At 47.4% G+C, this 70,672-nt stretch overlaps 2 protein-coding genes across 2 annotated transcripts; one reads left to right on the top strand and one right to left on the bottom strand.

The window, feature by feature from the left end:
• The first annotated feature begins 17,978 nt into the window (after nucleotides 1-17,978).
• Nucleotides 17,979-53,375, top strand: CA9 (carbonic anhydrase 9). Its single transcript, XM_070936043.1, has 13 exons — nucleotides 17,979-18,105; nucleotides 21,252-21,290; nucleotides 22,055-22,225; nucleotides 33,128-33,276; nucleotides 35,437-35,529; nucleotides 35,825-35,891; nucleotides 40,967-41,124; nucleotides 41,209-41,341; nucleotides 49,427-49,474; nucleotides 50,208-50,276; nucleotides 51,237-51,272; nucleotides 51,644-51,737; nucleotides 51,929-53,375. The coding sequence occupies exons 1-13, from the start codon at nucleotides 17,979-17,981 to the stop codon at nucleotides 51,990-51,992; spliced, it is 1,248 nt and encodes a 415-aa protein (XP_070792144.1). The 3' UTR covers nucleotides 51,993-53,375.
• Nucleotides 53,376-54,459: 1,084 nt separating this feature from the next.
• LOC139313407 (gamma-secretase subunit Aph-1b-like) lies at nucleotides 54,460-65,123 on the bottom strand. The gene is made up of 7 exons (XM_070939020.1): nucleotides 64,978-65,123; nucleotides 64,724-64,894; nucleotides 56,279-56,352; nucleotides 55,870-55,992; nucleotides 55,667-55,794; nucleotides 55,027-55,150; nucleotides 54,460-54,896 (listed from the first exon to the last, which is right to left on the bottom strand). Exons 1-7 carry the CDS (start codon nucleotides 65,088-65,090, stop codon nucleotides 54,865-54,867), a joined length of 765 nt encoding a protein of 254 aa, XP_070795121.1. The 5' UTR covers nucleotides 65,091-65,123; the 3' UTR covers nucleotides 54,460-54,864.
• Nucleotides 65,124-70,672: the final 5,549 nt, after the last annotated feature.

Raw genomic sequence — 70,672 nt, 5'->3', positions numbered from 1 at the left:
CACATTTAATCCCATATCCACTAACAATTGTTTATAACATACCAATTCGGTACACATCAAGGATAAACATGAAAACTCGGCTTCCATAGTTGACAAACTAATGTGCTTTTGCCTAATAGATTTCCATCCTATCAAAGCATTACCCAACATTACCACTATGCCTGATGTTGATTTATGAGTAGGTATATCAGTTGCAAAACTTGCATCACCATATGCCGTTAAAAATAGGTCACTACTAGGCTCCAAATATAACGAATAATAAATTGTTTGCTTCAGATACCTAAGTATACACTTAGCAGCTTGCCAGTGCCTTTCAGTAGGTTCAGCATTATATCTAGCCAGTTGGTTTACACTGTAAGATATATGTGGCCTAGACCAATTATTCAGATAAGCCTGGTGGCTCAGCAGACTGATAGCATTGTGATTAACACCAGCTGTCTGCAATTACTGTAAGTTTGAATTTCACCATGCTCAAGGTTGACTCAGCCTTCCATCCTTTCTAAGGTAGGTAAATTGAGGACCCAGTTTGTGGGGGCAATAAGCTGACTTTGTATAAATATACAAAAGTATGAAGGCTATTGCTTAACGCATTGTAAGCCGCCCTGAGTCTCCGGAGAAGGGCGGCATATAAATCAAATTTTTTAAAAAAATATGATAGACTGCCTATTAAGGATTGATATATTTCCTTATCGAATACAGGACTTTGAATATTACTATGTGTCAAGTATTTGCAAGCCATTGGCACGTGTCATATAGACACCAGTGGAGGCAGAGAGTGTCTCCACCCCTATGTGGAAAGGAGGGGCTTACCCTGAGTATAAAACCCCCTCCAACCTTTTCCACCTCACTCTCTCCATCTCTCTCTTTTCATGTTTGTTCCTCATGAGACTTGATCTCTGTTGTACAGTTAATATGATTTATCATATGAATAAATATGTTTAAGACATTTATTTATGCATCCGCCTCTGAACTCTTCTATGCTCCTGGGTGTTTCTACGATCCCAATTCCACACTATGTTTAAAATCCTGACTCATTGATGTTTTAGCAGGCTTACAGAGTTCTATGTTGTAACGTTTCAGCAATTGGCTAACTTTCTTGGCTTGCGAAATTTTGTAACCTTTACTAGTTTTAACTATGTCAAGACCCAGATAATGCTTAATTTCTCCCAAATTCCTAATTCTGAACTTCTTTTGCAACACAGAAACAATTTCGGTTGCTTCGTGTTCAGATTTAATAATAAATGCTATATCATCAGTAAATAGCAATAATAAGAGATAATAAGCAATCAGTCTTCCCATCAGTTTTCAAACCTAGTGGCTTCTTCATATAGATTGTATGTTGCAATGGCGCATACAGATATGCAGTTTCAATATCTATATAGTTTATCCTGTATCTATTCTTAGTTGCCCATACTAATGCTGCTCGCAACGTGGTCGCCCTTAGACTCGGTGCAAACACTTCATCATAGTCCTTATCTGACTGAGCAAATCCTTGAGCAACTAATCATGCCTTATGGGTAACAGTCCCATCCACCCCAGTTTTCAGTTTGTAAACCCATTTGCAACCAATTGCATGCTCACCTGGTGGTAGTCTAACGTTCTCATAAACATCTAACTCCTTCAATGATGTCAGCTCTTTGTTTGTCAGAATGGCCTCCTTTCATTATCCAAGAAAGAAAAACCTGACTCCATTTTCATAGAGAAAGGTAACTTTTACTGGATATGAACTGAATGCAGTCAATGAAAAGCAAGGTCTGAAGCAAAGGCGCAAAAATCACATATAGAAAGCATCTCCCCCCAACTGTCCAACGTAAATCATCCAATCCACAGGTCCTCCAGGGGTCATGTGGGAGCACACGTCTGGCAGTGTCATCATCTTGCTATACCATGACCGTTGATCTTGAAACGTTATCAGCTTCAAAGAAAATGGTGCAGTAAAGATTCACTTTCCTTTTTCTCCAGCACGCTTCCCCCCCAAGAATCCCCCTAGCTCCTCCTCCCCCATTCCATGGCAGCCGAGCAAGTAAGCATTGAAAGAGCAGAGGCTGACATTCGGCCCCCTGCAGAAGAGACATGATTCCTGTAAGAGATAAAAAGGAAAACATATAATACACAAAACAAATTAAGGTTTATCAGGATATTTGGTGTGAAACAATTGCACTTTCTTTGGCGCGCGAACATCTCGTTTATTAACCCATTCAGCTTTAGATACTGGGAAATGTTTCCAGGCCACCAAATACTGCACTTTACCACAATGCTTTCTGGAATCTAAGATCTCTTTGACCTCAGAATGCTGTTCTCCTTCAATCAGAATGGGGACAGGAGGAGGTTCTTGGTCTAGACGCAAAGGGGATAAATGTTCTGGTTTCAGTAAACTGACATGAAATACCAGATGAATTTGTCTTAAATATTTTGGTAACTCCAATTGTACCGTGACTGGGTTAATGATCCGAACTACCAGAAAAGGGTCCACATACTTAGGTCCAAGCTTTTTAGACTTTTGGGTAGTTTGCAAGTATTTGGTGGAAAGGTAAACCATATCACCAACTTTATAAGTCCGTGCGTGGCCCCTTTTCTTATCAGCTTGGGCTTTATAAGCCCGATGCGCTTCATTGAGTGCCTTACGAGTTACTGACCAAGTGCCCCGTAACCGTTCAATCCAATCACCCAGGGAGGGGTTTTGTGGATTCTCTTGTGGCAACTCTGGAATGGGCACAAAATCTTGGCCGGAGGCCACCTTGAAAGGGGTAAACCCTGTGCTGCTATGTATGGAGTTATTATAGGCCACCTCTGCAAACGGCAATAAATCTGCCCAGTTATCTTGCTGATAATTAATGTAAAATCTCAGATATTGTTCCAATACAGAATTGGTTCTTTCACAAGCCCCATTTGTCTGGGGGTGGGGGGTGGGCGGAGCTTAATCCCTGGGAGGATGCCTATCAATCCTAGGAACTCTTTCCAAAAATGGGAGGTAAATTGAACTCCCCTGTCCGAGATTATACGTTTTGGAGCACCATGTAACCTGTACACATGGTGGAGAAACATTTTAGCCAGTGTTTTTGCGGAAGGGATCTTGGGACATGGAATGAAATGCACTTGTTTGGAAAATAAATCAGTAACCACACAAATAACTGTGTTCCCCCCGCTTTCGGGCAATTCTACAATAAAATCCATGGAGATCTCCTTCCATGGGGCATCCGATCTGGCAACACTCTGAAGTAGTCCAGGTGGCTTTCCAGGAGGTCTCTTGGCCAAAGCACACACAGGACAGCTGGCCACATATGCCTCTATGTCTTTCTTGGATGTGGGCCACCAGAATTGCCGTTTGACTAGATGTAGCGTTTTCACAAATCCGAAGTGTCCAGAAACTTTGGCATCATGAGCGTGTTGTAGAACTGTTGCTCTCAGACTGGCGGGAACATATAACTTGGCACCCACCCAAGCAAGTCCATCCCGAAACGTACACTCATTCGAATGGGCCAGAAACCACTCGTCAGTTTTTAGAGCTTCTTGTAGTTGCTTAGTCAAGTCATCCGATAGAGTTGGATCTGCTTTCGCCTGGGTTCTAGTAATTACTGGTGCAGCCAGATGTACTGAGGAGATAATTGGCCGAATCACCTCCTCTCTAACACTATTGTATTGCGGCAGTCTAGAAAGGGCATCTGCCATGAAGTTCTTCCCTCCAGGAAGATAGCGCAGGGAGAAATTAAATCGTTTGAAGTGATGAGCCCAGCGGACTTGCTTTGGGGACAGTTTACAAGGCGTTTTTAAAGCTTCTAAGTTTTTGTGGTCAGTCCACACCTCAAACAGGTGCTTAGCCCCCTCAAGGAACTGTCTCCACGTTAATAGTGCCCAACGAACTGCAAAAGCTTCCTTCTCCCATATGGCCCATCTCCTCTCGGTCTCCGTCAGCTTACGAGAGGTATAGCACAGGGTTTATGTTTATGTTTATGTTTATTATATTTGTATACCACCCTTCTCCCGAAGGACTTGGGGCGGTGAACAGCCAGCAAAAAATACAAAATTTAAAATAATATTAAAATCCAATTAAATTTATTTGTCCCACAGTTAGGGTGAGGTCAGGTCAGCCTGGCTTGATGAAACAGAAACGTCTTTAGGGCATGGCAGAAAGTGCACAGATCCAGGATCTGCCGTATCTCCAAGGGTAGCTCATTCCAGAGGGTAGGTGCCCCCACAGAGAAGACTCTCCCCCTGGGGGCCACCAGCCAGCATTGTTTGGCCAACGGCACCCTGAGGAGCCCCTCTCTGTGGGAGCGTACTGGTCAATGGAAGGCTACCGGCAGCAGAAGGCGGTCTCATAAATATCCGGGTCCTAAGCCATGGAGTGCTCTAAAGGTGGTAACCAATACCTTGAAGTGCACTCAGAAGACCACTGGGAGCCAGTGCAGCTCGTGCAGGACAGGTGTTACATGGGAGTGCCGAGTCGCCCCCATAACCACCCGCGCGGCCGCATTCTGGACCAGTTGGAGCCTCCGGATGCTCCTCAAGGGGAGCCCCATGTAGAGAGCATTACAGTAGTCCAAGGGTTGCAGTTTTCCTTCTGCATTTGTTTGCAGTAGTACTGCCCATTCAGCTACGTTGCTGGCGTCAGCCTGTACAACAAAAGGGGCTTCCATGTCTGGATGTTTGAGGACTGGTTCAGCAGCAAACAACTGTTTTAGCTTTTTGAATACTGCCTGACAGTCCATAGTCCACTCAAGGGCCCGGGAGGGCTTTGGTTTTACTTCACCTTTTGTTTTCAGGAGATTTGTTACTGGTAGCGTGTTTTTTGCAAAAGAGGGGATGAACTGTATAGAAGTTAGCAAATCCCAAGCAGCTCTATAGTTGTTTGCAGGTGTGTGGTGGGGCCCATTCCAACACTGCCCGGACCTTCTCCGGATCCATCTCAATACCCTCAGACAAAATGTGGTACCCCAGATAGTCAGTTTTGTCTTGGTGGAATTCGCACTTTGATAGTTTGGCATAAAGTTCGGCAGCCCTGAATTTTTTTCAGGACGGTCCTCACCAATTTTACATGGTCATCCATGTTTTCGGTGTAGATAAGAATGTCATCCAAGTAGACCACCCTTGTAGAGGTGTTCATGCAGTATTTCGTTGATTAATTGCATGAACACAGCAGGGGCTCCTTGCAGTCCGAAAGAGAGCATCCGAAACTGGAAACATCCCAGCAGGCAGTTAAAAGCCGTTTTCCATTCATCCCCTTTCTTAATCTGGACTCTGTAGTAGGCCTCCCATAAATCCAGTTTGGTGAAAACTTTCCCCTTGCCTAGGTGGGCTAGCATGTCCTTCATGAGGGGCAGGGGGTAGACATTTTCTACACAAATGGCGTTCCGGTTTTTGTAGTCAACCACTAAGTGAAAGAACCCATCCTTCTTCTCCCAGAAAAGTATCGGCGCTGCCACCCTCGGCCTGGCCGGTTGGATAAAACCCCATTCTAGGTTTTTGTCAATAAAGTTTCATAGTTCCCCCAGCTCCCGGGGGGTCATGGGGTAGATTTTTGGCTTAGGAAGTTTTACTCCAGGAAGTATTTCAATGGTACAGTCCGTTGGCCATGGGGGGGGGGCAGCACGTCTGAGGCCTTCTCGCTGAAAACCTCCCAGAGGTCCCAATACTCCTTTGGAATCTTTTCCTCTCCGAACTACTCAAAATTTCTGCTACCAATTCTCCAGTAAGAAGTTGAACATTGTTTATTACTCAGGACATGAAAAGAAGGAACAGGGTTCCTGTCAAGTGTGCTTCCTTCAAAGTCCAGGAAAGAATGAGCCAAACTCCATATTTTATAGAGTAATGTACGTTTACTGGAAAATGAAATGAACGCTACCAAGGAAAAGCTGAAACTAAAGCAATAGGCGCGAAAGTTGCATATAGAAAGCATCCCCTCCCACTGTCCATCATCAATCACCCAATCCAAAGGTCTCCCAGAGGTCAGGTGGAAGCACGTCTGGCATCGTCATCAATCAGGAACGTGATGACGGTTGACCCGATAGCCACTTCGGAGATTAGGTTTCGTTTCTTCAAAATCCTCCAGCACACTTCCCTCCCCCACGCTCTCCCACCCGTTTCTTATGGCAGCCAAAGCAGAAAGTCGGAGGCTGACATTCGGCCCCTCCAGAAAAAAGATGTTAGTCCTAAACAGGAAAAAGAAAAGGAAGAAAAGAACAATTGCAATACAGGCATTAAGGTTTATCAAGATATTTGGTATGAAACAACTGTACTTTCTTTGGTGCCCGGACATCACGTTTGTTCACCCATTCAGCTTGAGACAGAGGAAAATGTTTCCAAGCCACCAAATATTGCACCTTACTGTGGTGCTTCCTAGAGTCTAAAATTTCTTTGACTTCAAAATGTTGCTCCCCTTCTATCAGTATGGGGAACGGAGGGGAATCTTGGTCCGGTCGTAAAGGGGACAAGTGTTCTGGTTTCAACAAGCTAACATGAAACACAGGGTGTATTCGTCTCAAAGTTTTTGGCAACTCCAATTCAACTGTTACTGGATTAATAAGTCTAGTGACCAGGAAAGGGCCCACATACTTGGGTCCAAGCTTTTTTGATTTCTGTGACGTTTTTAAGTATTTGGTGGAAAGATAAACCCTGTCACCCACTTTATATACATGTGCCGGGGACCTTTTTTTATCTGCTTGGGTCTTATGCGCTCGGTGTGCATCATCTAGGGCTTTTCGAGTTACAGCCCAAGTGCTCCGTAACTGTTCGATCCACTCAACCAAAGATGGGTCTTGTGGTAGCTCGGGGATTGGCACAAATTCCTGACCAGATGTTACCTTAAACAGAGTGAACCCGGTGCTGCTATGGATAGAGTTGTTGTATGCCACCTCCGCAAATGGCAACAGGTCCACCCAGTTGTCTTGCTGGTAATTTACATAACATCTCAGGTACTGTTCTAACACAGCATTGGTTCTCTCACAGACCCCATTAGTCTGTGGGTGGTGGGTGGAGCTTAGCCCTTGGGCGGAGCCTATTAACCTTAAAAACTCCTTCCAAAAGTTGGAAGTAAATTGTACACCCCTGTCCGAAATTATAGGTTTTGAAGCTCCATGTAATCTATAAATATGACGAATAAACAGTTTTGCAAGAGTTTTTGCTGAAGGGATTTTAGAGCAGGGGATGAAATGCACTTGTTTGGAAAACAAATCCGTTACTGCCCAAATGACTGTGCACCCTTCACTTTCTGGTAGGTCAACATTAAAATCCATGGATATTTCCTTCCAAGGGGCATCCAGTCTTGCCACACTCTGCAGCAAAGGTGGCTTCCCCGGAGGTCTTTTAGCTGAGGCACACACCGGACAACTAGCCACATATGCTTCTATGTCCTTTTTGAGGGCAGGCCACCAAAACTGTCTTTTAACAAGATGTAGAGTTTTAACAAACCCAAAGTGTCCCGCTGCCTTGGCATCATGAGCGTACTGTAATACTGTTAGTCTTAAACTATCAGGGACATACAATTTAGCCCCTATCCAAGCTAGACCATCACGGAGTGTACATTCATTTGAATGGGTTTTAAACCATTCGTCAGTTTTTAGGGCTTCTTGTAGTTTCTGGAGTAGGTCCCCCGAAAGGGCTGGATCGGCCCTCGCCTGTGCTCTGGTAGTCATTGGCGCTGCCAGTTGTGTCGAAGGGATGATGGGTTGAACCACTTCTTTCTTGGTACTGTTGTATTGAGGCAGTCTGGAGAGTGCATCCGCCATGAAATTCTTTCCACCAGGAATGTAGCGTAGAGTGAAATTAAAACGGTTGAAATGCTGGGCCCAACGAGCTTGCTTTGGTGACAGTTTACGTGGTGTTTTCAACACCTCCAGATTTTTGTGATCAGTCCAAACTTCAAAAGGGTGCTTTGCTCCTTCCAGAAATTGTCTCCACATTAACAATGCCCATCGCACCACAAAAGCCTCTTTTTCTCATATGGCCCATCTCCTCTCGGTTTCTGATAATTTATGGGACATGTAAGCACAGGGTTGTAATTCCCCTTCTGCGTTCTTTTGCAGAAGTACTGCTCCCACAGCCACGTCGCTCACGTCAGCCTGTACTACAAAAGGCTCTTCCATGTCTGGATGTTTGAGGACCGGTTCAGCAGCAAACAGTTGTTTCAATTTTTCGAAAGCTGCTTGACAGTCCATATTCCATTCAAGAGGTCGTGAGGGCCTTGGTTTTGCCTCACCTTTAGTTTTCAGAAGATTTGTTATAGGCAAAGCTATTTTTGCAAATGAGGGGATAAACTGTCTATAAAAATTCGCAAATCCCAGGAAACTCTGTAGTTGTTTGCGGATGCGTGGGGCGGCCCATTCCAATATGGCCCAAACCTTTCCAGGGTCCATCTCTATCCCCTCATGTGATATGCGATATCCAAGATAGTTAATATTGCTTTGATGGAACTCACACTTAGAAAGTTTGGCATACAGGACCGTTCGCACCAACTTCACATGGTCGTCCATGTTCTCTGAGTAGATAAGAATGTCATCCAAGTAGACCAGGACCCCCTTAAACAGGTGATCATGCAGTACTTCGTTAATCAATTGCATGAACACAGCAGGGGCTCCCTGTAGTCCAAACAGGAGCACTCTAAATTGGAAACATCCAAGTGGGCAGCTAAATGCTGTCTTCCATTCATCCCCTTTTTTAATTCTCATTCAGTAGTAAATCACCCGTAAGTCAAGTTTGGTGAAGATTTTCCCCTTTCCTAGGTGAGATAGCATGTCCTTCATAAGTGGTAGGGGGTAAACATTTTCCACGCAAATCGCATTCAGATTTCTGTAATCAACTACCAAGCGAAAGGAACCATCCTTCTTTTCTTGGAAAAATACCGGTGCCGCCATCTTTGGTTTGGCAGGTCGGATAAACCCCCGTTCTAGATTTTTATCAATAAAGTTTCACAATTCCCCTAATTCTCGAGGGGTCATGGGGTAGATTTTCGGCTTAGGAAGTTTCACACCTGGGAGTATTTCAATGGTACAGTCCGTAGCTCTGTGGGGAGGCAGTACATCTGAGGCCTTTTCACTAAAAACTTCACGGAGATCCCAATACTCTTTTGGAATCTTCTCCTCCCCTTCAATGTGGCCTACTGCCATTTCCACAGTTTCGGGCCCTGTCCTGTCCTCTGGGGGGGGGTTCTTTCTCTAATCTCGGTTTTCCAGTGCAAATACGCAAGACCCCCGTCTTCCAATTAACCTGTGGGTTCCATCTACATAGACAAGGCAGCCCAAGTATGAGGGGTCGTTCCATGCCAGGGGCCACAATAAATCTGAGATGCTCTACGTGATCCCCCAACTGCATTTCAATGAGTTCGGTCACAAAACTGGCTGGGCCCCCTCCTGCAATTGATCCGTCCAACTGACAGAACGCAATGGGCCTTTTTAGCATTTTTAGTCTCAGGCCCATCTTTTCCACCACCTTCGGGCTGATTATGCACCTGGAGCACCCAGAGTCTAGTAGGGCTAATATCTGCGCTTCTGTCCCTGTGGATGGCACCCTTATTTCTACGGGGATGAGCATGGGGTCCTCTGTGTGACTCACCAGATCATCAGAGTCAGAGTCAGAGTCCGTCCCGCTGTCGTCGTCGGTGGTTGGAGTTCCCAGCTCACCCTTGTTTCGGGGAGCGAACTCAATGACTTCTTCTTTCAGGGCAGTGTCGCGGGTTTTTGCGGGTGTTTTGTCAGCCTTCCTTGGTCCCAAACCGGTGGTCTTTGGTACTGGTTTGGAGAAACATTCGGCAGCCCGATGTCCTTCCTTCCTACATTTGAAACAAGTGAAAGGCTTTGACTTCGGTTTGAATTCCGCCTTCCCCTCGGCCATCTTAAGTGCTCCTTTACAGTGAAAGGAGGATGACGGGTCTCCAACACGCCCCCCTCGGAGTCGGCTTCGGGCCAGCTCGATCTCCACATCCTCAGCTGCTATATACCAACTCTGCAAGTCTTCGGGGACCTCCCGGCCTCTACAGTCCTTGTATATCTCTTCATTCAACCCATCTTTGAAGCTCTCCAGGAGAGCTGCTTCTGACCACCCTGTCATGTAGAGTGCCAGCTCGCGGAATTCTTGGGTATATTCTGCCACTGATCTCCAGCCTTGCTGTATGCCTTTCATTCTAAGTCTCGCTTTCCGTTCAGCTAGGTGGTCTTCAAACTGCCTCCTAAAAGCCCCCATGAACTGGTTGTAGTTTCCCAGCAAGGGGGAGTCATTATTGTGAAGGACCACCATCCAGTCAGCTGCTGCTCCCTCTAATACGCTCGTGACGCATCTCACTCGAGCGGCATCTGATAAGTAGTCCTTCCCCCAATCCTGCATGTGGTTCCACACTTGAGTCAAAAAAACCCCCAAGGTCTTCGGATTCCCATCATATTTCCCGGTTGGGGGGGGGCCTGCAAGGCTGGGGGTCCCTGACCTGCTGCATCCCTCACTTGAGCTCCAGAAGCCTGAGATGTTCTTTCCTCAGCTTCTTCATCCTCTCCCCCACAGGCTGTTTTTTCCGGCTCCCCCCTGGGGCCGTCTCCTCCCTTCTCTACAGGGAACCCATAAGACTCATGGCTTTTCCGGCTTTCTTCAACATCACGGAGGAGTTGCAATGCCTGTGCCAACATGAGGCTTTCCTTTTGCTCTTGCAGCCACACCGCCTCTCTCTTAAGGGTTCTGGAGCTGGTTACTCCCTGGGGGGTTCCCCCCAGTCCGGCAGCCTTCCTACTCCTTTCGACCATCTGGTTTCCTCAGGCTCCTCTCTCAGCTGGAGTTTTTCCAACCATTCGGCAGCTTCTTTCTCTGTGAAGTGAAGGTATCGTAGAACCCGATGCTCCCATTTGTTCTTCTTCAGTTTCCTGATCCGACATGATCTGGATCTCAGTCCCCTCAGTGTATCCGGGATGACTGGAGTTGAGTTTCAGCTTAATGCCAAGTGTGCTTCCTTCAAAGTCCAGGAAAGAATGAGCCAAACTCCATATTTTATAGAGTAATGTATGTTTACTGGAAAATGAAATGAACGCTACCAAGGAAAAGCTGAAACTAAAGCAATAGGCGTGAAAGTTGCATATAGAAAGCATCCCCTCCCACTGTCCATCATCAATCACCCAATCCAAAGGTCTCCCAGAGGTCAGGTGGAAGCACGTCTGGCATCGTCATCAATCAGGAACGTGATGACGGTTGACCAGATAGCCACTTCGGAGATTAGGTTTCGTTTCTTCAAAATCCTCCAGCACACTTCCCTCCCCCACGCTCTCCCACCCGTTTCTTATGGCAGCCAAAGCAGAAAGTCGGAGGCTGACAGTTCCTTTTATAGCTAGAAAGTGTAGGAGGTTAGCACCCACCCCTTTTCTGGAAGAATGAAATATTTTAGGAAATATTAAAAAGGCAGAATATGTTTCCCTGTATGAGAAATGGAGAAGCATATTTTTAAAGACAAAGCAGCTCCCACCTTCCTGCCCCCACCCTTTTGTTAATGGGCCAGAGGCAGAAACTCAATCTTTGTCAATGAATCTCATTTGCAAGACAATGGGATCCATCTAGACAGAAACTCACCACATGGCACCTGGGAAGATTACATCAGCCAGCAAGGCTAGCTAAGACCTCCACCCCCTGGAAGTCTGACAACCAATCAGGATACTCTTTCTGGGCCCCAAGAAGTTCAAAGCCAGAGAGAGCATAAACCCGAAAACTTGCTGTATCTGCCCTTTTTCTGTTCAGGAACTCAAGCCATGTAATCCTGTCCACCATTAAATCATCTTTCCAAGCAGCCTCCATGTTTCCAGTGTCTTTTTCCTCACTTGGAGCAGAACCCAGAAGGATATTTCTTCCTACAAAAGTTTATAACGAGAACAATACAATGCAATCAATGCCCACATATCAATTAGGCTTTGTGAACAATCCTTAAACACGAAGATTATCCAAGGTTATGCTCTAAACACTGGTGCAGAAGAAGAGTTTTGTGATACTGTTTTTAATTGGAGACTGGAATGCCAAAACTGGAAACATTAAAGAGGAAAATATATTCTCTTTGCACCTCAGACAAACACAGACCCACTCACTCTCTTGGTAGCCCCTCTTCTGAACTGCATGCCAGTATATACAGCTTCCCTACAGCTCTGACTGCCAAGCCAGCAGGCTTCTCCTTTCGCTGAGATGGGGGGGGGGGGGGTGGATACTTGAAGAGCAGATGCAATGGGAAGAAAGAAACTCTGCAACCTTGTGTTGGAAGAAACATCCTTCTGGGTTCTGCTCCAAGTGGGGAAAAAGACACTGGAAACATGGAGACTGCTTGGAAAGATGGTTTAATGGTGGACAGGATTACATGGCTTGAGTTCCTGAACAGAAAAGGGCAGATACAGTAAATCCTCGGGTTTTTATGCTCTCTCTGGCTCTGCATTTCTTGGGGCCCTGAAAGAGTATCCTGATTAGTTGTCAGACTCCCAGGGGCTGGGGGTTTTAGCTAGCCTTGCTGGTTGATTGTCATATATGCTTCCCAGGTTGTTGTGGATTTAATAAGACAAACACAACTTTTGGATTAATCAGAGACAATTTGTATATTGCGCAATAGGTTCAAAGCTCTGTACATGAAGCGTTGAACAAAGACAGAAATTAGGTACAATGGTTTTATACCCTTCTAGACAAAGGATTCTGTTAACTCAGCAATTCATATAGTCATATACATTTGTCATTTTTAATTGACATTTCCTAATTACTGAGTTTCTTTGCAAAACAGTTATAATTCTTTTTGTAGATTACTGAAGCATAGACACAAATCATCTTCTGACGATAGACAACTTTTAACTCATGTGGATCCCCTTGATCTAACCAACCTTTAAGCTGTATGTCATTAGAATGTTCCTTTCTTCTGACAACTTAGAGGCCTCCTAGAGGAACCAAAAGGATTTTGGCTGAGTTTGTACTTTTTCCAACCGGATGCATTGCTTTTTAGAATAGAGTGAATAGAAAGTTATCCAGTGGTCATCTATCAGAGCCCGCTTCATTTACATTAAGGTCACATGTAGTGAGTTTTGGTTGCTAGATGGGGCCCATTGTGTTAGTTTCTGTTGCTATTGTGTTGCAAATATCCTTTGACAAAGGATTGGGTTTCTGCCTCTGGCCCATTGACAAAGGGTGGGGGGCAGGAAAGTGGGAGCTGCTTTGTCTGTAAAATATGCTTCTCCATTTCTCATACAGGGAAATATAATATTCTGCCTTTTTCATATTTCCAAAAATATCTCACTCTTCCAGGAAAGGGTGGGTGCTAACTTCCTACGTTTGCTCTCTTCCACCACAATTGCTGGTTTGGAGCCAGGCGTGATCCACAAGTCGGGGATACGACGGTGGGGGAGCGCCCGTGAGCTTGGTGAAAGGGAAGTGCTGATGCTGGGGCAGGTCTTGGGGGTTGCAGCGAGCAAGGCTTCTTGGTGAGAAGGAAGGGGCTTTCTTGGAGGACCCACAGTCTCTCGGCCCTCCCTGCCCCCTTTGGCTGCAGACTTCCGATTGCCTGGTCTGTTGAACGCTGAGCTGCTGCTCTAAGGGACGACCAATTTGCGCCCTACCCGATCTCCGTTCCCAGCAAAGAAAAAGACTCGCTTCGAAAGGCATCAACATGGGAGCGTGACCCCCGCCTTCCCCGACGCACACCTACTTGACCAGCCCGGGGGGGGCTGGCTCCGGGATGCTTGGAGAAGCCAAGGGTGAAGTTCTTCCAGGCTCCGACAGCAGCTGTCGGGGGAGGGCGCGATACGGCCACTCCGAACAGACCAGCCGGAACCGAGCCTCGGGCGGTCTAAGCGCTCGGCGAGAACCTAGCGGCAGCCCTTCTTGCTTGGGGAACTGCCGGCCTGAAAGCTGCGCTCACGGAGAAAGCCGCTCGTCTCGCGATGCCTGAAGGAGCAGAGCTTTTGCTGACAGTATCTTGTACTAGTGGGGCAAGGGCAGAAACGCCGATCCCCGATGATCAAAGCCACGCCTCCGCGGGGAAAGGTTGTCCGCTTGCAGGTGCGGCGGTGGGTGGGTGGGAGTCCAGTAACTGGTCCTGTAATTTAGGAGGAGCGCGCAAAAGGTGCAGCGCGGTGCTTTTCTATAGTCTCGCTCGCCCAACCCTGATGCTATCCAGGAGTAATTCGGTTATTCAAATAATGCACGATTAATCTATTATTTTTCATTTATTCATTATTTATATACTGCTCATCTCGCTGTTTGGGGCGACTGTAGGAGGCACTCATTGGAGGCTTTAAAGCTCCCAGATAAGTTCCTGGAATCAGAAGAGTTAATTTATGTCGCGGCCATGGATTTATTTTATTTATTTTATTTTATTTTATTTTGAATTTGTATACCGCCCTTCTCCCTGAGGACTCAGGGCGGTGAACAGCCAAGTAAAAACATTAAGTACAAATATTAAAATACAGTTAAAATATACATATATAAATTTGGCCCCATTAATTAAAGACAATAAACAAAACACTTAAAAACACTTAAAAAATTAGGCCAGCCCGGCTTGCTGGAAAAGGAAGGTTTTAAGGGCACGGCGGAAGGCATTGAGGTCTTGGATTCTCCTTATCTCTGGAGGCAATTGATTCCAGAGGGTAGGTGCCCCCACAGAGAAGGCCCTCCCCCTGGGGGTCACCAGCCTGCACTGTTTGGCTGATGGCACCCCGAGGAGGCCTTCTCTGTGGGAACGCACGGGTCGATGGGAGATCGTCGGTGGCAGCAGGCGGTCTCGAAGATAGCTAGGCCCTATGCCATGGAGCGCTTTAAAGGTGATAACCAACACCTTGAAGCGCACCCGGAAGACCACTGGGAGCCAGTGCAGCTCGCGCAGGAGCGGTGTTACATGGGAGCGCCAGGCTGCTCCCGTCACTACCCTGCTGCATTCTGGACCAGTTGGAGCCTCCGGGTGCTCCTCAAGGGGAGCCCCATGTAGAGAGCATTGCAGTAGTCAAGGCGAGAGGTGACGAGGGCATGAGTGACTGTGCACAGGGAATCCCGATCAAGAAAGGGCCGCAACAATTTAAATTTTGTCCCGACCATAAGGGGGACTCGATTTTATAAATTATATTGAATCGGCAACATCCTACATGGAGGGTTGCTCTTTCATCTTCTGGAGGCGTGAGGGTGGGAGTTAAAATTATAAACTGCCACGAAACAGTTGTACTCCGGTTGGAGCAACCGGTCAGGGGTGGGTGAAAGGGCTGCTGCTGCTGCTGCTGCGTCTGGGCTGGGGCCCAATCCGGCCTCAAGAGCAGCGCTGCCATTTACAAAGAGACTCACCCAGGATGTTGGCGTGGAGTCTTAAGCAGAACGTGAACTGCCTGGTGTGGCCGTGGAGCGAGAAGGCGGCACTGGGAATTGCTCACTTCCGGGAGATTTTGGGCCAAGCTCGTTTCTGAGCTTGAGTATTCCTACTAAGATCAAAGCGACCGGGATCAGGAGCGACCTGAGGACTGCGAGCCTTGGCTGTCCTGTTGAAGGTCCCAGGTCCATCCTGCAGTTAGCTCCTTGAATCCCAGAAAGCAACTATTACCCCTCCGCTGGGAAAGGAAATTCTTTGCCCCGGAGACTAATAACTTCAAAGTCTTGCACAGGTTCCTTCTCACCTTCAACGGCTCAGCTGCTACAACGCCTCGCCCCTTCCTCCAGGGTCAGTGGGTGGCGGAGAGCGCTCTGGAGGATTGGGAGAGCGCGAGCTGGGCTCTTTGCCCAGGAGGTTCCAGCGCCCGCATCTAAGGGACTGGGCAGTCTAGGGGCAGCTTCGAGACACCTTTCAGCCCTCCTGCAATGCTGCTCCAAGCGGACAAGGCCGGTTCTGCCTAGAGAAAATGGCGGGACTCAGAGAAAAGCCTCTGTACGGGAGCCTTGCAGGGTCCCCTGTCCCGAGTCTAGGCTGATCACGGAAGAAGTCCCATCTCATTTGGGATTAGACTGCTGAACTGGAGCGCATCCTTCTCGGGCGTCTCCCAGATTGGATCGGGTGACTTTTCTTCTGCCTCGAAAGACTCCGGCCTTTAATTTCCAATATCTAGCAATTATAATTCTCCCCATTATAACCAAAATCCTCACCAATTCTCTTTCTCCAGTTGTTAATGTTGTTTCATTCAATATTAATAATAATATGGTTTCCAATTTCAATTTGACCCTCTTCTTAATTATTTCAAATATTTCATTTTCTATCCTAGACCAAAAAAGTTCAACCCCATTACATTTACACCACATATGAGCATATGTCCCGAGTTCCACTTTACATCTCCAACACATTTTATCCACTTTATTATCCATTTGAGAAAGTCTTATTGGGGTCAAATACCACTTCCAAATGACTTTATAGTTATGTTCTTTAATCCTTATTGATAATGTCCTCATTATTCTACTAACCCAGTTCATATTCCAATTTTGATCCAAAAATTTCAATACCCAGTTCTTTTACCCAATTCTCTTTCATTACCCTTTGTGAATTATTATCAAAGTTAATAATTTTATAAATTTTACTAACTAATCCCTTTGGCCCAATTTCATCTTTTATTATTCGAGATGTCAAATTTTCAAATTCCATTTCCTTTCTACTCTCATCATTCCTTTCTTTGCATTTCCTATTCCATTTATTCATTTGAATTCTTTCAAACCAATTAATGTTTAATTTTCCATAAATTTCCTCTTTCCTCATTTCATTTTCTATAAATTTCAACCATTCACTAATTGTTTCCATTTTCTCTTCTATTATAATCCTCTCTCTGTTACTATTTAATTTCATTGGGCAATTCTCTTTCAGTTTACCTAAATACAATGCATCTGGTATTAAGTTTTTTGCTACTCTGTCCCAATTTTTAGTCAAACTATTTAACCAATAATTACAAATTTTAACCTTACCTTTAAAATTTTCCAAAAACCATTTGTAACCAAACTTCTTTATTTCCTTCATTTCCAAATTACCCCAAAGTTTAACATCTCCTTTTAAAATTTTTACTACTGTTTTTATATTAAATGCTCTATAATAGTTTAATAATTTTGGAATTCCTAAACCACCTTGTTTTTGGTTCTGATACCATATTTTCTTAATCAATCTTGGTTTTTTATCCCCATTACAAAATTTATCTAATTTTTTTTTTTATATACTTCAATGTCCTCGGTTAAAAAAATCGGAAGGATCTCGAATAAAAAGTTAAATTTAGGAAGTAACATCATTTTACAAAAACTGTTGACTTAAAATTAGAAGAATGGTACAATGAAACATGGAAATTTGCATTAAATGATAAATTGACTTGTGATATTAAGATTAGAAGTGGTATATATAAAGAAAATGTTTTTTGGAACACTTGGCAACCATTTGTGGACTTTGCACTTGGGAGATTGGATGAATCGGCACCAGTACCTTATCAGAGAGATTTCTGGAAGAATTGAAGACTTCAGTTTCCTAAAACTTCCTTTCCGTTTGTGTAGCACGTTGGGGGGAAAAAATTTTTCTTTCCTTACTATTGATTTTCTGTATTGATTTTTTTTCTTTCTGTTATTCTTTAACAATAAAAATATAATAAAAAATTTAAAAAAAAAAGAAAGAAAGACTCCGGCCCCGATAATTGCCTGGTCCAAATCAGGTTCTGGAGGAGGGTACCGGCCTCCTGCTCAAGTCCACGAGGACGCGTCGAACAGTAACGGGGAAAGGGGAGGGCGTGACCAGTCTGCCGGTGTGAGGAGGACACAGCCCTGCTCCGGCGGGGCGGGGGGGGGGAGGATCCCTGTAGCCACAAATACTCAGCAAAGTGTGGCTGGAAGACCCGCTGCAACCAGAAGCGAGAGTGAGCGGAGATGCAAGGGCCGAAAGGGGGCATCTTCTTCCCGCGGAGCTGTAGCACTTCCCTCCGCAGGCTAAAACGGGGCGGCGCGGCACAACTCCCCGCTATAAAAGGCGGCAAGCGCGTCTTTTCGATCTCTGGGAGACGCTCCACTGCGACGGACTCCCGCCTGGCTGGCTGCGGACGCGACCTCGAGGGCAAACGAAGATGCGCCCCGCGAAGAGGCTGAGACTCCGGTTCTCCTCGCTGCAGCAGCTGCTGCTGCTGCTGCTGCTGCTATGGGCCGCCCCGCGACCTTGCGCAGCGAGCGACGAGGAGGACGACGACGACGCAGGTGGGTGAGAGGCGGCGGCGGCAGAATCCCCCTCCACCCCTTCCTCGGCTTAGTTTCGGGCAATCAGCTCCACCTGTTGCTTCAACGGCGGCTGCCGACAGGGCTGCTCCGATTTGGACGGCTTGAGGGGGCAAGGTCCTTCCCGCAACACCCCTCCGTCAGTCCGCTCAGTGGGGATGCGATGTGGGAGACCGACCCCCTCTCTCCGACCGAAGAAGCCATAGAAAATTCCACCGGCTGGAAATTAGGATTGTCGTTGGGCAGTACCAATGGTAGACGGGAGTGGGCAACTTCCTGGGCACCAGAATGTCCTTGGCTGCCCACCGCCGGCGACTCCGTTTCCCGGCGGTTCTGAAGCAAAGTTTACTCCGGAGTCAAAGTTTTAAGCGGGCCGCGCACACCAAGGCAACAGGGCAATAGCCGTGAAGACGTGAAAGGCTCTTGGAACAGAATGGGTCCCTTGAGGGGGGATATGGACTCCATTCGAGAACCCACCCTAAAATATCCTTAGTGACTGTAGTCGTCTGTCTCTTGCTTGGAGCAAAGTGTGCCCAGGAGCATTGAGTGTCCATTTGGTTTGTGCAGCTGGGAACTTTTCGTAAGGTTGGGAGCTGCCCTCTCCATTTCCAGGTCTAGGTCCAGGTCTTAGAGCAAATACCCACTTCTTTCGCTGCTGGGTAACACAAATGAGGGTCCTTAATCTACCAATCGCCTCCAATTAGCTTTTGCCTGCTGAGTATGTCTGTGGCTGGGGACAGACCCTCCACTCAGCTATTCAATTTAGAGGACTTCGTCTGCTACATTATAACTAGGGATTTGAGGTATAACACAGTTGAATACTTAGTTGTTCAAAAGTAACTCTTGTTGTATTATGGAGGTTCTCTGAGTTAAGTTTGGGATTGCAAATGTTCCTATTGGATAACATCGTTAGTGCAGGAGTTTTGAAAGCAATATTATCGAACTCCAAGTAAGCAGGTGTAGGATTGCAGCCTAAAGACTTAATTGCAGAGTAAAATATTCTCCCCATTGTTGTTTATTTGTTGGGGCTGATCCTGAAGGGCTCACTGCCATACAGTGAGTAAGCCCTCATGAAAAGGTTCAACACAGGCCTTTCCTTCCGATTTCATTTCTATTCTGTTCAATGGGATGATGGAGCTGTGCTTGGATTGGCCTCTGTGGAAAAAGAAGCCGCTTGATGGAATTTGAGTCAAAGTGTGCATTTAGGTAGGGTGACCCCTAAGAAGCTGGGAGAACTCTTTCCCAAGCTCTTTCCTAGGAAGACAAGGGCAGAAGTCTTTCAGATGAAGCACCCTTTTTTAAAGGGATCCTGTGTCCACCCAGGATTGAGCAGTTTTTCTCTTGGGCAAGGGCGGTTGGACAACCACGGCAGCTCCATATTGTGCCAGGTCTCTTTTGTCCTTCTAGTTCCCAGAGGACCATCCTCCCCCATCCCAGAAAACATAGCAGGTCACCCTCTCTCCTCCCCCAAGTCACTCTGCAAAGAGGATGCTGGGCTTCTGGGTTCCTCACATACTCTCCATGGCTGTGCTGAGACATGACCTTCCACTGAACTCTTGTCCATTCAGGAGCTCCTAGTAGATCCCTTTCCCCACCTTCTTGTACACTTGTGCACTTAAGACCCAGCTCCTCTCCCCAGCATTGAGACGGGATGAGGGGAGAATCTGGGGGCTTTGTCAGGGAAGGGTGGCTGTGGCACCAGGTTTTCTTTTCTTTGATTGATTTGTGTGTGTGTGTTTTATTCCTGCTTGTAAAACACCCAGAGTTTGGTTTAAGATTTGCAAATGTTTTAAATAAATAAATTCCGTGGTGCCTCCCAGATGTCCCATGGGAGGGGGGAGATCTCTTGGGCTGCCTTTTTGCCTCCCTACCCTTCTTGACTAGCAGCTCTTCTCTTCCAGGGCAGCCAGGAGAGGTTCTGGGGGAGGGGAGGAGGGTGCAGCTGCTCACAGATCGGCCTAGGCTTTCAGCTGAGTCTGCAGTGCACAATTGTTCTGCTTGATTCATGGCATTTGTAGGGCATCCAAGGATGGTACCTCCACCTAGTAACTCACCAAGGCTATTTTTGTAAGCGAAACCAAAAATTTCAAGGTGGGACCAGCAGAAAAGCTGCTGTCACCGTGCGATTGGAGACTGTCTGTCTGGAAGCCTTCTAAGTCCTGGACAGGTTATCCCTATCCTGCGTTCTTCAAGGGAAAACGACAGTCATGGGTGCAAAAAAAGGTGGGATCCTTTATCCATGGTTGGTATTTTATTTATTTCTTTACATAAGATTAAACTGCAGGATCAGGTCAAGATCCCTCCGAATGGCTCTCTCACAGGGGCACTCGGTGCTTTGCAAGCAGAAGTCTGGAGACACAGCCCCTTCCTGCCACCTGCTGTCTGGCAACTAGGGCTGGAGAGAGGTTGCCCCCCACCTGGAGGTGACATTGAGTCTTCAAAGCCACTTGCCCATGGATTTCTTTAAAAAAAAACAACCTTTAAAGTCATCAAAACATGTGACCATTTCTACATTTTACTGCAATAGCTTGCCAGCTTTGTTATGCGCAGGTGAAGATGTATAGTTGCATTTCCTCATTACACATTGCACAGGATTTTATACCTAGGTCATTCAACCCTACCCCAACCACCCCCATTTGCAGAAATCAGCTTGGCTGGGGCAGCGGCACAGAGAATTTGCTTCTGCCAGCCAGTGCTATGTGGAAGCAGTCTGAGTCTTTTGAGAGACAAAGATCTGTCGAAAGCAGAAGGCAATTTAGACTGGCATTTTCTTTGGGTGGCTGAGATCCAAACTCAGGACTCTTCTGGGGTCACCAGGGGAACCTGTGGAAAACGAAGGCAAGTGCTCTATCTCTTTAGCGCACCACCCGACCTCTGGTCCAGGCTATCATTCAAGGTCTTTTTAGTGTGTGTGTGTGTGTGTGTGTGTGTGTGTGTGTGTGTGTGAGAGAGAGAGAGAGAAAGAGAGAGAGAGAGAGAGAGAGAGAGAGAGAATCAACCATGCTGTTCCCCATGTCAGAATTAAAATGGAGTGGGGGAGGGGCAAGGAGAACCTCCCCTTTTTGCTTTTGTGGGGAGGAAATGGTGGGAGCAACAACTTGAGTCAGGTTCTCTTATTTGCTTCCTAGGTCTTCCGGGGCACAAAGACCATCACTGGAGCTACAAAGGTAAAGGCCTGGTCTTGCTCCCCTGGGCTCCTGGCCAGGTGAATGCTGGTTAATGATCAGCTAGCTCTGGTCACACCTGCCTCTGGTCTTCTCCGGCTCTACTGAGCCCGAAGCCTGCCTGGGCATATCTGGGCCTCAAGTTGTAGAAGCAGGGAAGGCCTGTTCCTGTCCCTCATCTACCCCCATCTCCACTCCGCAGCCCTACTTTAGCCATTGCAGGTCATTATTCATGCCCAGTGCCCGCATTCCTCCCTGCAGCAGAGATGATAAGAGCTGCCCTTGCACTGAGCCCCCCTCCCCCAAGGGCATCTGACTGCATTCCATGGGTAGCTGCCTCCTCCCTCCTGCCAGCCCAGCCCAGAGCTGCTACCCCACCTGCATTTACAGGCTAATGGCAAGCCTCCTGGTCTCTGCCCAGATCGACCCCAAGATCCCGGCTGCTTCGCAGGCATCGTAGCCTGGTGGAACCAGCTACTTCCCAGATTCAGCCAGTTTATGCAGCAATTGAGAGGTAGCTTTTCGGTGTTTTAAAGCCAGAGCTGGGAAGACGTGTGTGAAGTCTCCAATCCAGAAAAACCACCTGGAAGTGCCCGTCATGTTCTTTTCACTCTATCCTGAATTTTCTGGAAGAGCAGCAGAAGTGAGGCTGACCAAGCTCCACTTTTCCTCTTTGTCAAGCTTTCTCCTTTTTCCTAACCTCCCACCGAACGTTCCCTGCCTTCTGGGAAATGACTCTGAGGCCCCTGAAGTGTGTTCTCTTTCAGACATGCCAGAGTGGGCATCCATGTTCCCCAACTGTGACGGTCACATGCAGTCTCCCATCAACATCAACACAGCTGCTGTCAGCTTCAGCGTCAAGCTGGAGCCCCTGCTACTGTCTGGCTACAATTTGCCTCCCGAAGAGACACTTCCCCTGAAGAACAACGGCCACACTGGTGAGCATCACAGGGCTGCTGAGGATAAGCTGGGTGTAGCGTCCCTGGAAACATGAAACAGGTGACAAACAGGCTGGTTCCTCATTCAGAATTCTTCCTGCCTTCCTTGGACAAGGACCACCTCTTGGCCTTTCTTCTCATAATTGGGCTTCTTGTAGCACAGGGAAAATAGATTGTGTGTGGTGCCAGGTTTCAGCTTAGCTTTTGAGTCTACTCTGCCCTTGCCCTTGCCCCTGACAATGAAGCCCAAACTCCAGGATCAAATTTCCCCCAGATCACTAAGGGATCCTTCCAAACTACAGGAATCAGAAAGGGGTTGTGAGGTTGTTACATGCAAGCAAACACATGAACTTGCTCGGTAGACTGATCCGCTTAAGGAGAAAACTGTGGGGTCCTTGGTGCTCTCTGAGCTTGGTTGTTTTCTTGCAGATGTTTTATTACCAAACTAGGTAACATCAGTGCGCAAATAGTGTTACCTAGTGTGGTAATGAAATGTCTGCAAGAAAACAGCCAAGCTCTGCAACAAGGAACCCCAAGCTACAAACATTCTCTTCTATCGTTAGGATAGAACTCTCAAGCAGAAAGATAGTGGGACTTATCCAGAGTCCAAGGCTCCCTGCCTCACGTGGGGGGGGGATGGCTGTGGTCAGGCAGGGTCACTTACATCACAGGGGTCAGGGTGAGGCTCTGATTGCATGGCTATCGCTGCTATCCCTTTTTTTGGTAATTACTTATTTTATAAGTAATTACAATTATAAGCACCAGCTCCAAGGACCCCTGGTCAGTGTTCAAGTTTGTTTGTTTATTTATTTACATTTATTTTTATTTGTAAAATTTATTAGTCGCCCATCTTATCGCACAGTGTTACTTTGTTCTTTGACAGAAGATGGATTGTTTTGTGATAAAGGCCAGGAAAAGCCACTATCTTTGTGTTTGATGGTCTATTCTTCCGATTCCCACTCACTGGTCACCAGGTAGAAGGCACAGCTCCCCATAACTAAGCAATGGCATTTGGTTGGCACTGAAATAAAGCCAGAAGAGTCTGCTCTGGCAACTGCTAAGCATTTTACAGTTAAACAAACATGAGCATTCTGTTAAAGAAAAAGGAAAATGCTACATTCATAATATGTGGGAGCAATAACAGAATACCAGAGTTTGAAGAGACCACGGAGGTCTTCTAGTCCAACCGCCTGCTCAAGCAGGAGATCCTATTCCATTTCAGACAAATGACTGTACAGTCTCTTCTTAAAAGCCTCCAGTGTTGGAGTACCTGTTTTCCTTTGATTGATTGTTCTCACTGTCAGGAAATTTCTCCTTAGTTCTAGGTTGGTTCTCTCCTTGATTAATTTCCATCTGTTGCTTCTTGTCCTGCCTTCAGGTGCTTTGGAGCCCCTTTCTCTGTGACAGCCCCTCAAATATTGGAACACTGCTATCATACCACAGTCCTTCTCTTTCTTAGGCTAGACATATCTAGTTCCCCAAATCTAGTTCATTATGTGATTTAGCCTCCAGACCCTTAATCATCTTTGTTGTTGTTCTCTATACCCTTTCTAGAATCTCAACATCTTTTTTGTATCATGGTGACCAAAAGTCAGGGCCGGATTTAGATGAAAAGAGGCCCTAGGCTATTCCACTTATGAGGCCCTTTCACCTATAGTGAAAGTGTAATTTTAATTTTGCTAACAATTTGAATGTAGGCCCCTCTTGATCTTGAGGCCCTAGGCTGAAGCCTAGTTAGCCTATAGGAAAATCCGGCCCTGCCAAAAGTGGACACAATATTCCAAATGTGGTCTTACCAATCTTGCCATCCATCTTAGAAGGACCCCAGAATTGTGGAGTCCAATCCCCTCAATTGAAAATCTCCTTTATCTTTGCTTGACTACATCCATGAAAGAGAAATCATCTGATAGATTTTAAGAATTTCATTAACAAAACTGTTCGATAAGCCTTCAGAACTCATGGCCAAAATAGACAGGATTCTCAGAGAAAAGGACTGCTTTCATCCTTCGTGAGATTTAGTTTTTACTTCCTGATCACCTTTGTCATCCAAAGGTGTCATCAGCCAGGCATCCCTGATTCTCAGGGCCTCTTTCCTAAGGGAAGAAACTTTATAGCTATCTCTTACCAACTTGGTTTTGAATTTTATTTCTGCCTTCTACAGCATTATGCATTCCACTCTATTTGGCATGATCTGCAAATCTGATAAGCTCCTCATCCAAGACATCAATAAACAGCTTGAAGATTAAAGGCCCTGAGCTGAGCCTATTTCACTCTCCAGTTGGTGTGGAACCGTTAATGGGCACTTTTGAACCAGGGCCGGAGGGTCTGCAGCTATTTGGATATGAAACAGAAAAAGTGCTTCAGAGGTCTCAGAGGCAAGCTGTCTGCACCAATCAGTGCCCCCTTAGAGAAAGGGTGTCTTTTCCTGACCTGAAAGACTGGAAGCTGCACTTGAATACAAGCACAATGTAAGTCCCAGAAAGGAGAGTGTTTAAGGAGGGAACAACAGGGTCATTAATGTCCCTTGTCGCACAACGTGGGGTTTCTTTAAGGAGATAGCAACAAGTGCAGGGAGTACGTCCATGCTCCTCCTGCTCATCACTGCAGCCCTCCCTTAATTGGCTACTGATCAGAATGTTAATGGATGGCATCCACACACATACGAAAGAGATGGAGTTTACAGCTCACCACCCAAAAGCAACAAGCTCCTTCCCACAATTTATTACAAAAGTTCCCCAATTAAAAAAAAATGAGTTTGACAAGACAAGTCATTCCTGTTTTTGAAAACTCCGTGTTGAATTTTGTTACTCGCCTCATCGTTATCAGGGTTTTCATAGAATCAGTCTCTTTACTTCCTGCTTGGCAAATGAGAGTTCTCATGGCTCTCCTTAGCTGCTTCTTCTGCACATTGCACACGCCAAGTTCCTCTGACTGGTCTTTGTAGAATTTAGCCTCCAAGTCCTGTACCATCCTTGCTGCTCTCCCCTGCCCCCTTTCCAGTTTCTCAGGGTTCTTGTCATAGTGTGGTGGCAGAAATAGTCTTCTTGGTGCAGATTCAGCAGGGCAGCTCAGAGCAGAATGGTCAGTGATCGCAACACTACATTTCTGTGAATGCAACCCAAGACTGCATTAACTCTTTCGACAGCTGCAGCAGATTGGTGATTCATGCATAATCAATAGTCTACCAGTATGCCCAGATCCTTCTCATACATACCACTGCCAAACCAAGTATCTCCTATTATGTACCTGTACCCCTGATTTTTTTGATAAAATCAGAACCCAATACTTCTTCCCACTCACCAAATTTGGTTAGATAAGACAAAATATTTAACTTTATTGAGATCCTTTTAAATGTTGTGCCTGTTTTCTGAGCGGTTAGCAATCTCTTTCTCCCATCTTAGTGTCATCTGCAAATTTGCTGAGGATCCTTTCTATTTCCTTGTTTAAGTAATTTATGAAAACTTTGAGGAACACACTGGGATGGCCCTGGGATGGAACCCTGAAGTACCCTACTACAAACACCTGGATGTGACTCCATGAAGGACCACATGACGGATACTGTTGTTCAGCACCAAATTTATTTGGTAGTGGGGCCATCCACTCCATATTTCCCCTCTTTATCAAGAAAGAGCCTATAGTCCTTTTCAAACTCCTTAAAGGATCATCTGTCAATAACTGCTTCCTTGACAGCATTGGCTTTTGCCATCGGTGATGGTTTCTCACCACTCTGTCTTCAGCTGGCCTCTTTTTAAATTGCTTGTCATTCTTCTAAGCATGGAAAACGATCCCTTTCCATTGGTGTTCCTGCTACTTCCATTTCCTCTGTTATGTACTGAATGTATATAGTTGTGTTAAGCCTTGCTAAAGTGAACCTTTAGATCAGTGGTCCCCAACCTTTTTATTGCCGCGGCCCGCTGAGCGCGCGCAGGGGTGGGGGCACGGCCCAGGAGCTTTTGCGCACGGCCCATTGCGCACGGCCCAGGAGCCTTTGCGCTGCAGCGTTCATGTCCCCCGGCCACTGCGCGGCCCGGTGCCAGGTACTCCACGGCCCGGCACCGGTCCGCGGACCGGGGGTTGGGGACCACTGCTTTAGATGACCCTAACTGTTAACTCCAACTATTTTGGAGGGAAACTTTGAACATTCATATTTGGGTGGGTTTTTCAAGCATTATGATTGGTTAAGACCCTGTGGGCCCAGCGTATAAATTATAGGCATTTGCCTGCTGTTCCTCAGTTCCAGTTTTGAATCAATAAATGCTGTTGTAGCTATGCTGGTCTGGTTCTTTCCTACTGAAGCCCACTACACAATAGTGGCAATGAGGATGGGATGCTGCAGGGGAGAGAGCTGCTGCTAACCAAGAGACTGAAGTCATTGGGTGATAGGCTGGGTAACGAAGCCCTGGCAGGACTAGTCCTCATGCCTGCCTGCCAGTAAGCCACACTGGAGGCATGCTGAAATCACTGGGTGTCAGACCGGGTAAAGAGCCCTGGTGGGACCATGCTCCCCGCCCTGCCTGCCAGTAAGACACACTGGAGGCACAGACGTACCTGTGGAATCCATCCCCAGGACTCCTTAAGTGCAGCCCAGCATCACCCTCAGTAGGACAGGCATTAACTAGCACCACAGGGGCCTTCTCAAAATGGCTAAATTGGGAAGACTCAACAAGTTTGATATTACTCACCCGGAACAGTGGAGCTCATATGTCTCCTGAGTAGAAAACTATCTCCGGGCTAATGGCAGTGGGTGGTTCGGAGAACCAGTAGCCAAAATCCCTGTCTCCCCCCCCTCCCCGTACCATGCCCAGCTGAGCCACATGATCATCAGAGGCTTTTTTTTTAACTTTTAAAAGCATTTTTTCTACAACCTCTTTGGCCGAAAAAATACTTTTAAAAGTAAAAAAAAAAAGCCTCTGATGATCGCGTGGCTCAGCTGGGATCATCAGAGGCTTTTAAAAGCATTTTTTTCTGCAACCTCTTGAGGTTGTAGAAAAAATGCTTTTAAAAGTAAAAAAAAAGTTGGCCACACCCACCTAGTCACATTACCCCCCCCACCAAGCCACGCCCACAGAACCAGTTGTAACAAATTTTACATTTCACCACTGGCAGTAACCCTGTTATGTGTCTGGACAAGCCACATTTGATATCGCTGAAAACTTGTAGTACTGGCAAGCATAGAGACAGTGGCCTCAGCAGACCTCAAGAAAAAATTAAAGGAACATTTTGAGCCTAGACACTCGGTCATCCTCTGGCTCCATGCATTTGAGTAACGAGAACAGAGATCTGGGGAATCTGCAGCAGAGTTTGTGGCAGCCCTTCGCCAAGCTTTGCGCCAATGTGAGTTCCCTGATCTAGAAGACTGTCTCAGAGACAGGCTCATTTGCGGCCTGTGTAATAATGAATTACAGCAGCGCCTATTCGCCATGGAGAAACTGACTTTCCAAGATGCGTTGAAGGAAGTTATGGTGGCTGAGGCTGCCGGGGGGCCATGAAGTTTCTCTGGCCTCCAAAAACATACACCAAACCCCAAGAATCCACTAAGAGACCACAGAAGGCTCGGGGGAGGTCAGTGAGAGCGACGAAATTGATCACTTGCGGAGAGAGCCACCAGATGGCCACGGTCCACAGAGCAAGCAACTCACCACAGAGCTGTGTAAGCTGCGGAGGACCACATGAAAGAGCAGAGTGCAGATTCCACACAGCTGTATGCTGTGCCTGTGGAAAGCAAGGGCACATTACCAGAGTTTGCAGAGGTCATCAGTGGGAAACGAAACCTGCGACACAGCAGCACAAGTGGAAAAGGTCCCCATGACAGAACAGAATTAAATACTGCTCGGGAAGGCATAGCATCCAATGCACAGGGGCCCAACACCCCATCAAAGAAAAGATAAGACTCCCACTAAAACTTCAAGGGTCCCATGCTCCATGGAGTTTGATACTGGATCGGCCCTGTCCATTATATTGTCCATGACTTTCGACCACATTTGCAAACATAGCCAACGGCAAGTCTTGCTCAAATCATCAAGTTTAGTGCTAACTGACTTCCAGAGTCACCATGTTCCCATAAGGGGCAAAGCTACCATTAGAGTTTGAGGGTCCCCTCAGCATAGCTCCTCATAGAGGGGCCGCATGACTGGTTCGAGGCCCTGGGCATCAGGGTAATGAGCATTCATCAAACCCAAATAGCCGATCTAGAAGCAGTATTCCAACAATACACTGATGTATTCAGTGCTGAGCTGGGACAATACAAAGGGGGACCCATTTCACTCAATCTTGATCCAGCAGTAACTCCAATCTGATTAAAACCATGCAGGGTTCCCTTTGCATTGAAGCCTAAAATTGATGCAGAACTAGACAAGCTAGTACAGCAGGGAGTGCTCCAACCTATGGACTGTAGCCATTGGGAGACTCCCATAGTGACCCCAGTTAAGCCTAATGGGGATGTTCGCATCTGCCCAGACTACAAGTGCACCATAAACAAAGCACTACAGCAGCATGCTTACCCTATACTCCTGATGGCGAACCAATGGCACGCGTGCCAGAGGTGGCACGGAGAACCCTCTCTGTGGGCACGCGTGCCATCGCCAGCTGCTCTTCCGGGTTCTGTCGCATGCATGCGCACCGGACAGCTGATCCAGCGTGCATGCACACTGCCCAGTTTTTTTCTGGGTTCTGGTGCTCCGGTGTGCGCACTGACTCCAGTTTTGGCACTCGGTGCCGGAAAGGTTAACCATCACTGCCCTATACCAATGGTAAGCCACATCCTCACCTTGCTCCAGGGAGGCCAAATCTTCACTAAGCTAGACCTCGCCCAGACCTACCAGCAGCTACTGGTAGACGATGCTACCACAGAAGCACAAAGAAGTGGGCAGCGGCTCTGGGGCCTCAGAGAATGGTGCGTCCCTGAGGCCCCAGCCCCTGACCAAAGGTGAAGGGCGAGCAGGTGGCATTCATTGCTTACCTTTGATGAGCCGAGTTGAGTGGGCATCAGCGAGGCGACTGGCAAGGTGATTAGCTGGGCCGCATGGCAAAGGCAACACATATAGGGCGGGGTGGGCAGGGCGAGTGATGAGCAGCCAGGTGCGAGTGGTGAGCGGGTGGGTGTGGGCGGGGCCAGCCAGAGGTGGTATTTACCAGTTCACCAAACCAGGTAAAATTACTGCTACCGGTTCATCTAAACCGATTGAATACCAGCTCTGATTTGCCTGCTGTTCCTCAGTTCCAGTTTTGAGTCAATAAATGCTGTTGTAGCTATGCTGGTCTGGTTCTTTCCTACTGAAGCCCACTACACAATATCCTCCATTCACTTTCCTCCCTGTCAGGATGTTCTGTTATGGTTTCTCAGAGGCGGGAGCACCTGACCCCACTTCTTCTACCCAAGGACGGAGTTTGCCCTGCAAGGTCCAAACAGTGTACTGTACCTTGTTCTGGGAAATGGGAGTCAAGGCCTGGCAGGCTAGAGAACCCAGTGGCAAGGGGTTTCCTGCTGCTTACCACCTGGAACCCAAGAGAATGTGTTTTGTTTTCTTTCTGTACTTTGTCAATTTTCCCATCCCCCTTGCCTACGGCAACTTGAGAGCAGGCCAGGGATGGTTTGCGAGTTGACAGGCTGATTATATGCTGTCAAGTTATTGTTGATTTTTAGTGACCACACAGATCATCTTCAGGATGATCTGTGCCCAATCTGGGTACTCAGATCTTCCAGAGGCACCCCCATGTTAACATAGTCCATTCACTTTGCCTTCCCCTCACTAGCCCTAGGAATCCTGGAGTAGGCCAGGCTATTCAAGGCCCTGAGGTTTGCACTAACAAGGAACCTGTGAGCAGTTGGATCTACTTTTTCACAGGTGGGTCTCCTTTTTTTCTTCTTCCCCAGAATAGAATTCCCTGGGATTTTGCTCTAGGCAGGCCCATCCCTTGGTAGCCGAGATCTCTGCATAGACTTCACTGCAACACAAGTACAAATCTCAAGATTACTTTGAGTATTGGGAAATTTCCACAAAATGAAAAACTTTTGTGCTTGGCACTTGATTCAGTATCTTGTGTATGTCAACCACCTTTAGCAGCTGGGATCCTGTCCCGTTGCCCACTGCCTTCTGCAAGTTGAAAAATAAATTCCACAAGGTTGATGGTGAGTCTTTAGTCAGAAAGCAGGACTGGGTGTTTAGCTCCCAGGTCCAACAATGGCTCTTTGGGCGAAAACAGCTACCCAGCTGGGGACACTGAACCTGGAAAGGATATTTCTTGCAATAAGGTTTTCCAGAATATCACATTGGATATTCTGCCTAGGAGGTGAGCCCTGATCTGAGTTAATAATGTGCCAGGTTGCAGGCCTTCTTTTCAAAGTCTCTCCAGTAACTTACTCTGATGCTGCCCACAGTGCTGCCAAAGTCAAGCCTGCGGTTCCCAGGAGGAACTGCAGTTAGATAGAGGTCTCCCTGCCCACCTACTTCTATCCTGTATGCCTTGAGAAGAGGGGAAATGGGGGAGCTGAGCTGAGTGATGTTATGGGCATGGACAGGTGGGAAAGTATAAGGGGAAAACTTGCTTGTTCTGCCCTGCAGACAGGTGAATAAGGTTTAGCTAAGTGCTGTCCCAAGCATGAGATGCTGGGAAGACATTTTTTATTTTATTTTTTATTTATTTATTTGTCAAGAATGTATTAGGCAATATATATAAGTATAAGCATGGATTGGATACATAAAATAGAAACAAATAGAGGAAACATTAGGACAGGGATGGTAGGCACGCTGATGCGCTTATGCACCCCCTTACAGACCTCTTATGAATGGGGTGAGGTCAACAGTAGACAGTCTTAGGTTAAAATTTTTGGGGTTTTGGGATGAAACCACAGAGTCAGGTAGTGCATTCCAGGCATTGACCACTCTGTTGCTGAAGTCATATTTTCTGCAATCGAGTTTGGAGTGGTTCACTTTAAGTTTGTATCTATTGAAGTTTAAAGTTTTTTATTTTTATTTTTCATAAACACATTTACATGTACAGTCATTTCCATCATTTTTCATTCATCTTTTCTTTTAACTTTCATTTTTCATTTTTACTTTTTCGGGGCTGCTCTTTTACCCTTTACCTTTACTCCAACCTTTTTTCTTCTCCTCCCCTTCTCTTCCCGTTTCTCCTACTTCCTTTATTCTTCCTCTCCTTCTCTTTCCTACTTCCCCTTCTCTTCCCCCACTCCTCTCTTCTTTCCCCCTTCTAATCTTCTCCTCTACTCCTCTTTCCTCTCCCTTTTCTTCCTCTCCTTTTCCCTTTCTTCTTTCTCCTCTCCTCTCTTCTCTTTTCCCTCCCTTTCTCTCTACTCCTTCCCCTCTCTCCTGTTGTTTCCCTTTTCATTTCAATCTAAAGTGGTATTCGAGCAGCCCCGATTTCCTAATTATCTTTATTCTCATGTCAATTTCTTATTCAATTATTATTTAGTTTTATTTCATCATTTGCGTACATTTGTATAATATCTCACTTTTTTGCCTTTTACCCCACCTCCCCCTTTCTCCTTTTACTTGGCATCATCTGGGTATCTATTTTTCTAATTGTTTTTCCCATCTATTCTCTATTTTATCTCTATGTCCTTATTCATATTTATTTTCTAACCAATCATAAAATTTATCCCATGTCTTGAAATACATCGACTCCTCTTTATCTTTTATTCTCAATGTTAATCTATTCATTTCTGCACATTCTAAAATTTTCTTTATAATATCTCCTTCCAATGGAATTTTATCTGCTTTCCAGTTTTGTGCAAATACAATTCTAGCTGCTGTTATTATATGAATAATCAAATATGTATCTTCTTTGCTATAATTCTCTGGTAAAATTCCCAATAAGAATACCTCTGGTTTTAACTCTGTATGTTGCTGCAACATTCCCTCTAACCATATTTGTATTTCAAAGTCTGGTGGCATAAGGTATTTTGTTGCGAGCAGAGGAGTGGAGGACTCTTCTTGTGAAATATTTCTGGACACGTTCAGTTGTATTAATATCCAGTATGCAGTATGGGTTCCAGATGGATGAGCTATATTTGAGAATTGGTCTAGCAAATATTTTTATGCTCTGGTTAGTAGTGTGATATTACCGGAGAAGAAGCTACTCAAGATTAGGTTTACAAATCTTACTGCTTTTTTGGCAATGTTGTTACAGTGGGCTTTGGCACTTAGATCATTAGATATGAGTACTCCAAGGTCCTTGAAAGAGTGAGGGTCATCTACGAGATCATGTCCACTCAGCTTGTATTTTGTTTTCTGGTTCTTTTTGCCAATGTGTAAGACAGAGCATTTGTTGGTTGAGATTTGGAGTTGCCAATTGTTTGACCATTCCGATACAAAGTCAAGGTCTTTTTGAAGGGTAGCAGTATTGTTGGTGGTGTTAAATATTTTTACATCATCGGCGAAAAGAACGCAGTTGCTTATAATATGATTGCAAAGGTCATTTATGTATAGTATGAAGAGTGTTTGTTCTAGAACTCTGCCTTGGGGGACACCGCTATTAACAGGTCCAGGATTTGATAGGGCGCTCCCTATTTTGACCACTTGTTGTCTGTTTGACAGAAATGCAGCTATCCAATTATATAGGGGTCCAGAGATGCCATAGGATTTTAGTTTTAGAAGTAGTTTGTCATGTACCACTGAATCAAAAGCTTTACAGAAGTCTATGTAAATTGTGTCTATTGCTTTGCCCTGATCAAGATTTGTAGTCCATATGCTTTTGCAGTGTAGAAGTTGTAGATTACAGGATAATCTTTTTCTGAAACCAAATTGTTTATTAGAGAGTAGGTTGTTTGTTTCTAGGTGGAGGGTAATGGAATGGTACATGCTACTCTCCTGCATGACGCACTGGAATAGCAAGATCCCCTTGCTCCCCTCTGTCTTGAAAATCATCCTCTTCCTTCCCCAGTTCTTCTAGGTCTGCCCAAGAAAATGACACTCAGTGGGGGTGGCTTCCCCCAGCCGTACCAAGCAGCCCAGCTGCACCTGCATTGGGGATCGGGGCACACCTGGCCTGGCTCCGAACACACAGTGGATGGGCACCGTTATGCGGGTGAGGTAAATCCCAGTCTCTTGTTCATGGCTCCTGCCAAATAGCTCAAGCTGCCTTGCTGGGTAGCTGCTCCCTTTTCTAGGTCTTAAGAGATGAAGTGCTTTGCTGGCCTTGAAGCCAAACCCAGGTATGGAGCTGCTGATGAGTTGTATAGGGTCTTTTGAAAAATGTAATAAAATTATTTGAACAAGAAAAAAATGTGCATGCTTTGCAAAATGTAATAAAATTATTTGAATGGAGAGTACAGGCCTTTTCACTCTTCCAGGACCCCAAGGGGTTGCAGTAGGGTCTTTGGAATTTTCTCTGGCCATGAAAGGCACAGCTCTGTGATCAAAAGTTATTTTGTGTCCCTCCTGGTTGGTACTGGCCTCCCGGGAGGTTACACGAGGCTGGCTCCAATGCTTCTTTGAGCGAGGTAACTTCCCCGCCGCCTTGAAGGAGGCGGTGGTGAGGCCCTTCCTTAAGAAGCCTTCCCTGGACCCGGCTATATTAGCTAATTACCATCCTGTCTCCAGCCTTCGCTTTGTGGTGAAGGTTGTGGAGAGTGTGGTGGCACGACAGTTTCCCAGGTACCTGGAGGAAACGGTTTATCTAGATCCGTTCCAGTCGGGTTTCAGGCCTGGGCACAGCACAGAAATGGCATTGGTCGCATTGGTGGATGATCTCTGGAGAGCTCGGGACAGGGGTTGTTCCTCTGTCCTGGTCCTATTAGATCTCTCGGCGGCTTTTGATACCATCGACCATGGTATCATGCTGCGCTGATTGGAGGGGTTGGGGATAGGGGGCACCGTTTTATGGTGGTTCTCCTCCTTCCTTTCTGACCAGTCGCAGTTCGTGTCAACAGGGGGACAGAGATCGACCTCGAGGCACCTTGTGTGTGGGGTGTCGCAAGGTCGATTCTCTCGCCCCTCCTGTTCAACATTTATGTGAAGCCGCTGGGTGAGATCATTCGTGGTTTTGGGGTGAAGTGTCATCTGTACGCTGATGATACTCAGCTGTACATCTCCACCCCAGACCACCCCAACGATGCCCTTGATGTGATGTCCTGGTGCCTGGAAGCCGTACGGATCTGGATGGGGAGAAACAGGCTCAGGCTCAACCCGTCCAAGACCGAGTGGCTGTGGCTTCCGGCATCCTGATATAGTCAGTTGGTACCAGCACTGACTTTTGGGGGCGAGTCGCTGGCCCCCACAGAGAGGGCTCACAACTTGGGCGTCCTCCTGGATTCACGGCTGTCCTTAGAAGAACATATGACGGCTGTGGCCAGGGGGGCCTTCTATCAGGTTCGCCTGATTCGCCAGGCGGCCCTTTCTGGATCGGGATGCTTTACGCACAGTCACTCATGCCCTCATCACGTCCCGCCTGTAATGCTCTCTAAATGGAGCTCCCCTTGAGGAGCACCCGGAGGCTCCAACTGGTCCAGAATGCGGCCGCGCGGGTGGTTATGGGGGCGACTTGGCGCTCCCATGTAACACCTCTCCTGCGTGAGCTGCACTGACTCCCGGTGGTCTTCTGGGTGCGCTTCAAGGTACTGGTTACCACCTTTAGAGCACTCCATGGCTTAGGACCCGGGTACTTACAAGACCGTCTTCTGCCACCGGTAGCCTCCCACCGACCAGTATGCTCCCACAGAGAGGGCCTCCTCAGGGTGCCATCAGCCAGACAATGCCGGCTGGCGGCCCCCAGGGGGAGAGCATTCTCTGTGAGGGCACCTACCCTCTGTAACGAGTTGCCCCCAGAGATACGGCGGATCCCTGACCTTCGCGCTTTCCGAACTGCCCTAAAGACGTTTTTGTTTCATCAAGCCGGGCTGGCCTGACTTACTCTTTTTAAAAAGAATTGTTTTTAAAAAATTAGGGGTTTTAATATAGGGTTTTTAACTATGGGCCAAATTGATTTAATTGGATTTTAATATTGTTTTAAATTTTGTATCTGTGTATTTTATTTGCTGGCTGTTCACCGCCCCGAGTCCCACGGGGGGGGGGCGGGCGGCACAGAGGTGGAATGTGATTTCCTCCCAGGGTTTTATTGCGGTTGTGTAACACAGGTGCTTTGGGTTATCCTGACAGTCCCATGAAGTACAAAACACCCTGCAGAAACACCCTCGGGAGACCAATAGGGGTACCTCTTGAGCGTGCTCAGTGCTGTTCTCTGTTTGCCTCCAGATTCATGTGGTCCATTATAGCTCCCGTTTTGAAAGTTTCGAGGAGGCTGCGAGTGAGCCAGGAGGGTTGGCTGTGCTGGCTGCATTTCTGCAGGTGATATGTGTGTGTGTAATAAGAAATGAGGGGCGAGCCAGGAGGTGCAGTGCTGTGGGAGTGACCCTTGGAACACTAGTAGCATTTCCACCAGCTGCCCTTCAGAGAGGATCCAATAAATGTCTATTGGGGTTTTTTTAGAAGTTCTTAGTTTTGTTCTTTAATGTACAGTGGATGATGTTGTTTGTACATAAAGCAGGGGCCACTGAGTCTTCCTCTGGAGAAGCCAGGCCCTTGGTCATATGAGGCAGAGTGCCTACATACTTCTTGCTGCTGTTTTTGTCTCCCATTTCAGGTAGGGATGGAAACAAATGAACCATATCAGCACATCCTCAAACATCTGAGTGATATCAAGGAGGAAGGTAAAAAGGGGAGGGGGCAGTTCCCCCTCCTTTCTCTGCTCTGTGCCCAGCAGAAAATCCCCTGGCAGGAGATCTGAGTGTACTAGAGCCAGGAAGGAGAAAGGCTGCTGTCACCTGCAGGCGATGCTACCATTTCCTTTTTTTTAATAAGTTTTTTATTTATTTTCCATTAAAAACATATATAAACAATCCATCTCTCCTTAAACAGTGTGTCGTCTGAGTACAAATATTTCTGTGCAACATCCTTCCACAAATTATATACATTAAACAATTATACCTTGTATAACTCTTCACTTCCTTCATAACATATCTTCTAGTACAAATACAATAATAACATTAAGCATACTTATTTTCATCATACTCATATTATCAATTGCCATTTTGTTCTTATCTCTATTTTCATATATTTTCTATTCTTATTGTCTTCTTCCTTTATTTCCAATTTCCTTTTTTCCCCTCTAACCATTGGTAAAATACTTCCCATATCATATAATAATCAGTTGGTTCTTTCTCTTTAATTGCTAGCGTTAATCTATTCATTTTTGCACATTCTAATATTTTCCTAATCACCTTCTCTTCAGTAGGAATCTCTTCACTTTTCCAATATTGTGCAAATACAATTGTAGCTGCTATTAATACATGAATAATTAACTATATATTTTCTTTGTTATAAGTTTCAGGCAAGATCCCCAACAAAAATATTTCTGGTTTGAACTCAATACATTGTTTTATCATCTTTTCCAACCATATCTTTATTTTTGTCCAATACTTCTTTGCTTGTCCACATGTCCACCACATATGATAATAAGATCCAGATATCTGGTGGCACTTCCAACATTTAGCTGATTTGTCTTTAAAGATCTTTGCCAATCTTGCCAGTGGAAGATGCCATCTATAAAACATCTTATATAAATTTTCTTTATATGCAGTTGACATTGTTAATGTATAATTCCTGTCCCACAGTTTCTGCCATTTATCTAGTTCTATCGTATAACCAGTGGTAGGATTCAATTTTTTTAACAACCGGTTCTGTGGGTGTGGCTTATTTGGGTGGGCGTGGCTTAGAAGTCATGTGACAGATGGTGTGTGGCTAGCTGATCATGTGACCAGGTGGGCGTGGCTATGTGTATAGGGACTACTCAGAGGGCTGAAAAAGTCATTTCTGACCGGTCCTCGCACTTTTGACTGGCCCTCACACTTATGACTATCCTCACATTTATGCCCGTTGCCACATTCTTAACAACTGTGTCACTCATTTCACATGGTGCTTCATGTGATCGGGTGGCTGGTGCCAGGTTGTCATGTGGCATTGCTTCTTTGCCCTAATGACAGTTTGCTGCAATGGTTATAAGTGTGAAAAACGGTCATAAGTCACTTTTTCCACTGCCATTGTAACTGTTGTAAATCAAGGATTACCTGTACAAAAATACAAAAAGCTTCTTTGCTTGCAAAAAGCTGCCCTAAATACCAATCATTAGATTAGAAATACCTGTAAACTGGAGTTACAAATCAGGGGAGTGCCAGAGCACCTTGAGGAAATTAGTTAAAATGCAGTGATAACTATCAGCAGCCAAGTGAAACCCTTTAGCAGAGAGGTCATTTAAGCTCTCCAGAATGATGCCCTTGAAGTGATGTCCCAGTGCCTGGAGGCTGTGCGGATCTGGATGGGGAGGAACAGGCTCAAGCTCAACCCTTCCAAGACTGAGTGGCTGTGGCTCCCGGCATCCCGATATAGTCAGTTGACTCCATCACTGACTATTCGGGGCGAGTCTTTGGCCCCCACTGAAAGGGCTCGCAATCTGGGAGTCCTCCTGGATAGGCAGCTGTTTTTGGAGGAACATCTGACGGCTGTTACCAGGGGGACCTTTTATCAGGTTCGTCTGATTCGCCAGTTGCGGCCCTTTCTCGATCGGGATTCCTTGTGCACAGTCACGCCCTCATCACCTCTCGCCTTGACTACTGCAATGCTCTCTACATGGGGCTCCCCTTGAAGAGCACCCGGAGGCTCCAGCTGGTCCAGAATGCAGCAGCGCGGGTAGTGATGGGAGGAACATGGCGCTCCCATGTAACACCACTCCTGCGCGAGCTGCACTGGCTCCCGGTGGTCTTCCGGGTGCGCTTCAAGGTGTTGGTTATCACCTTTAAAGCGCTCCATGGCATAGGGCCTAGCTATCTGCGAGACCGCCTGCTGCTACCGACGACCTCCCATCGACCCGTGCGCTCCCACAGAGAGGGCCTCCTCAGGGTGCCATTAGCCAAACAATGTAGGCTGGTGGCCCCCAGGGGGAGGGCCTTCTCTGTGGGGGCTCCAACCCTCTGGAATCAGTTGCCCCCGGAGATAAGGAGAATCCATGACCTCAATGCCTTCCGTCGTTCCCTGAAAACCCATCTTTTTCAGCGAGCCGGGTTGGCTTAAGAAGAAATTTTTAAATTCTTTTAATTAGACTGTGATTTTTTAACTTTCGGGCCAAAATTTATATATATTTTTAAATGTTTTAATATTTGTATTCTATGTTTTTTATCTTGGCTGTACACCACCCTGAGTCCTCAGGGAGAAGGGCGGTATATAAATTAAATTAAAATTAAATGAAATGAAACTAAGGAGCAAACAGAGTATCTGTTGCTTGTTAAACCAATTACCAGAACAAATAGACACAGGAACTAGTCAGATTATCGAAGCTGCTGCTTTTCAGGAACAGAGATTAACATTTTTCCTTCCAATCAAAGCTGAATAGGGAAAATTATCCCATCACTAAACACCTGATTAAACATCACCAAGCACAGAATTAAACTTCGGCAAAAATCAGTTTTAGACCAAAAGTCAGAAAGGGTATGTAAACTCATGTTTGAATGTCAATCGTTCTAGCTAGTCAATAAGCCTTGCTGAATGTCATTCATCTTGGTTCCTTGTCATTAAAAGCTTCTGCTTCGTTATTCAGTTATTTCTTCAAAGTGCTGATCATTGCACCCTGGCTGGAAGAATTCCAACGGGAGTATTTCCTCCCAACAGCAGTGTAAAAAGCTTAAAACAACCCTAACCCTTTAAGAAAGTCAAGCCAAAACAAAAACCTCTGAGAACCTCCAGAACCGGAAGCAACAGTAAGTCTAGGCATACTGCCGGAGAGGCAGTTTCTGTAAGATGTGCAATAAAGATTAGGCTAGGAAACAACACAGAATGTTGTAATTCCTTACAGGATTAACTCTGTAAAGTGGAAAAAAACAAGAGATTTCTTTTAACAACCGATTCTCTGAACTGCTTAACTACTTAACAACCAGTTCTACCGAACCGGTGCGAACCGGTAGAATCCCACCACTGCGTATAAGCAACATTTTTCGCCCATGCTATCATTGTCTCCTTTACTTGTTCCTCTGCTAGCTTTTCGCCCAGTAAATAATTATACAGTTTCTTTATTAATCTTTCATATGTTCCTGTTAATATTTTATCTAATTCTGTTGATTCTTTATAAAAACCCTGTGATTTTATATCTTTCTCATATCTAGAATGTATCTGCACTTGTCCATACCATGATAAATTGATCCGTTGCTCACTCATTTCCTCTTTCGTTTTCAGTTCCCCCTTTTCATTCAAAATGTCTTTGTATCTAACAATATTTCCCATATTAATAACATTTGGGTGAATCCATATTTCCATTGTTGAAAGCCAGACTGGTATCCTCAAATAATGTTGTTCTTTAGTTTTCTCCCATACCATCATTAGTGCATTTCTTATGTAATGTCTCTGAAAATATCCATGTATCTTATTTTTCCCATACCACAGAAAAGCATGCCACCCCAGTTGTAAATCGTGTCCTTCTAGAGCCAATAATCTTGTGTTCCTTAATACAATCCACTCTTTCATCCATGTTAATACTGCAGCCTGGTAATAAAGCTCCCAGTTTGGTAGTCCAAAACCACCTCTGTTTCTTATATCTTGCATCATTTTCAGGCCAATTCTTGCTTTTTTCCCTTGCCAAATATATTTGTGTATTATTTTATTAAGTTCCTCAAATAATTTTTTTCCAATTTTATTGGAATTGTTTGAAATAAGTACAATCATCTTGGTAATATGTTCATTTTAATTGTTGCTACTCTTCCTACAAATGACAATTGTAGGTTCTTCCACTTTTCCAGGTCTATTTGAATTTGTTCCAGCCACTTATAATAATTATCTTCTTTAATTGTTACGCATCTTGCTGTCAACTGAATCCCTAGGTACTTAACTTTCTGTACAATCTAAGTATCTATTCTCTTTGTTAACTCTATTTTTTGCTTGTCCATAATGTGTTTAACTAAAATCTTAGTTTTCTGTTCATTTATTTTCAGACCTGCCACTTCTCCATATTCTTCTATTTTTTTTTTTATTAGTTTAGGCCCTATTACTAGTGGATCTTCCACAATAAATGCTAGATCATCTGCAAATGCCTGTAACTTGTACTGTTTCCTTTTAATCTCCATACCTTTTATCTCCGTATCTTGTCTAATGTTCCTGTTTAGTACATCCAGTGTCAATATAAACAATAATGGGGACAGGAGACATCCTTGTCTTGTACCTTTCTTAATGCTAACTTTCTCAGTCATATCTCCATTTATCATTATTTTTGCTGTTTGTTTATGGCCTTGATCATATTGACAAATCTCTCCCCAAGTCCATCTTTTTAAACTGAGCGATGCTACCATTTCCATGGGGCGCATCTGCATCAAGGATGCCTTGCCAGGAAAGCAAGAATGAGCAGGCTTTTCTGCACTGCCCCAGCTGCCTTTAAAAATCTCTTGCCTACAGTACATGACACATCCCTCCAAGTCAGAAGAGCAGGGCTGATGAGGCAAGGAGCTGAAGTCAGAAGAAGTGGGCACACTGGCATAGCCTCGATTAACCACAACTGTTGCTCCTTATGTGAGTGCCAACGATGTCTCTGATCACCACATTCCATTCATCTGAATGAGATGGTGACCTTTTAGGGTGACCTTTGGAGTGTCCTTCTCTTCAGGCAGCAGTGCCCATCTAGGTGGCTCACATCCGTGTGTTTCTCTGTATCCTCCTGGCATGATCCTCACAGAGGTTTCTTCTTTCTTAGGAGAGGAAACTGCAGTTGCTGGCTTTGATGTAGCCAAGCTGCTTCCTTATGACTTTGACCGCTATTTCCGCTACAATGGCTCACTGACCACCCCACCTTGTTATCAGACGGTGAACTGGACAGTCTTTAATCAGACAGTTCGGCTCTCCCAGGAACAGGTTTGTGCTCCATGGTCCTCCTCTCTTCCTCCTTTGAATCCTTTGCCCCCTCCGGGTGATCATCACTGGCCCTTCTCACTGCAGATCTCGATGCTGGAGGAGACCCTCCAAGGAGACGATGATGAGCCTATCCAGAGTAACTTCCGCCTGCTGCAGGACCTTTATGGCCGGAGCATCCTTTCGAGTTTTCACACCCTTGAGAAGGTTCATCCACCTGGTAAGTGAGCCAAACACCACCTGTTTTCAAAAAGGAAAAGGATTTCCTGTCAAGCAGCCTTACATACAAGCATTCTTCAATCCAAGAATACTATGTTTATTTTTTATTTTTTTAAATTTTATTTTAAATGGAAATAATACAAACATAGTACATATACATCTACATACAAAAAAAGGAAAAAATACAAATATCACAGTGCACCCCCACCCCCGGAGACCACTTTTTTTCCTTATATTTCTTCTTCTATAGTAACTAAAAGATATACAATATATTCCAATTCTGCCAGGGGTGAAATCTATTTACCTTCCCTACCAGTTCGGAAGTGCGTGTCACATGCGTGCTTGGACCCTCTGCATATGCGCAGAAGGTAAAAAACAGATTACTTCCTGGTTAAAACCAGAAAGTAATGACATCCGGGCAGGTGGGCGGAGCCTCACGCTGCCACTGCTATCAGTTCTCTGAACTACGCACCACCGCTACCGGTTCAGGTGAACCGGTATGAACCGGTAGCATTTCACCCCTGAATTGTGCCCTTATCCCCTCCAAAACAACATATATTCTTGAGGAGGTTTATTCCTTTTGCCTTCCACCAACACTGTTTTTATATTTCATTATAATTGTTTACTTTAATCATCCCCTTTTAAAATTTAATTTCTGTTGTTAATTTATCATTTGTTGCTGTACTCCAAAATTCATTATACCACTCGTTTCTTTGAATATCCCAATTTTGTCCCCAATATTTAGCTATTACTAATCTAGCTGCCATTATCAAATTTACAATCAATTCCTTTTTTGTTTCATTTATATCTTGTTTTTCCACCAACAACAGTAATGCTATTCTCGGTGACATATTTATATTCAAAAGTTCTCTAATTTCTCTAAACACCATGTCCCATATTTTTGTGCACTATCACAATACCACCACATATGTTTATATGTTCCAACCTCTTTCTTGCACCTCCAACATATTCTTGCTCTCTTACCTCCATTACAATACACAGAATACTACCGTGTTTCCCCGAAAATGAGACATTTCCTGAAAATAAGGCCAATCGGGCTTTTCAGGAGATGTGATAATATAAGCCACCCCTGCAAAATAAGCCCCCCCACCAACTACGCACCCCACTCCCCCCGCCAGGCATGACAGAACTCCTGCCCCTCTTCTCGTGGGAGAAGAGACAGCAAGGGGAGCCACATCTTGCTCCACATGTCTCACTTCTTCCCTGCCCTACCTGCCAGAAACGAGTCTTTGTGAGACTCACCGCGCCGCCACCGCTGCCTCGTAGAACAGGATACTGCAAGGCTTGTGCCGTTGCATGCAGGAACTGCAGCACAGCCGCAAGGTTCGACATACTGGCACAGCTGCAAGCGGCAAGATGCCAGCTATGCCACCCCAACGATGCCCTTGAAGTGATGTCCCAGTGCCTGGAGGCCGTGCGGGCCTGGATGGGGAGAAACAGGCTCCGACTCAACCCCTCCAAGACCGAGTGGCTGTGGCTTCCAGCGTCCCGATATAGCCAGCTGACGCCATCGCTGGCTATTGGGGGCGAATCACTCGCCCCCACGGAGAGGGCTCGCAACTTGGGCGTCCTCCTGGATGCACGGCTGTCTCTAGAAGACCATTTGACGGCCGTGGCCAGGGGGGCTTTTTATCAGGTTCGCCTGATACGCCAGTTGCGCCCCTTTCTAGATCGGGACTCTCTACGCACAGTCACTCAGGCACTAGTCACTTCCCGCCTGGACTACTGTAACGCTCTCTACATGGGGCTCCCCCTGGGGTGCACCCGGAGGCTCCAGCTGGTCCAGAATGCGGCCGCGCGGGGGATTATGGGGGCGACGAGGCGCTCCCATGTGACACCTCTCCTGCGCGAGCTGCACTGGCTCCCGGTGGTCTTCCGGGTGCGCTTCAAGGTGTTGGTGACCACCTTTAAAGCGCTCCATGGCTTAGGGCCGGGGTACTTACGAGACCGCCTACTGCCACCAATAGCCTCCCACCGGCCAGTACGCTCGCACAGAGTGGGCCTCCTCAGGGTGCCGTCCGCCAGACAATGTCGGCTGGCGACCCCCAGGGGGAGAGCCTTCTCTGTGACGGCGCCCACCCTCTGGAATAACCTTCCCCCGGAGTTACGTATAATAACAGACCTCCGGATTTTTCGTCGGGCCCTGAAAACTTATTTATTTCAACTAGCTGGGCTGGCTTGAGCTAAATTTTAAATTGGTTTTAAATTGGGTTGTTTTAATTTACGGCCAGAATATGTAATTATTTTAATACTGTTTTTTAAATTTTGTATGCTTTGTTTTTACTTAGGCTGTGCACCGCCCTGAGTCCTATTTGGAGAAGGGCGGTATAGAAATTTAAACAAATAAATAAATAAATAAATAAATAAATAAATAAATAAATAAATAAATAAATAAATAAATAAATAATGAAGCTCGTGGCAGTGCTGCAGTTCATGCAGTTCCTCCACGAGGAAGCAGTGGCAGCGGGAGACGTCAGTGCAGCGGCCAACACTAAGAATGGGGAGGGGAGGCGACGGCAGCAATGGGACATCCAGTCCCATGCTTACCACTTCCTGCACCCGCAAAATAATAAGACACCCCCCCCGATAATAAGGCTAAGCCCTTATTTGGGGGTTCAAAAGAAAATAAGATCCTGTCTTATTTTCGGGGAAAGACGGTACATTTATAAGGATATCTTTGGAGATTTTCTAGCCCAGTTCTAGTCTACTCCTGTTGTGACCAAATAGTGATTACCAAACACAATTCAGTCCCGAATAAACTTATTTTATTAAAACAGCTGAGAATTAATTCATTCTCAGCTTAGTCCAAAACAAGTTCTTCATAACCAGTCCATCAGCCTTATCACCAACCTTTGATGTCTTGGCAACCTGCCAAAGGCTTTTCTTGGCAAAACCCCCACAAAGTTCAAGAGACGCTGACAAGAAGCACTGGAATCAATGTTGCTTTTCTACAAAGAACCCAATGGGCTCATTGCTGCTCTTTTAAGCCGGGAGCAGCTCTTTTAAGCTGCTGCTCTTTTAAGCCGGGAGTGGCCAATCATCTTCTGGCCTTACTCCCGAGTCATCCTTTTTGCTTTAGCTGCTCTTGCCTTCTGGCAGTTCTTCACATGCGTGCATTAGGAACAGGCTCCTCCTGTTCCTCTGCCTCTCTGCTGTCTGCCTCTGGAGGCTCCAGAGTCCGTGCATCGCTTCCAGATGGCCCCATTTCTGCCTCTGACACAGATCCCTCGTCCGGGCCTTCCCCTGACTCCAGGACTGGCCCATTGTCCTCCCCAGCCTCCTCACTATCCGACGCCATTGCCAGGTCCGCAGGCTGCTGGCGGACCACAACAACTCCAAAATCATCCAGTATCATGCTAATGGCCCATTTGGGGCCTGATCCAACTCTGCCCATCTTGGCATTGAAGATGGAACAGTTCTCTTTCCTCTCTGGGGACACCTTGCCTTCCTTCCTTGGTTTGACCTACCTTGTCCTCCTCTTCCGTCTCCGTCTCTGGAAGTTCCATCAGAATCCACCCGTAGGACTCTCCAGTACTTTTTTGTACTTAAAGATTAACTTTGAAGTTTTGGAGATGAATCTCTCATTATTGCTTGGCCTTTATTTTAATATCTTCAATCTTTCATGAGCTTGTGGCCAGAGAATATGACTTCTTAATTTTTTAAAATCAAGGCAGTGCCAACAGTCAGCATAAGCACTTTGGTAACGGGATCAGTTCTGTTTTCTCCATATGACAAGCTAGGAGCCTCTCAGGATCCCATAAGCAGCCTGCAGGGCAACAGAAACCCCCAGGCAGGGAGGGAGGCAGAGGTGGCAATGCTCCCAAGCTAGAGAGGGCCTTCAAGCCCACTCAACTCTCTCCAAAGCCAGCTAAGCAAAAAGCAGGGAATCCATGCCTATGTCCAACCTGGAGGTCCCTGGGAGAAGCAGATGTTGGTCTCCCAGTGGGGGGTGGGTGGGAATGCCCCCCCTCCTTTCATTAATGGCCATCTTCCTTTTTTGGGAAGAGAGCCGCTTTCATTGTATGCTAAAATCCCAGGAGGCAGGACATTTCTACCTCATGGACGGTGGGATTCCCCATGACTATGTAATGGAACAACAGATTCTGTCTACGGTATATGATCTAGCAGAGACCCAAACCAAAAAGATTTTCTAACAACCAGCATGGAAAGTTGGCTGACCAGCTGCCACAAAGCAGGTATTTCCCCCCCCACCCCCAGACTGGTGAAACAAGACAGCAGTGGGCAAAGATGTGTTTGTGCATCTGAAGCTTCTACCTTGTCTTCATGGGCAACCCCTCTGGAGAGAGATGCTGCCACCCACCTGTGAAACTATACCGGCATGGTGGGGGGCAGATATTGCCAGCACCTCATCATCAGGCAGGTACACAAAGTCTGCTTACACTCCCTTGCAAAGTCCACACCGGGGAGTGAAAAGAGAGAGTGACTCATTGCGATAATTGAAACTCGGTCACCATCTTCTGGGACCCAGAAAGTCTTTCCTGGTTTGTGCTTCTGCTTCAGCCTTCTGGCTAAGCTGTTTTTGTTAAAAATGGGTGGTCGGGGGCTCAAACATGGGTGGACGATGAAAGGGGCTTCTTGACTGAATTTACCATAATGAACCAAACTAAAAAGACAGTCTGGGAAGAAGCAACGGATTGAGGCAACTTTCAAGATGAAGAGGTCATCTGCACAAATCCATATATGAATTGGTATCACCAAACTATCCCAGTTCAAGAAAAGTCCTGACTAGGAAATCTAAATATCTGACACCCCTTGAAAGGTACATCAGGAAGTACACCCAGCTGCATCCCTTGCTTCCGGTTTGGGGAACTGCTCACTAAGAGCATCTCCTCCTTGCTGGCCCTTTATTTCGCACTACTGGCCCTCAGCCAGCCTAGAACTGCTGCCAGATGCCAGCCCAGCCTGCCCATTGGCCCAGCTGATTTGGAAGGAGCTGGTATATCTATGCCTTTCTTTCACCTTCCTAGAGATCTCTCGGGAAGGAGAAAGAGGCAAAATACCTTTTTCCCATACCTGGGAGACAGGGGTGGGTTCTACTTACCTTTACTACTGGTTCGCAATGGGGATTTGCTTAATGACTGTGTGATTTGCTTAACTGCGGCAAAAAAGGATGTAAAATGAAGTGCGAACCCATGGTGGGGGCAGGGCGGCCGTAGAGACATCGGTTGGCAACAGAGGATTTGCTGTGCGAGACGAACTGTAAGGTGTTGATAGGAGGAGAATGCAAGTTCAGGTGTCGGAAGGAGTTGTGTTTGACAGGGAAAACGGAAATGGCACCGTATATATATAAAGGTTAAAAATTTGAGCAAAGAGGTGAACTACGGTACTATATCTTGAGAACATTGTGAGAATAGGAATATGCCAGTGCAGGAACCAATTGATTTTGTTTGTTTATTTAAAACATATAGCTACCCATCTTATACAGCCGTTTTACACAGCTACAAATTCTGGGTGGCTCCCAATCAAAAATTAAAACAACATAAAAGCCAGACCACCCCAACGATGCCCTTGAAGTGATTTCCCGGTGCCTGGAGGCCGTGCGGATCTGGATGGGGAGAAACAGGCTCAGGCTCAACCCATCCAAGACCAAGTGGCTGTGGTTTCCGATGTCCCGATATAGTCAGTTGACGCCATCGCTGACTATTGGGGGCGAATCGCTGGCCCCCACGGAGAGGGCTCGCAACTTGGGCGTCCTCCTGGATTCACGGCTGTCTTTAGAAGAGCACTTGACGGCCGTGACCGGGAGGATTTTTCATCAGGTTCGCCTGATCTGCCAGTTGCGTCCCTTTCTGGATCGGGACTTGTTACGCACAGTCACTCATGCCCTCGTCACCTCCCGCCTGGACTATTGTAACGCTCTCTACATGGGGCTCCCCTTGAGGAGCACCCGGAGGCTCCAACTGGCGCAGAGTGCGGCTGCGCGGGTGGTAATGGGAGCGACATGGCGTTCCCATGTAACACCCCTCCTGTGTGAGCTGCACTGGCTCCCGGTGGTCTTCTGGGTGCGCTTCAAGGTTTTGGTTACCACCTTTAAAGCGCTCCATGGCTCAGGACCTGGGTACTTGCGGGACCGCCTACTACCACCAATAGCCTCCCACCGGCCGGTACGCTCCCACAGAGAGGGGCTCCTCCGGGTGCCGTCGGCCAAACAATGCTGACTGGTGGCCCCCAGGGGGAGAGCCTTCTCTGTGGGGGCACCTACTATCTGGAACGAGCTCCACCTGGAGATACGGAGGATCCCGGATCTGCGCACCTTCCGCCGCGCCTTAAAGACCTTTTTATTTCACCAGGTGGGCCTGGCCTAATTTTCTCCCTCTTTTATAAAAGATTTTTAATTTTTAATATTTTTTAGTATTTTATATATTCAAATTTTAAAATTGGTTTTAAATTGATTGGGGTTTTGTTTGGGCCAAAACTATTTAATTTGATTTTAATTCCACTTTTAAATTTTGTATGTATGTATTTTATTGTTTGGCTGTGCACCGCCCTGAGTCCTTCGGGAGTAGGGCGGTATAGAAATCAAATAAAATAAATAAATAAATAAATAAATAAATAAATAAATAAATATTAAAACTATAAAACCCAAACACATTAAAAACTCAGGAGTTGACCAGAGTTGGTTGAAATATAGGTGGCTATAGAAGTGATTGAAAGAAAGAAAGAAAAAGATAAACCTGGTACCAAATCAAGGTTCCAGTGTGCAGTCATCTCATCTGCCGCCAGCGCTTGGGGGGAAAACCCAGGTCCTCAGTGCTTCACAGAAGGCTAGGAGAACAGAGGAGTCCTTCAAGGGGAAAGTGACCCATGGGGCACTGAAAAGGCATCCTCTCTGGTTCCCATCAGATGGCAATATTTAAGGGAACGGACTGGAAGCATGCCCAGCTTATCTGACCTGGAAGAGAAAGGAGGTCCTGCAGATAGCCTGGTCCTGTGCCATGGAGGGCTTTCAAGGTGAGGGCCAGCCCTTGGAATTGCACCTGAAAGAAACCAGGAGCCATGGCAGCAACCCATCACCGCAAAAGCTGCCACATTCTGGACCAGTTGAAGTTTCTGAGGGGGAATTCAAGGGCAGCCCCAAATAGAGTGCATTACAGTAATCGAAGCAGGAGGTGACCAAGATATGAGTAACAAGGTGCCTGGCCTCTCCTTGCACCACCACCACCCCACCCCCGCCTCCGATTCAAGATTCGCCGGCCACGGGCTGTTGCGTTTGCCCAGCCTCTGCCGCAGCCCTGAAAAGCACACAAGCCGCTCCCTCCTCCCCGCGCCTTATCAGCGACGCCGGCAGTCAAAGGCGGCACCTTTGGCCAAGCGGAAGGAACGTTTGCCCGGCTCCTCCCCAGGGCGACAATGGCCAAGCTGCATCCCAGGCCCGCCCGGGCAGCAAAGGGCGCTGACCCTCCTTGGCAAGCGAGAGAAGCCGGAGCCGCGGAGCGACCCTCTCTAGGGCTCCCAGCCTCAGCTCTGGCCCTCGGGGCTCTCCCGAACGGCCAACTGGGGCAGGCGCTGGCTTAACTCGGCCTCTCTGCTTTCGACCGACGGAACCTCGACTGAAACGAAGAGTCACCTTCTTGCGAGATGGGCGGCTGTACAAATATCTATCCCTACCTAAAACACCGCGGGAGACTCACGGCCATCCTCTTTCCCGCTGAGGTTCGGATAGGCAGGGGACTCGCTCCCCCCCTTCCCCCAGGCCGCTTGTGTCCTGGATGGAGCGATTAAAATGGGGTCTGAAGCGTTCCTGGGCTGGCTCCGCGTGCGTGTGCCCGCATTCGGACACACGCGCATGTAAGCGAACGAGCCAGGACAGCAAAACCGGTCTGCGGGTGCGGTTTTTTCGGACTTTTTGTCGGAAAAGGGGGACGGGAGGGTGCGATAAGACCAGGGAGGGGATAAGGCAGGGGAATCTGCCCTGGGTGGGGGTACCCGGACGGGGGAGGGGTCTCCGGAGGAGACCTGCCCAGGAGAACTGAGAGGAGCGGAGCAGGGACTCAGTGTATCTGGCTCTGGGCGTGTGCAGCTGACTTTCTTTTGTGTGTTGCAGGTGGAGGGCCTTCGGAAGAGGGAGGGGACCAGGCGGAACCCAAAGCAGGTACTGTTCCAGAATCCCTGGCTCTTCCTGGCCGGGCTTGTGGGGGCGGGGTTGCTTTTTGCTTAGAGGTTCAGAGCTGAACCCCTTCTGTTCCCCAAGGTGAAACTTGTTTTTTTACATTTAACCTGATCGTTGAATTAACCTGGTGATTCATTTCATGCAGGGTACTGGTGCTGCTTGCCCGACAAGGTTGTGCCGGGCAAAGTCCCCAACCCAGCTAATTAAGCCCAAGGGTTTAGCCGGTCTTGTTGGGGGCTCCTTCATTCTCTACCCACAGGTCAACTTCCTGGAGAGGCCAGGAAGAAATGCCTCCCCTCAGTCTGGAGTAGTGGCAGAAACAGGCAGGGGGAGGTACTTTCCCAACGTCCTCACAGAAACCACTTTCCTTTATCTCCCCCCCCCCCCCCACACACACACACACAAAGCTCCTGCCCCTGGTGGCCACCAGGAGGACTAAAGGGAGTATTGAAAAGCTGGATGGGAGGCTGCCATTTGCCCCAAATTTTTCAAACCTCTGTTGTGGGGATGCAGCCACTGGCCTTGGTTCAAGCTACTTAGGAAGGTGCCTTTCAGCTGCAACCCAGAATGCAAGAAGGAAACTCCTCCCCCCCACCCCAATCCTGATAGGCAGCTAGACCTGGATGCTTCTGCTGGGGGAGGGGTGAGGAGCAGAGGAAGAGCAAGGGAGAAGCTGACTCAGAAAGAGGTTTGAGTCCCTGCTGTCTCCCTCTAGGCGGAGTTCTCTCCTCTCCTCTGCCAGATGGCGCTCCAAGAGATGGCCTTGACCCGACTTCTGGAAAAGGTACTCACCTGGCCACACCAGGCTGGGTTAGGGTCAGCTGGCTGCCTCCTTCTTTGCTTCAATGACAATCTAGAAGCTGGTTGGTGTGTGTGTGTGTGTGTGTGTTGGGGAGCCAAAGTCTTGCCAAATGGCTTCTGGACACATTCTGAGTGATTTGTGGCCACTCTGGGTTGAGCCCTTCAGCTCCAGCCCAGAGGAGGAAGAAGAAGTGAGGTCGTCTCCCTTCCCCCACGAGCACTGGGCTGCTTCCATCCCGCTGCCTGTTCCAGATCAGAAGCCCTCACTGGGCACAGGGAAGAGTAGGTGGGTCTCAGAAGGAGCAGTCACTGGTCACCTTCAGCTGGACTTGGAGCCAAGGAAGGTAGAGGCTGTGGGGTCAAAATACCTCCTGGGGGAGAACAGCGCAAATGTCCTCTTTGGGCATGATGCTTAACTGGCAGGAAGCAGAACTGAAGCTGCTACCTCAGCAGTACGGTCACCATTCACACAGGCCCTGCAGGCTGGGCTGCGATTGGGCTGCTGGCAGTTTATGCTTCAGTTCGGCTCTTCTCTTCTGGTTGCGTGAATCAGGCTGGCACAGGGAGTTTACTTCTTGGGCACCACCCAGGCCCAGCCACTTTTACTACCCTTTGCCCAGCTATAGCTCATGTGACCCAAGCTCTCTCTCTCTCTCTCTCTCTCTCTCTCTCTCTCTCTCTCTCTCTCCCTCCCTCCCTCCCTCCCTCCCTCCCTCCCTCCCTCCCTCCCTCCCTCTCTCTCTCTCTCTCTCTCTCTCTCTCTCTCTCTCTCTCTCTCTCTCGCAAGCAACCACAGCAATTTATTATGAGCATTTGCTGCCCAACTCTCAGCAGGTGGGGCTCTGGGCAACTCCAACCCAAGAAAGGCAGCTTGCAGGGGTTTTGGATTCACTTCTTCCCAACCTCTGAGCTACTCTGGTTGTTCTTTCTGCTTTGCTTCCAGATGCGGAGAAGCGGGTGGGCATCTCCCTTCACACAGGTAAGCACCTGGGCATCTGCTTCCAATTGGCCTGCCAGTTCTCCTTTCCCACTGCAAGTGTGATGGCAACACCATCAGCAATTGGGGCAACTCCTGTGCCCAGAAAAAGGCCAGGTCCTTCCACAGGGCTCCCAGAGGTGACTCACCTGCCTCTGAAGCCTGAACAGAACTGGGGAGGGGCTAGGCAGCCACTTGGGGTGCAGGGGGGAGGGAGAGGTTGCTGCATGTGAATTCCCAACAATATTCCTACTGGCTGGGTCTGTGGGGCTGCAGTCTGAAAACTTTTCAAACACCAACATGATATGTGCCCCCTCCCCCAGGCTGGCTTTCTCTCTCCCATGGGGGATTCATCAGGGGACCTTTTTCTGCAGGGGACATTCTGGCTATTCTCTTTGGATCCCTCTTTGCGGCCACAGCGCTTGCCTTCCTCTTCTTCGTTCACAAGCACCGGAGGCAGGCAAGCAGGTGAGAAAGCCCCACAGCGGGAGACAGCACAGCCACCTCTGGAGGAGAGCCCTGTGGAGCCCTGCTTCCTGCTTGGCCCATGTGCTTGTCCGTTTCTGTGCGTGCCCAACTACGATGCAAGGGCCAAGGAAGGCCAAGCAGGTGGGAAGGAGAGCGATTCCGATGTCACCCGTTCCTTTTTCTCTCTGCAGGGAACAAGCCACAAAGCCTGCTGCCCTCTACACTCTGGCCTCCACTGATGAGCATGCACTGTAGCTGATAGCCCACAGGCCACACTCTGCCCCTCACTCATGGAGCTCCTTCCTGCCCCATCCTCTTCAAAGCCCCATGAGCCTCCCCCTCCTCCCCTGCTAGCAGCTGGGGTGGTGCTCAGGCCAGCCAGAGGAAGAGCAGCTCAAAGACAAGAGGGGCGGCCATTCCTGAGAAGGCTCCCCTCCGGACTCATGGGAAAGCGAGGCCACCTGCCTAAAATGCAGACCACCATGCTCCTGAGACGCTTCTAGCCAGAAACCTGTGACTTACCTTCAGACTCTCCAGCAGCAAACCACAGGCTCCTCCAACTGTGGCAGCACCTGCCTGGCTGCCAGGAAGCCTTCTTGGCATAAGGGTTGCCCATCGGCTTTGTAGAGGGCTGGTGCCACAGAAAGGCAGGGAAGAGACTCTGGGTCATGTCGCGCTCTCTCTCACACACCCTTCTCGTTGGGAAGCCTCATTGGCCAAAAGCTGGACTGATCTGATTAATGGCTTCTTTATGGCCTGCACAAACACAGCAGCCTTGCCCCTCGGCCGACTGACTGTTCTTCGCAAGCTCATTGCACGGCTGCCGGATGGCAGTGGCCTGAAACCTGCCAACTCTCAACCTTCACACATAATCCAAATGAAATCAGATTCTAAAAAAGATTTATTTTGGGAATGTGCTACTTTCCCCAAGCCACTCCAACATGACCTTTAAACAAAGAGTTGTTGGGAGGCAGCCCCTTGCAAAGCAAATGTGCAAGGTGGAACACGTTGGTATCTGTTGGCTTTGCCAAAGTGGTCTGGGAAAATAGTAGGCAAGGCAGAGGGAGGAATCAGCCTGTGAATCAGGGCTTCCTTCCCCACCACGATTTTACAGGGGATTCCTCCATTTGCAGAAGCAGAGGCTGCCCAAGGCCCCTTCCCAGTTTGTAGGCAGGTGGGTAGGTGAAGGGAATTGTCTGAAGCAGCTGCAGGCAAAGGATGACCTGCCCCTCCCCTCCAAACTGAGTAAAAGTGCCATTCGACCAGGCCAATTTTTAAAAAAACATCCAGGAGAGATGTACAGGAAAAAAAATTAGAATGATGCATGAACTATGAAGTCTCATAATGCTAAAGCCCAAACCACCACGGCTATTGGCATCTTCTATTTGGCCTACTGTAAGAAAAGAAGGGCTTCAGCAGATGCCACATAATTCTCCTGTGGAACTGATTGCCACAAGATGGCTTGAAGATTATAAAACGGAAGTGGCAGATCCTCAGAGGAAAATAAGTCTTCCATTTACAGGTAATCCTCAATTTACAACTATTCATTGCCGTAGTGGTTAGAAAGCAGTACTGCAGGCTATTTCTGCTGGCTGTTTGCAATTTGGCAGTTCAAATCTCACCAGGCTCAAGGTTGACTCAGCCTTTCATCCTTCCAGGGTCGGTAAAATGAGGACCCAGATTGTTGGGGGCAATAGGGTGACTCTATAAACCGCTTAGAGATGGCTGGAAAGAACTGAAGTGTTATATAAGTCTAAGTACTATTGCTAATGCTATGCTGTTCATTTAGCAAGTGTCTGAAATTACAATGGCCAGTCACATGATCAAAATTCGGCCCTTGGCAACTGGCATGTATTCATGATGGTTGCGTCATCACGTAATTGCTGCTGGTGACCTTCCCTGCCAAGCAAAGTCAACGGGGAAGCCAGATTACTTTAGCAGCCACATAACAACTGCAATGATTTACTTAATCATTGTGGCAAAAAGATTGCACAATTGGATACAAGTCACTTAACTGCCTTGCTTAGCAATCAAAACTCTCATCCCAATTGAGGCTTTAAGTCGAGGATCACCTGCTTGTTCAGCATGGGCAGCATGTTTCTCAATGCCAGAGAAAGCGGGTGGTGGGAGGGAGAGACTGAGCTGACCAAGGTGTTTGTGCCAACTTAAGGCTGCCAGCATTGGTACCTTGCTACAAAAGCTCCCCCTCCCCCCCGATGGTGCCTGCCCTGCAAAGCATCCAGTGCCAGAAGGTGACTTGCTTCAAAGAAGCCAATGATGCCCCACATTGGATGAGATGGGCACTAGAAAAGAAAGCCAACAAAACAAAGACTGAAGGGACTTAAAAGATTGTTCAGTTAGGGAGGGGACAGGACAGGACTAGGACAGTGGCAGAATCAACCTGGCTGCAGTTCATGCAATACACTGAGCCTGCAACAAACAACATAGGATTGGCTTACATCAAGCCATGGCTCCCCTCTACAGGCTCTTTTGTGACTACTACACTGCCCCCACATCTCTGTCCCAGAGGCTCCCCAAGATGTTGACTTCATTGCTGCAGTCTCAGAAGCTGCCAGACGCTCTCTGCTCATCCACCCAGCTCACCATGTTGATGGCAGGTGGCCCTTTTGCAGAGTTATGGCCACACCAGCTGATCAAGCAAAGACCTCACAGGAGGCCAAGGCCATCTGCCCTGGCCCCCCACCCCTGAACAAACACAAGCTTTTAGCCAGTCTCTTTATTGGTACTACTTAAGAAGGGAAGCCACAGCTCTGTTCAGCTTCTGCTCTCGGCTTTCAAGCAACGCAAGACTGAGTGATCCCCACCCCACCCCACCTTCCCGAGAGCAGCAGCAGATCAAAGACACTTTCTCTGTGCCGTATAGATCACCTGGCTGCTTGGCCAGCACCCCTTTTCCCCTCCCACCCCAATAAGTATCAGGAGCCAAAGGGGAGATGCAGCGAGATTCAAGAGGACGGCAAAGGGCAGACAGATTTCCTGGGGCTGGTTGAGGGCAGCCATTCCACAGCCCTAGTCCCATCTTCAGCCCCTGTGTTCCAAGGGCACAATCATCCGATGCCCTCCGGAGAGCCTGGGGCCCAGCTTCCTGGCAAGGTGGCTGGAAGGCTCAGGATCCTGCCTGGGGTGCGGTCCGTAGGCCTGTGAAATGGGAGTGCAGCACTTGGGAGAGAGCTGAGCCAGCTGGCTGGTGGGGGCGGGGGAGTGTTACCCCAGGGGTAATGGCACAGTGGGGAGGGGGACCTTGGGCAGGAGCTGGGATGACACTCACACAGGAGGAAGTGCTGCAGGTTCTTTTTGGAGCCTCCGGAGAGATGATAAGCCCACACCGCCATGGCCACCATGAGCAGGTATGCTGGCAAAAGGCTGCCCAAGTAGACCGGGTTCCAGAAGGTCTGCAAGGAGAAACAGAGGTGGGTCAGCCCTCCTGGCAGCCTCTGACAGGGAGGCCTCCCACCCCCATCTCCATGCCTGAGGGTTCCCAGAAATGAAATGGGAAACCCTTCGCCTTCCCCTGAGGCTGGAGAGTAGCCCAGCTGAGGGGCACCACAGCTCCACAGAGGAGGCGGAGTTGCCTACAGCGCCCCCCCCCCCCCCCCGTAAGATGCTTGCCAGGGGCTGGCTGTCATCAGGACCCTGTTGCAGGAAGAGCCAGCAGAGCTGGGGCAATCCAGGGGGGGAGGGGCTTGGCTTGCCTGGCTTGGGAGACAGCATCACAATACTAAAATGCCACAAGGACTAAGACCCTCCCTGGCAACAGGGGATGTGGGTCCATTCATTGGGGCAGCTAAAGCAGAGACAGGCCTGGAAGGTGCCAGCTGGGGGGCATGTTTGCTGCAGCCTACCAGTCCCTGTTCTCTATCTCTGTCTCCAAACACACACATATAGCCATTTTTAGGGGTGCTACTCACAAGGGCAGAGACGGTGAGATGGCAGAGCACCACAGCTGCCACCTCTCCCCAGCGCCGCGTCTCACAGCCATGGAAGAATACGATGCCCCAAAAGGTGTGCAGCAGGATCAACACCAGTGTCATGAAGGCTGTGGGGACAGAGACAGTGAGGGGGGGGGGGGGCTGGAGAAGGCCTCCCCCCACCCAATCAGGGACAGCTGTACCTGAAGTCAGGAAGTAGAGCTGGGAGTCTCCGTGGATGCCCACGATGCCAGGCCCCAGAGAATCCGCCAGCAGGTTGATCATGGCAAAGGCACCGCTCATGAGTCCAAACCCCAGCCCGGCCACTGTGGGCAGAGAAGGTGCAGGCCTGAGCAGGGCCCAGAAGGGCCAATCTATTCCCCAATCCAGCAGGGCCTTTGGCCACATCCCTCTCCCCATCCCGTCCACTGGCCCTGGGATGGGGCTTCCTTCTGGGCTGAGGGATGCTCTCACCAGCAGGGGCCCACCTTCAAGCTCCCCTCCCAGCACCCCAGGAATTCCTGACCCCCTCCCTTCCTCTGCAGGGGTCCTGGTGTCCCCAAAAGCCTTCTTTGCCCAGGTACCACCTGAGCCATCCCTCGGGAAACGCACCATAGGCCATCTGCTGGATGGAGATGGGGGAGCAGCCATCTTCACTGAGGGCAAGGAGCCCCTCCATTGCCTTCCTGGGGGAGGGAAGGAGAAGCACAGGCTGAGTTGTGGATCATCTAGGCTGGAGCTGGCGCCCTCTGCAGGCTTGGATCTCCACTTTCTCCCACAGACCTGAAAAGGTTGCTCCTGGCCCAGAAGGAGCCTTCCTGGCTGTGGCCCTGGTTGCAGGCTGGTCCCCTGGCTTTGGGCACCTGGCCAACCCCAGAAAGGCCAAGTATGTGGCCTCTCTGTCTCTGGGAGAGATGAGGTGGGACCAAGCTTCAAAGTTGGTGTCTGTGTGTGTATGTGTGTGTGTATGCAGACACACAAAATGCTCCTGTATGTCCAATCAGCCTAACATCAATACCCGGAAGGATACTGGAAATGATAATAAAAAAATAGATCTGCCAACATCTAGAAACGAGTAAAGTAATAACTAGCAGTCAGCACAGGTTTGTTAAAAACAGATCATGCCAAACCAATCTTATTTCATTCTTCAACATAGTTACTAAATTAGTAGACCAGCAAAATACTGTGGACATTATATAGACTTCAGCAAGGCATTCAACAAAGTAGACCACAACGTAAGAGAGCAGGAAGATAGACAATACTATTTGATATGGGATTTATTTTACCAATGGATAGAGAATAAGAATTGGAAATCAATATGATATAAATGGATGTTGAATTTTTTGGAAATAAGCTAGCATGTTTAGTGATAAATTGAAGAGAGGAGGAGCACAAAAATGCCACCGACTGATACACGGCTCATATACCGACTGTTTATAATTGTATGGAATGATAATGTTTTTATGTTTTGTTTTGTTTGTGTTTTTGAAAAATAAAAAAAATTATTAAAAAAAAAGCAAAGTAGACCACAACCTTGGTAAGCTAGAAAAAAGTAGGATAGATAGCTTCACCGGCAGATGGATTTGCAACTGGCTGACAAACCATACTCAACGAGTACTTAATGGTACTACATCTACATGGAGGGAAGTAAGCAGTGGGGCACCACAAGGTTCTGTCTTAGGCCCAATACTCTTCAATAGCTTCATAAACGACTTTGATGAGGAAATAGAAGGGGAACTCATCAAATTTGCAGATGATACTAAGCTAGCAGAAATAGGCAACATCCAATAGGCCAGGGGTCAGCAACCTGTGGCTCTGGAGCCACATGCACCCCTCTGCTGCGGCTCCCTGTCACTCAAAATATGTGTCCCAACCATAAATGTGCAACACCCACTGGCATGCGATTTATTGAGCTTTTCAACCCCCGGTAGGCCAACCATGGATAAACCCAAGAAAAGAAAAGTTTCAGAAGAAAACAATGTTTAATTCAACTACGTATGCTAGTTTTGTGGCCATTCAAGAAATAGTCAGGCACAGGAAGGGTTTTGTGGCTCCTGGTGTTTTCTTTTCTGTGGGAAATGAGTCCAAATGGCTCTTTTGAGTGTTTAAGGTTGCAGACCTCTGCAATAGGCTAAAGATTCAGATGGATCTTGACAGACTTGAACACTGGGCCCTATCTAACAAAATGAAATTCAATATAGAGAAAAGTAAAGTCTTACACTTAGGCAAGAAAAACACATATACAGTTGCAAGAAAAAGTATGTGAACCCTTTGGGATTACGTGGAATTTTGCATGAATTGGTCATAAAATGTGCTCTGAACTTCATCTAAGTCACAACAATAGAAAAACACAGTCTGCTTAAAATAATACTACACAAACATTAGATGTTGCCATGGTTTAATTGAACATAACATGTAAACATTCACAGTGCAGGGAGGAAAAAGTATGTGAACCTTTGGACTTAATAACTGGTTGACCCTCCTTTGGCAGCAATAACCTCAACCAAACGTTTCCTGTAGTTGCAGATCAGACCTGCACAACCATCTGGAGTAACTTTGGACCACTCCTCTTCACAAAACTGTTTCAGTGTAGCAATATTCTTGGGATGTCTGGTGTGAATCGCTCTCTTAAGGTCATGCCACAGCATTTCAATCGGGTTGAGGTCAGGACTCTGACTGGGCCACTCCAGAAGGCGTATTCTGTGCTGTTGAAGCCATTTTTTTGTTGAATTACTTGTATGCTTTGGGTCATTGTCCTGTTGCATCACCCATCCTCTGTGGAGCTTCAGTTGGCGGACAGATGGTCGTACATTTTCCTGCAAAATGTCTTGATAAACTCTGGAATTCATTTTCCCATCAATGACAACAATCTGTCCAGGTCCTGAGGCAGCAAAGCAGCCCCAAACCATGATGCTCCCTCCACCATGTTTTACAGTGGGGATGAGGTTTTGATGTTGGTGTGCTGTGCCTTTTTTTCTCCACACAGTGTTGTGTGTTCTTCCCAAACAACTCAATTTTGGTTTCATCTGTCCACAGTATATTTTGCCAGTAGTGCTGTGGAACATCCAGGTGCTCTTTTGCAAATTTCAAACATGCTGCAATATTTTTTTTGGACAGCAATGACTTCCTCCGTGGTGTCCTCCCATGTACTCCATTCTTGTTTAATGTTTTCCTTATTGTAGATGTGTCAACAAAAATGTTAGCATGTGCCAGAGACTTCTGTAGGTCTTTAGCTGACACTCTTCTTTACCTCATGAAGCATTCTGCGCTGTGCTCTTGCAGTCATTTTTACAGGACGACCACACCTAGGGAGAGTAGCAACAGTGCTAAACTTTCTCCATTTGTAGACAGTCTGTCTTACCGTGGACACATGAACATCAAGGCTTTTGGAGATACTTTTGTAACCCTTTCCAGCTTCATGCAAGTCAACAATTCTTGATCGTAGGTCTTCTGAGAGCTCTTTTCTGCGAGGCATGGTTCACATCAGACAGTGCTTCTTGAAACCAATAAACCCAAAACAGGTGTGTGTTTTTAAAGGGCAGGACAGCTGTCAGTAACACATCCAATATCAGCACATTGATTGGAGTCAAAGTTGGCTCACTCCTGGCTCCAATTAGCTCTTGGAGAAGTCATTAGGCTAGGGGCTCACATACTTTTTCCTCCCTGCACTGTGAATGTTTACATGTTATGTTCAATTAAACCATGGGAACATCTAATGTTTGTGTAGTATTATTTTAAGCAGACTGTGTTTTTCTATTGTTGTGACTTAGATGAAGTTCAGAGCACATTTTATGACCAATTCATGCAAAACTCCATGTAATCCCAAGGGGTTCACATACTTTTTCTTGCAACTGTAGATTGGGAGAAACCAGGCTTAATAGCAATAACTGTGAGAGGGAGCTTGGAGTCTTAATTAAATATGAGCCAGAAATGTGCAGCAGCACTCAAAAAAGCCAATGCAATCCTAACTTGCATTATCAGAGGGATACAATCAAGATCAATACCACTCTATAAAGCCTTTGTAAGACCACGCCTAGAATATTGTATCTAGTTTTGGTCACCACACTATAAAAAAGATGTTCAGATTCTAGAAAGAGTGCAGAGAAGAGCAACCCAGATGATTAGGGGACTGGAGATTAAAACATATGAAGAATGGTTGTAGGAACTCGGCATGGCTAGTCTAGGGAAGAGAAAGACCAGGGGAGACATGATAGCCGTCTTCCAATACTTGAGGGGCTGCCACAGAGAGGAGGGGGTCAAGCTATTTTCCAAAGCACCTGAAGGCCAGAGAAGGAATAATGGATGGAAACTGATCAAGGAGAGATTCAACCTAGAAATAAGGAGGAATTTCCTGACAGGGAGAATAATCAGCCCATGGAACAGAAGTTGCCTTCGGAAGTTGTGGGAGCTTCATCACTGGAGGCTTTCAAGAAGAGACTGGACTGCCATCTTTGTAAGGTCTCCTGCTTGGGCAGGGCGATGGGACTAGATGACCCTACGAGGTCCCTTCCAATTCTGCTAATCTGTATATCGAATTTCCATTTCCTTTCATCTGTTAATTCTAGTTTAGTTAAATAAATGAGGTCAAACATTTTAAGGTTTTTTAAAAGTAAGTAAATAAAAAGAATGTGGGTCTGGGAACAGTGCAGCTGAATTACACAAGTCAGTCGGTTTCTAGAAAAGGCTAAGAAAAGAGAAAGGAAAGAGGACCAGCAACACAGTGTGTGAAATCAGCCGCAGGGAAAATGGAAGGCCTGAAAGACCAGGTGAGAGACAAATCACCATGGAGAAAATCCCTGGCAGGCCAAGTATGCGGGTACAAAAGAGGCATAGATTGCAGGGAGTCCTCCATTTATGAGCTGACATTTAACAGCTCTTTGAAGTGAAGGCAGTCTTGGAAAGTGTGTCCAGGCTTTGTGCTACCTGCCCCCACATTCTCTGAGTTATGAGGCCACGATCAGGCTGCTTGGTAATCTGTTTGTTCAATGATTGATTGGTTACCCATCACCCCACGTTTTCCTCATAATGGAAAAGGAACAACTAGAAAAGATCCATAAAACAACCAATAACAACTTCAAAGGAATAGCACTAGCGCAGGAAGAAGGAAACCAAACAGGGGCCTTCCTGGATATCTCCATCGGCAAAGGACACAGCGCAGATTAGAAATATCAGCCTATCTTAAAACCAGCCACACTAGCTAGGCACAGGTGACCCTTGACTTATGACAATTGAGCCAAAAAAATTCCATTGCTAAGCCAGACTGTTAAGTGGATTTTGCCCCATTTTACAACCTTTCTTGCTAAAGATGTTAAGTGATCTCTGCAGTTGTTAAGTTAGTAACGGTTGTTAAGTGAATCTGGCTTCCCCAATGACCCCGATCACATGACCCCAGGACACTGCAACCGTCATAAATATGAACCAGTTGCCAAGCATCCAAGTTTTGACCCATGTAACCATGGGGATGCTGCAATGGTCGTAAGTGTGAAAAATGGTTACACATCATTTTTTAGTGCTGTTGTAACTTCAAACGGTCACTAAATGAACTCTTGTATGTTGAGAACTACTGTACTCCATTACCAAAGTAACCAACCCAACCTCCCACGAAAACACTGTTTAGATGAACACAAACACATTGCAGCAGCTCTGAATCTCAGGAAAAGGAAACAGATCATCTATAGAATGTCTTCCAATACAATGGATACCCACGCAACTTTACCAGAAAGTCCCCGTCCACTCAACTCAATTTAGCACAACCAACACAAGTCGTAAAAAGGGTGACACAGCCATACGTCAAGAACAACTCAGAAATCACCAATAGACTATCACAACCTCTCATGGAATCAGCGTAGCACACAAACCAAGAAACGCCCTTCAAATCATCTGAAGTAAACCAAAAGACCCAGCAGCCCCCGAAGAAAAAAACGGGAGTCATACAGTGTAAGGACTGCAACAGCCATTATATAGGACAGTGATGGCTAACCTTTTTGCCATCGCGTGCCAGGAGAGGGAAGGGTGAGGGAGGTTCTCACGCGTGCGGGCCCACACCCGTAATTCTATGCGCCCTGCCTTGCGCATGCGCGTGCAAGCCCCACTCCCCCCCCCCCGCTCCTGGCATGCGATGGCCAGGTAGGCCCATTTTTCTTTCTTACCTGGCTCCACACCCTCTCTATGCATCTGGGAAGGGCGAAAACAGCCTTTCCCACTCCCTCGGAGGCGTCACTTCCTGTCCCACCAAGAGTTGGGAAATGGGCCCTTTCAGGCTTTTGGAGGGCTTCTGAGGGAGTAGGAAAGGCTGTTTTCGTCCTCCGCAGATGCATAGAGAGGATCTGGAGCCAGGTAAGAAAGAAAAACGGGCCTTCCCCACCACCACCACCCCAGCCCCTCCAGAGGCAGCAAACAGCCTGTTTCCCTACTTCTGGTGGGCCCAGAAGGCCCAAAAATCAGCTGGCTGGCGCGCGCATGCCCCTCCGAGCTGAGCTGCCGTACCCATTGATATGGCTACACGTGCCACAGGTGGCACACGTACCATAGGTTCGCCATCACGGATATAGGACAAGCAGGCAGAAGATTGGCATCCATGAACACCAACCAGCAGTCAGAATGGAAACTCCTTAACTGCACAACATATGGACAGACTTCACCACAGTTTCAACTGGGAAACAGAGACCATCCTAGATCAGATTAAATCCAAAAATGCTAAAGAATTCCTGGAAGCCTGGCACTCTGACAAATCAGGCATCAATAGGTACATATAGAAAAAAACATTTACATACCTTCAAAAGAGATAATCAAAAAGCTAAAAAGGAAACAGAAAGACCAAAACACCTCCTCACCAGCAAGCAACACCCAGATAACCAGAAACACCAGGATTAATACCAGATCAACAATCGAGTGGTAAACCAATCAGGGAACTATCAACGCAGACAATCAAACAATAAACAAAACCCTAATCAATGAACTACCAACAAAACACCGAATGACAGAGTAGCCACTGTAATTAAACAGAGCACAAACCCCTGCTCCCTTCTAGAACTGATGATATTACCTAGTTGGGTAATGAAATATCTGCAAGAATACAGCCAAGCTGAGAGAACCCAAGGACACCACGGTTCAACCAAGATACAAATACTCTCTTCTACAGGTTATTCCATTTTCTAGAAGAATGAAGAAGAGATAAGCTTCTCCTGGATCTGACCCTAATCAATGAGGAGGATCCTGTTGAGGAGGTGTCATAGAAACATTAAGCAGCAAGCAGTGGGTGCAAACCACAACAGTAAAAAATTGGAGCCTAGTCATACACAGAAACTTGATTCCAACAAGCTTAGAGAAAGAGGTGCAGGTGTGATTCCACACACAAAATCCTCATGGAGCAAGACATCTTGAGAATATCTCTAAAACAAGATGCTGAAAATACAATCCAGGCAACAATCCCGCTTACCAATGATTTGTTCAGTGACTGTTCAAAGTTATGACTGGAGATTTACGACCAGTCTCAAAGTCCCACCATTACAGGGTCCCCAGAGTTATGCAATTGTGATTTGGGGACTTGGCAACTGGTGTGCATTTTCAACGGACACAGCATCCCTCGGGCACACAATCCCCATCTGCAATATCCACAGCCAGCTTCTGACAAAGTAAATGGGGAAGCCAGCAGGAAGTTGCAAATGACGGTCAGGTGACTTTCCACTTAGGTGGGATGATTTGCAGGTGATTTGCTTAATGACAGCCACAACTCTTGACTTTTATGACACTGCTTAGAGATGGAGCTGCCAGTCCCAACCGCAGTCAGTGCCAGTAATACACCATATCCAATGAAGGAAAAAAAATTCAGGGTAAATTAAGAAACCATTTAGGTAAATGGGGATTTTCTGACTAATAGTTAAATGTAACAGGAATGGGAAATGAGTGCATGTATTGTCAAATAGCTGAGAAAACCGGAAAAGCCAAAGCCGCAAAAGAGCGAAAGCTCAAAAGCAAAGTGAACAGCCAAGCAGAAGAGGAAGGGGCAGGTCCGTGGCTTGGAAGCGAGGGCAAGCAGGGAGTGGTAATGGAGAGGGGGAAAGGACCCTCTGCACCATCTCTGCTTCCTCACGTGGTCCAAATCAGGTGACCTCACAGGGCACAAAGCAGAACACCTGATGAAAGGTGAACATGGCCCATAGGAAGCAGTGAGCTTCTGTGATGGTCCCTCAGGCCAAGTTACACCAGGGACCCTTGATGAAGCTTGGGGGGGGGAGGGTGTCAGAGCTCTTTCCTGATGTAGGACGAGCGTAATGGAAGAGCGCTCGCAAAACCCTAAAGCCTTGGCACAGGAGGCGGCATGAGCATAGTTTGTTTATACTTCATACGCCACCCATCTGCCTCTGCCAAGCCGCAAGATGGATTGGATGGTACTAGAGAGCCATAGATGGTGGATCACAGAGCCCACAAGGCAATACAACTGCAAAGAAAACCTAATATAAACTTGGGGTGCATCAACCCCCGAGTTCTGGTTGTCGTATTTTAGGAAGGACCCTACGCAACCGCACCGCGATGAAAAGTGTCCGGAAGGAAACAAAAAAACCCGACTCTAAGAGGAGCAGGTGCTGGGGGGCAGGCCGGAGGGAGCCGCCTGAAGAGGGGCAGGACGCAGCGGGCTACAGGGCACGGACCCTGGCGGGAGAGGAGCCGGGACAGGCTGGAGAGGGGGGGGGGGTTGAGGGGGCGTCACTCGGCAGGCCGCCCGCGGGGAACAGCCCCACCTCCTGGGAACGCGCCGGGTCCCACCAACCTGCGGGGCGAGGCTCCGGAATGCCTGCCTGTCTACCGGGCGGGACAAAGGCGGCGGGCAGCCCGATCCCCACCGCACCGGGCCTGGCGGGAGTGGGGGGCCCGCCAGTAGCCTCCGCCACCCGCCCCGCCCCGCCCCTCCCCCCGCCAGTCCGGCTCGGCGATGCCCGATTCGTGTCCGGGAACGGAGGCCGCCTTGCAGGTCCTGCCCGCGGTGAGGGGGGGGTCTCTCTTTCCCTCTCCGAGGCCCCCCTCCCCTCCCCTCCCCTCCCCTCCCCTCCGGCCCACCTGAGCAGCTTGTAGTAGAGGAAGCGGAAGGCCTCCTGCAGCGCCACGGAGAAGAGCACGCCGAAGACCAGCAGCCCCCGCTGCAGCGCCTGGTCGCCCGGGTCGCTGGCCTTGGCCGCCACGAACCAGACAAGCGAGGAGAGCAGCAGCGACACCAGCCAGAAGAAGGCCCTGCGAGGGGGGGAGGGGGGGGAGAGACTCGGTCAGCCCTGGCCCCGCCGCCCCCCTCCCCCGCCGGACCCCCTCGGCCTCACCCCGCGATCAGGATGATGACCCGCAGCGGCTCCCCCACCACCGTCAGCAGGAAGAGCGCCAGCGCCGGCCCGAAGGCCACGAAGGCGCACCCGAAGAAGACCGGCAGCGTCATGGCCGGCAGCCGCGCCCACGACGGCCTCCTTCCTCGCTCGCTCGCACGCACGCACGCCCCGCCCAGCGCCTTTCCCCCCCTCCCCCCCCTCCCCCGCGCATGCCCAGTGAGCAGACCCAGGAAGCGTCGGCCTCGCAACGCCGGGCGAAGAGGTTGGGCTTTCCTGTCCCAACGCCCTGGCGCCCCTTCCGGTGCCTATGATGAACGGTCATTCCCGCCTCGTATTATATTCAGAATAGAGCGGGAAGGTACCTTGGAGGTCTTCTAGTCCAGCCCCCTGCTCAAACAGGAGACCCTGTGCCGTTCCAGACAAGGGGCTGTCCGGTCTCTTCTTAAAACCTCCAGTGATGAAGGAAACCCACAACCTCTGGAGGCAAGTCGTTCCACTGGTTAATTGTTAATTGTTCTCACTGTCAGGAAGTTTCTCCTGCCAGGAAGTTTTTGGTTGCTTCTCTCCTTGATTAGTTTCCATCCATTGTTTCTTGTCTTGTCTTCTGGTGCTCTGGAGAATAGGTTGACACCCCCCTCCTCTTTGTGGCAGCCCCTCAGATACTGGAATGCTGCTATTATATCCTCTCTGTATAGAATTCTTTATATAATTCTTTATTGGCCAAGTGTGGTTGGACACACAAGCACCCGGAGGCTCCAACTGGTCCCGAACGTAGCCGCACGGGTGATTATGGGCGCAGCTCGTTACGCCCATGTAACACCTCTCCTACGCGAGCTGCACTGACTCCCGGTGGTCTTCCGGGTGCGATTCAAGGTGTTAGTTATCACCTTTAAAGCGCTCCATGGCTTAGGACCTGGGTACCTACGAGACCGTCTTTTGCCACCAATAGCCTCCCTCCGACCAGTTCGTTCTCACAGGGAGGGACTACTCAGGGTACCGTCAGTCAAATTATGTCGACTGGCGACTCCCAGGGGGAGGGCCTTCTCTGTGGGGGCTCCAACCCTTTGGAATGAACTGCCCCCGGAGATACGGAATATCCCTGATCTCCGTGCTTTCTGCCGTGCCCTCAAGACCCTGATGTTCCAACAGGCAGGGCTAAACATACAAACGTGAATGATTTTTTAAATATTATCTAATTCTAGGTTTTATTTAATTGACCAAACTAAGTAATAATTTTAATTAGCAATTTTATGATGTTTGTGTGTCTATATTTTTCTTGACTGTACACCTCCTTGAGTCCTACGGGAGAAAGGCGGTATAGAAATTAAATAAATAAATAAATAAATAAATAAATAAATAAATAAATAAATAAATTTGTCTTCGGTGCATATGCTCTCAGTTTACATAAAAGAAAAAAATACATTCATCAAGAATCATAAGATACAACACTTAGTGATAGCCATAGGTTACTAAATAAACAATCAAATCATACTAGGAAACAAATAAAACAATATAAATAGTAGAGATACAAGCAACAAGGTTATATTCACAAGTGGGAGGAGATAGGTAATAGGAAGGATGAGAAGAATAATAGTAATACAGTCTTAGTAAATAATTTGACAGTGTTGTGGGAATTAGTTGTTTAGCAGAGTGATGGCATTCGGGGAAAAAACTGTCTTTGTGTCTAGTTGTTCTGGTGTGCATTGCCCTATAACGTCGTTTTGAGGGTAGAAGTTGAAACAATTTATGTCCAGGATGCAAGGGGTAAAGTTATTCAGTTCCTGCAACTGTTCATGTTTTAGTCTCCAGGTTTTTAATCATCTTAGTTGCTCTTCTCTGTCCTTTTTCCAAAGTCTCAACATCTTTTTTGGAATGTGGTGATGAAACTGGATGCAATATGCCAAGGTGTAGCTTTACAAGGTCTTTATAAAGCGGTACTAATACTTCACGTGATGTTGATTCTGTGTCTCTGTTTATACAACCAAGGATTTATTAGTTTTTTTGGCTGCTGCCGCACACAGCTGGCTCATGTTTAAGTGATTGTCCACTAGGACTCCAAGGTCCCTCTCACAGGTATTGTTTTTGAGCCAGGTTTCACCTAATCTGTACTTATACCTTTGATTTTTCCTGCCTAAGTGTAAAATCTTGCTTTTTTCCACATTAAATTTCACTTTGTTGGATAGAGCTGTGCTGGATGCCAGTTTGCTTCCAGGTGCAATTCAGAGTGTCAGTTATCACCTTTATAGCCCTGTATAGCATGGATCCAGGTTACTTCAGGAACCGTCCCAACCCATGGGACTTGGCCTACCCCACCCTCACCGGCAGAGGCATGCTGTGGGCCCCATTGGCCAGGGTCCAGGAAAAGACCTTCACTGCCATGGCTCCCATCCTCTGGAACAGCTTGCCTCCCTGAGGTGAGATCTGCTGCCACCCTTCTGACTTTCCGTAAGGGCCTGAAGACTGGCTCTGCCAGATGGCTTGGGGACCCAACGGGTGGGGTAGGGTATCATGCTGGAGGTGGTTAATGGACCAATAGAAGATCCCCTTCACCCGTCCGTGTTTCCTGCTCCCTCCCTCCCTATATTTTAATTCTAACTACTTTAGATTGTAATTCTATTTTTATTGTTTATCTCAAGATGTTATGCTTTTAATGTTGTAAACCACCCAGTTACTTCAAAATGAGAACGGCAGCAAATAATTTAATAATAAATAAATGAATAGTAGAAGTAAAAAATGAACACATAATATTGTGGGATTTCTGAATACAGACCAATAAAGTTTTAGCTCACAACAGAGACAACTGTGTTTGAAACGAAGAAAGTGTGAATGATTGGTGGGCACTACCACGGGATAGTAGAATAGAAGACAAAGAATTGGGGAAGATCACAAAGTATCAAGATCTGAAAATAGAAATTGAAAGATTATAGCATCAACCGGCGTGGTGGTCCCAGTGGTTATCAGTACACTGGGTGTCAGACCAAAAATGGACAGCACATAGAAAACCTGCGCATTGACCAAATTTCCACCAGTCAGTTGCAAAAGGCCACCCTACTTGGAGCCACACATGGACTACGCCGATACATTACACCATCCCAGGTTCTCAGGCAGAGTCTGATGCATATTAACGGCAACATCACAGCTAAAGAATTGGCAGCTGGGACTTGGGGTTCTTGCCAACAAAAGATAATATGATGATTCTGGGAGGGGAGCAGGCAACTGGCCATAGTTACTTGCGCAGGCCTCTTCCACTTGCTTTGGCCAGTTACATCCTGAGGTTCAAATCCCCAGATGAGCAGCTCATGGCAGTGAAAAGGAGCAGAAGGGAGGCCCTCTCCTCAAATGCAACGCTGGGCAACCGATGGGGATTTACTTGGCTGTAAGCCTCCTGCAGTCGCCTCTTGGAGAGATGGGCAGCATACAAATGCAGTAAACCAAATGAAGGGGAAGCTGTGGCCCCTTCCTTTCACTGAATGCTGGGTGCTGTACAGTCCACACGACCTTTCAGCCCTCTGGAAACAGGTTGAAAGGGGAAGAGCCAGAAGGTCGTGGCTGGATGGAAAGATCTGCTCTGGGCACCCAGAGAAAACAAGGACCATGTACATGGGGGGAGGGAGAGGGAAGGCTGTTGGTATGAACCAGTCTTAGGTTTGGCTCGACTCATGCCTTTCATCCCCTGACAGCGCTCTCCCTAAGGCTGTCTATTCAGAGGAGCAACTGCCCACCTGTTCCAGAGAAAGAAGAGAGGGCTGGCACTTCTCAAGCCCAGGTAGTTGCTTCAGAAACTACAAGAAGCTCTAAAGACTGACGAGTGGTTTCGAACCCACTCGAATGAATGTACACTCCGTGATGGACTAGCTTGGATTGGGGCCAAATTGTATGTTCCGGCCATTTTAAGAGTAGCGGTGTTGCAGCAAGCTCATGACGCCAAGACGGCGGGACACTTTGGATTTGTTAAAACTCTACATCTCGTTAAAAGATGATTCTGGTGGCCTGCACTCAAAAAGGACATAGAGGCATATGTAGCTAGCTGTCCGGTGTGTGCCTCAGCTAAGAGACCTCCGGGGAAGCCCCCTGGTTTACTTCAGAGTGTGGCAAGGCCAAATGCTCCTTGGAAAGAGATATCCATGGATTTTATTGTAGACCTGCCAGAGAGTGGGGGGGTGCACAGTCATTTGGACAGTAACAGATTTGTTTTCCAAACAAGTGCATTTCATCCCGTGTTCTAAAATCCCTTCAGCTAAAACCCTTGCAAAATTGTTTATTCAACATGTTTTATTGATTACATGGGGCTCCAAAACGTATAATCTCAGACGGGTGTGCAATTTACCTCCAACTTTTGGAAGGAGTTTTTAGGGTTAATAGGCTCCGCCCAGGGGTTAACCTCCGCCCACCACCCCCAGACAAATGGGACTTGTGAGAGAACCAATGCCGTGTTAGAACAGTACCTAAGATATTACATAAATTACCAGCAAGATAACTGGGTGGACTTATTGCCATTTGCGGAGGTGGCATATAATAACTCCATACATAGCAGCACCGGTTTCACTCCATTTAAGGTGGCCTCTGGCCAAGAGTTTGTGCCAATCCCAGAACTACCACAGGATAACCCACAGAACCCCTCTTTAATTGAGTGGATCAAACAATTACGGGGTACTTGGGCAGTAACTCGAAAAGCTTTAGATGACGCACACCGAGCACATAAAGCCCAAGCTGACCAAAAGAGGTGTCTGGCACACATTTACAAAGTGGGTGATATGGTTTATCTTTCCACCAAATATTTACAGACCTCCCAGAAATCAAAAAAGCTCGGACCAAAGTATGTGGGGCCTTTCCCAATCACTAGACTCATCAACCCAGTCACAGTTGAATTGGAATTGCCAAAAAATTTGAGATGAATCCATCCTGTGTTCCATTTTAGTTTACTAAAACCGGAACATTCGTCCCCTTTGCGGCCGAACCAGGACTCTCCTCCGGTCCCCATACTGATAGAAGGGGAACAACATTTTGAAATTAAGGAAATCCTGAATTCTAGGAAGCATCACGGTAAAGTGCAGTATTTGATGGCTTGGAAGCATTTCCCATTATCTCAAGCTGAATGGGTGAATAAACGTGATGTCCGGGCACCAAAGAAAGTTCAGTTGTTTCACACCAAATATCCTGATAAACCCTAATTTCTGTGTTGTTTTCTCTTTCCCTATTTAGGACTAACATCTCTTCTGCAGAGGGGCCGAATGTCAGCCTCTGCCTTTTCTGCTTTGGCTGCCATAGTAACGGGAGGGGGGAAGAGCAGGTAGCATGGGGGGGGGAAGCGTGCTGGAGGAGGAAAACGAAACCGATAGTTAAGCCATTGGACTGTATAATTGAAGCTGCCGTCGGGCCAACGGTCGTGGCATTCCTGATTGATAATGCTGGCAGACGTGTGCTTCCACCTGATCCCTGGGAGACCTTTGGATTGGATGATATACGGTGGATAGTGGGAGGGGATGCTTTCTATATGCACTTTTCGCACGTATTGCCTTAGATTCTGCTTTCCTATGGTTGCGTTCACTTCATCTCTAGTAAAAGTACCTTTCTCTATAAACAATGGAGTTTGGGTCATTCTTTCCTGGACTTTGAAGGAAGCACACCTGACACCAGGGATATATTAGCTGGGCCTTCTCCCTGCCATGGCCTGATGCCTTCCCCCAGCGAG

Source organism: Pituophis catenifer, unplaced genomic scaffold, assembly GCF_029215685.1.
Source record: "Pituophis catenifer annectens isolate HBS135680 unplaced genomic scaffold, rPitCat1.0.hap2 SCAF_2, whole genome shotgun sequence".
Taxonomy (NCBI): Eukaryota; Metazoa; Chordata; class Lepidosauria; order Squamata; family Colubridae; genus Pituophis; species Pituophis catenifer.
This window is presented reverse-complemented; position numbering and strand designations above follow the sequence as displayed.

Bases quoted from the DNA above. Each gene is read 5' to 3' on its own strand.
- LOC139313407 (XM_070939020.1), bottom strand. From the start codon at position 65,090: ATGACGCTGCCGGTCTTCTTCGGGTGCGCCTTCGTGGCCTTCGGGCCG. The intron at 55,795-55,869 runs GTACAGCTGTCC...CTGTCCCCACAG, and splicing joins GCTCTACTTCCTGACTTCAG to CCTTCATGACACTGGTGTTG. The intron at 55,151-55,666 runs GTGAGTAGCACC...TTCTCCTTGCAG, and splicing joins ATCTCACCGTCTCTGCCCTT to ACCTTCTGGAACCCGGTCTA.
- CA9 (XM_070936043.1), top strand. From the start codon at position 17,979: ATGCGCCCCGCGAAGAGGCTGAGACTCCGGTTCTCCTCGCTGCAGCAG. The intron at 21,291-22,054 runs GTAAAGGCCTGG...GTTCTCTTTCAG, and splicing joins CCATCACTGGAGCTACAAAG to ACATGCCAGAGTGGGCATCC. The intron at 35,892-40,966 runs GTAAAAAGGGGA...CTTCTTTCTTAG, and splicing joins GAGTGATATCAAGGAGGAAG to GAGAGGAAACTGCAGTTGCT.